This window comes from Microtus pennsylvanicus, chromosome 8 (genome assembly GCF_037038515.1).
Source record: "Microtus pennsylvanicus isolate mMicPen1 chromosome 8, mMicPen1.hap1, whole genome shotgun sequence".
Classification (NCBI taxonomy): domain Eukaryota; kingdom Metazoa; phylum Chordata; class Mammalia; order Rodentia; family Cricetidae; genus Microtus; species Microtus pennsylvanicus.
Window position 1 is genome coordinate 16,440,815 of NC_134586.1, and position 62,022 is coordinate 16,502,836.

Consider the following 62,022-nt stretch of genomic DNA (forward strand, 5'->3'; position numbering starts at 1 on the left):
TGATTCATGTTGTTTAGGGATAGTAGTATTTATTTACATGAAACTAGCATTGAACTAAGGGATTGTCTTAGTTAATGTTGTATTCCTCCTTAACAAGGTCCACAGAATGTGCAAGCCAGTAGAAAGTCATTTAGATTGAAAGGTTTGTTTGTGTGTGTGTGTAAAAAATTATGAAAAAAGTTCATGAATTTGAAAGAGAGCAAGGAGAAGTATATGGGTGGTGTGGGAGAATTGTCTGCATTCTGTCTATTATGTTTTAAATAAACTCTGATTGGCCAATAGCCCATGCAGGAAGTATAGGTGAGACAACCAGATAGGAAGTAGAGGCAGGGCAATGAAACAGGAGTATTCTGGGAAGAATGAAGCTTTTCCTGCAGTCCTGCTCAGACCCCAGAAGAAGCAAGATATGACTTACTCCACTGAAAAAAGTACCTAGTCATGTGGCTAACATAGACTAGAATAATGGGCTAACATAAGTTATAAGAGATAACATGAAGCCTGAGCTAATGGGCCAATAAGTTTTATAACTTATGGAGACCTCTGTGTGATTTCTTTGGGGCTTAACGGCTATGGAAACTGGGCAGGACAGAAACCCCAATGAGCAGGCCCTCATGTTACAGAATGGCACCCAATGTGGATAATGTTACATATGGGAGAATTCAGACAGAGGAAATGGACATAGAAATGATACAAATACACTAAACTCTCAAAGGTAAATGAAAAAAATAAACAAAAAGGAAATAGGACTTCACTGTCCACCCAGAAACAGTATTGCTAGAACTTTTTGTGAGGAGATTATTAATCATAACCAGTAACAAAGGCTTAGTTACTATTGAGTATGCTTTTCACCCAGTTGGTGTGAGAATATTTGGTTTTGGAAAATCTGCCAATGTCTTTATAGCATTTGAAAATGATTTGGGTACTACTGGGAGAAAAATATGTCCCTAGTGATAGAATTCTTACTCCTTGAACTGTCTCCAGAATTGTTTCCTTGGGTAAAGTTAACACATTCATTTTAGAGGTGAGAAAGCCCCAGTTTTTGTTCTGTACATATGGGCAGGTGATAGTTCCTATATTCATTGTCATTTATCACAAGGAGAAGCTTCTCTGATGGGGGGGTTGAATATGCTATGATATATGGATATAGTAACAAGTCATTAGAGTGTTTAAAGTCATTTGTTAGTTCTTTGAAAGTTTAATAAAATGTATTTGGATATAACAATAAGTCATTATGTGTCTTTAAGCTTATTTGTTAGTTCTTTGAAAACTTAATACATGAATTTTGATCATATTTAGCTTTCCCCAATTCTTCTCAGCCCTCCTCCTTATATCCTCTATCCACCTAACTTTATATTCTTCCTCATTTCTGAGGAAATGATTTATCATGTTGCTCTATAGATGAAATATGTGGGAAGAGTTCCTGATGCCATTGCTATCTTGTCTGGACAAGTCTGGTGGTCCTAGGAACTGATTACGGTTCAAGTGGAACACCTACAATTTCTTGTGCAGAGCAGAAGATGCAGAGGAAGAGCTCATGGATACACATTAGGGTGGTATGTGTTGCTTGCCCCTGGTGGACACAAGTTTTGTTACTTTAAAAAAGACCTTTCATTTCCAGTATTAGAATCCTTTACACATTGCCCCACCCCTGGAGTGTTTTGCATTTCTCTTTGTGTCCTTTCTATTGTTGTATGGAAGGAGCCATGTCATGAGGATGTTTCTGTGTCTGCAATGATGGTATGTTCACTCTTCTATTCTGAAGATGGATTCCCTAAAGTTACAGAGGAATGTTGGATGAATATTCAGGAATTCAGTTGGTTTTGTCATTACTCACAAATTTTGAAAGTCTCTTGCTTGCACTTTTTGCTTACTCAGTTAATATTATTTCCTTTTTGGGTCTCTGAGGTAGTCGACAGCCTAGACAGTTATAGTTTTTCTTGTTTATGAGACTCAGAAAAGATATTCACTAAAGAAATGTAAAATGAGTATGGCTGAGAGATATCAAAAAATAGTTTTGGATGGTTATGATAGGAAGTAAATTAGGTAGAAGACTTTGGACTCACCAAGATAGAATAGATATCAAGTATTTTCTCTGAATTTGCCAAATGCAATTGGATTATACACTGTTGGTGTACTTATACATTGTATATAGCTATTGTAGTTATTGCATATAGTTTTTCTTTTATTAGTTTCAGCCTTTATTCTTTAATTTAGACAAAAATGGGAAGTATAGTGATATTTTATTTGTGTTTTAATAAATAAAGCATTTCTGAAGAGTGAAAAGCCAGTCACACTAGTCAGTCATACAGGCCAGGCAGTGGTGGCACACACCTTTAGTCCAAGCAGCCACACTAGTTAGCCATAGAGGCTGGGGAGTTGGTGGTGCATGCCTTTCATCCCAACACTAGAGACAAATATAAAGTGGTATGAGACAGGAAATTACTCTCTTTTCAGTCTGTAGATTTCATAGAGATTGTCTGCTTTGCATTTCTGAACTTCAGGTAAATTTTTATTAATTAAAATAGAATAAATATCACTACATTGCTTCATTTCCTGCTTGTGTAGATCATGCTATATCCTTGAAGCTTGTGATGGAGCAGATTCATGTAACGTGAGGGGTTTGTTGGGGTTTTTGTCTACCCAGTTCCCACAGCTGGCATATCCCAAAGAAAATCACACAGAAGTGTACGTACATTGATATAAACTGATTGGCCCATTAGCTCAGGCTTCGTATTAGCTCTCATAACTTATATTAAATCATTATTCTTATCTATGTTAGCCACATGGTTCTGACATTTTTCAGCAGGGCAGGTCACATCCTGCTTCTTTGGTGGTCTGGACAAGACTGGGGAGCAATGGACTTCCTCCTTCTCAGCATTTTTTCTGTCTAATTGTCCTGACTATACTTCCTACCTGATCAATCAGCATTTATTTAAAACATGGCTGACTGAATATAGATAATTCTCCCACACCACTACCCCCTGTTTTTTTAAACAAGGAAAATATTCATAGTCCATTTTTTTTGGGAATGTGAGCATAGTATTCCAGGCTACTTCTGGCTGGTTGGGGGCACTGATAATCTTATGGGGACCTAAAGAAAACTTATAGTTATGATCAAGTCCTGACTGAAGTATCCTGTGAAAATTGATCATCTCAGGCAGCATCTTGAATCCATTCTGAATGTAGAACTCTGACATCTGGGTCATCTGTTTCTGCCAGAGATTTCTCAAGTGGTCTTCCTGATTTTTCTTAACTCAGAATGAATTCACAACCTCTCATTTCCTGTGGAATATATTTCAGATAGACGTTCTCCATATCTTTCAAAGACTACAAAATATGGCATTTAATGTTTTAATAACTTAGGGCTTTTCATGACAATGAGACATGTCTGTTCCTGGCAATACCAATCTACTTTGAGAGGAAGATGAGCATCGAAGAGGCTCCTTATTGAGTTTGATAGCAATTTGGGCAAGAAACTGTTCTTGCCTGGACTGTTGCATAAACTGGACACAAAGAACCCACTTAGACAGGACTGCTGAACTTGCCTAAAGGTGAGATGATTCTTTGGTGTTCCTGATTCATGATAGTTTGTGAGACATTCTGCAGGACATAGCACAAAGTGACTGAACTGTCTTTGAAATTTCCTGCTTCATGGAAATGTCTGCTGGATACTATGGGCCTGTAGGCCGAAGATGGATGCCCCAACTGTACAGAGGAACTTTGGGTGACTTTCCAGGCAGCGAGATGTCTCTGTGATTTCTAGAGTTTGGAAGTTGCTTATTTCTTGTTTACTTAGGTAATATTATATCCTTCTGGAGTGTTTGATGGAGTTGAAGAATAGATAGATATTGTTTTCTTAGTTATGATCAAAGATAAAATAGATATAAATATTGTAACTGTAATTCTTGCTTGATAACTGTTTTATTATATGTAATTTTACTATGTTAAAGTTAAAGCCTTTCTTTTTTGTTTAAACAGAAAAAGAGGAAATGATGGAGGAGGGTCATCTGTCTATGTGTTACTTTCATTTGTTAATAAAGAAACTGCCTTGGCCCTTTGATAGGACAGAAAATTAGGTAGGTGGAGTAAACAGAACAGAATGCTGGGAAGAAGGGAAGTGAGGAAGTCACCATGATTCTCTGACCTGAGGCTGACACAGGTTAAGATCCTTCCCGGTAAGCCATCACTTCGTGTTGCTACACAGATTATTAGAAGTGGGTTAATCAAGATGTGAGAGTTAGCCAATAATAAGCTGAAACTAATGGGCCAGGCAGTGTTTAAAGGAATACTATTTGTGTGTTATTATTTTTGGGGCTATGCTAGCCATGTGGGAGCTGGGCAGGAATGTAGCCCGCCCCTCCTTTCTACAATTTTTCAAGCTATATTTTTCTTTATTTGAAGTGGAGAGTAGAAAAGGAAATATTAGTGACTTTGCTGGTATCTTTGAACATTTTGGTATTTTTAAACATTTTGGTTATAAACACATATATTGGTGTCTGGATCAATGAACATGAAGCAAATGTGTCCTACAATGCTATCACAAGTAACTTGGCTAAATTTTCTAGACTTGTTTTACTTGTCAACCCTATGTTTACACTCACTCCATTCATTGCATCTCTAACATTGTTTCTCCTGCTCATCTTCTCCCTATGGAGACATCTGAAGATCATGCAACACTATGCCAAAAGGCTCCAGAGATGTCAGCATGACAGCTCACATAAAGGCCTTGCCAACTGTGGTCACCTTCCTGTTACTGTTTATGATATTCTTTCTGTCTCTTCTTTCACTATGCTGGAATGCTGACTTTAAGCATAGAAGTCTCATAGTTTTGTTTTTACAGATAATGGAAATTGCTTTTCCTTCTGTCCATTCATGTCCTGATCCTAGAGAACAAGAAGCTGAGTCAATCTTTGCTTTCTGTGCTGTGGTGGATGATGTTCAGGCTCAAACATACAACACATTTTTTGCTTCCATATTCTAGAAAAAAAATCAGTTCATAGTTGTCACGTGTTATGGATAACTAGGGTGGAGATCCTCTTTTAGATGAAGGTTTTGTTAGAGATGCAGATAGTGTGGAGGTTTCCATTCAGAACGAAGTGACCACAAGCATGGGCAAAATGTTGGTAATTTCTATCTTATAATAACGGGGTTAATTATTTTCCTTCTAAGCATGCCAGGAATTCAGAAACCATTATACCATACTTCTGTGAATCTGAGATTAGTTGACACCATCTAACTAACTAGACAGCAACATTATGCTTTCCTGGATTTCTGGCTAAGTATGTAGAACAGAATGACAGCCCTGGAAAAAGGAGTTCCCTAAGAATATTAGTATGTGATGTAACAGTTGTTACTTGTTTGTCCTGCACATCTTCTAGGGTGTTACTAAAGGATTATTCCAATGAGAGGAAACAAAATGGGCTCTTTCTTGTGAGAGCTTTGAGGAGAGGAAGAAAGCCTGCAGGCTGCAGTCCTCACTCTGTTTTCAGGAGCACCAAGTGAATAGAGTCCCTGATGGGTGGACGTCTTTTATGTATATATGTGCACTTTTAAAATTATTCAGGTGTCAATAACTTTATAGATTTAGAAGGTTCTGTGTAGATTAACAACTATTAAAACATACTACAGCTCTAAAGGCAAGGTGCAAGCATGGTTTTTGTTGTACAAAGATGTATTCATATATTTGAACCACTTAAATATAAGAACTGGCATCTCTATTTTTATCAGTCATTAAACTTTTAAAGATTTTAAAATGATCAATGAATAATGAGTGAGATGTGTATGTGTATGCATTCATGTGAGGCACTTAAAAAGGAAAAATGTAGTGGTGTCAGTATATGAATGACCTTTATTCTCTGAAAATTTCATGCAATAAAGTAAAAAATACAGATTCATACATAAAATATACTTAACCCATATTTCAAACATAAGATCAATTTAGAAAACATAAGAAGACATTCTGAGTCAGTGTGTAAGCATTTTTTACCTTTTGAAATATTTCACACACACAGACACACAGATGCATACAGACACCCACACATATACTACAATTGAAAAATAAAAATGCTTTCAGTTTATTCCAAGTTGCCTATGTATATTATTAAAATGGTGAATCAAAGAATTCTTGAAACATGTTTATCACTGGGAAATTTTCATTTAGTTCTTATGTATATATTATAATATATTTTAGTTTTTATGTTCATAATTGTCAAATGCATCTATGATAGTGTCTTTCTCAAATATCACAGCAGGAATTTGGTTGTATATTTTACTTCATGTAATTATGCACATGAATTTTCTGTGGTGACAAAAAACCAATTTAGCATAAAAGCATGAAAATTTAGACTAATGTAGAAGTGACTAACATTTAATTAAGACAATGTTGTACATTTATAATATTGATATATAAAACATACTTAAAACTTAATCAAATAAGTGAATTATTTAAAATAATTCAGGTCAAAGTAGGGAAGCTTAGATAGTTTAGCATGCTTATTTTCACACAAAAATCTTTTCAGACTGTTGTGTTAATATTTGGCATATATTTTACCTTCGATGAAGGTTTTTAAACTTATAAATTAAAAAAATAAAATTTGAACATATTTCTGTATGTTTTCTAGAGATAATTTTATGAGGAATAGATGATTTCAAATGGAAATGGAGAAACAAGCATCCACTAAAGGAAGTTGTTATGTTACTAATTTTTGGTAATTTGTCCACTTACAATGGTGGAATGCTGTTTCTCATGTATAGAAACCAAATTTCTTTGGAGTTAATTAGAGCAGTAATTTCTATGGAGGGAAGCCATCCCTTAAATTTATGTGAAGTATCCAGGAGAAGAAGCTATTCACAGTCACACTTGAAATCTGGGGGAAAAACACAGATGAAAATGGGAAGCCTTTGTGATGAATTTAAGTTTGTCCTTTCTTTCTATGATACATGATAAGTACTTAGTTTGTACAGAAAGCTCAGGTATGACATTTGTTTGATAAATCATTATCAATCTTGTTGCATGGGAGGTTCTGTCTATGTGTTACTTTTTTGGTTAATGAATAAAGAACTGTTTTGATACTATGACAAGGGCAGAACAGAACTAGGCAGGGAAAGCTAGGCTGTATGGTGAGAGAAAGAGGGCAGAGTCAGAGAGAATCCATGGAGCCACTGCTAGAGTCAGACATGTGGAAACTTTACCAGTAAGCCACTGCCACGTGGCAATAAACAGATTAATAAATATGGGTTAAATTAATATGTAAGAGTTAGCTAATAAGAAGCTAGAGCTAATGGGCCAAGCAATGATTTAATTAACACAGTTTCTGTGTGATTATTTTGGGTCTAAGCTAGCTGTGCAGCCAGAAACCAACAAGCAGCTTCCCACTACATTTGTTGCACCAATGTGGTAGACTAAATCCATGTAAATTCTAAAAAAGCTTGAAAAGACACAGACAAAGTTTAGCCTAATCTTTTCTTTTCTGTTTGGCTGGCAGTGTGCTGCAGCTCCCTTAAGGGAGGTTTTTATGATTCACTGATAGCAGACAAAAAGCCATGCCTTTTTATTAAAGGCAGCTTCCTGGGCCATGCTGCCAACACAAACGCCAGCTATGGATCATTTGAGTGGTATTTGTGGGCCTGGGTGTTTGTGCACCCCCTTAGAGTTGGGAGGACGTAGCTCAGACAAACTCAGTGCCCCCAACCTGGGTAGGCAGTGGGGTCAGGGCTGCTAGGCATGTACAAGCAGGAGAGCATGGTAGATTCCTGCCACCACAAACAGAGATATTTCCAGACCACACAGTATCCTGCAGGGCATATTTAGCTATTACTAAGATAATAAGGCTTTATGTGCTGCATGCTCATTCTCAGGCTTAAAGTGATGAGCACAGTTCCTACCTGGTGTCCCCAGTGCTGGCAGTAATGGTACCTCCACCATTTTAAAACTGGAGAGAAGTGGAGCCAGCATCCAGAACAGCTGCAATCAAGCTGCTTACTATTTTAAAAGTTCTTCAAGACAGAAAAGAATTACAGATAATGCAATAAGGACATATTAAGATATAAAAAATTCTCTAAATGGGTCACAGTGTTGTATAAATGTACATGGGCTTGGGAGAGAGAATAAAAAGAGTACAGAGTTAAAAACGAAGTAAATCATTTACAAAATCAAATTCTTTAAAGTGACAGAGTACATATAGTCATAGATTAAAAGGAGTAAAGAAAAATAAGCCACATAAAGATCGACAATAGAGTCTGAATTATGCATATTATTGTGTCTTCTTTAAATTTTTTGACTGTGAAGGAGTTAAGCACAGAGAGACACTTTATTGTATGGACTGCTAAGTTAAACAAATATAAGGGTGTCTTGATTCTCAAATTTGAATCTAAGGATATGTTGCTTTAAAAAAGAGGTTCTTCTTTTGTTTCCACAGTGGATGAGAGCCTATGGATTGCTTCCAGACCAATATGGTTTGATGGAACAAGACCCCCAAAAGGTTGCTGTGAGCACCCTCCAAAATAAAATGCTTTGCCTGTAGTGATAAGAGAGGCGGGGCTGCATCCCCAGCACCCCAGGTGCCTGCTTGGCTAGCTTATGCTCTGAAATAACAACACACAAACTTTATTCACTTAAACACTGCTTGGCAGATTTCTATCTAGCCTCTTCTAGGCTAACTCTCACACCTGGACTAGCCCATTTCTAATAATCTGTGCGCACCGGTCTTACCGGGAAGATTCTAGCCTACGTCCATCCTGGGTCGGAGCTTCATCGCGTGTGCCTGCCTGGGAGTGGGGCATGGCATCTCTCCTGAGGTGTCTGCTCCCGAGAGGAGAGCTGTCGAGTCTCTGAGCTCACTTCCTCTTCCTCCCAGCATTCTGTTCTGTTTACTCCACCCACCTATGTTCTAAGCTATGAGCCCAAGCAGTTTGTTTATTAATTAGCCAATGAAATCAACAGATTGATATATGGCACTCCCACATCATTTGCCCAATATTCAGCAGGAAGCTGTTTGCAGACAACTATGTCCATATTCCCAAATATTTTTTATAACTATTTGTTTACATATAAAGGCAGATATGTTATAGAGATTTGCATTAGCATGGATTTTAGTTTATTGATACAAATTTAAGGTCAGTCTTGTTATGTGTATATTTCTGCCCTTGATTTAGGTATTAATATTGTGTAGTTCATGTAAAATGTAATATATAATTAAGAAATATGTTAATAGATAGTCATTTATAATAGTCAAGCTTGTAGTCATGTTAGTTAGATTTTCTAGATGTACAGAGATATATTTCAGCTAGATAGGTATTCTTCAAATCTTTCAGAGACCTTCAGAATATGGCATTTAAATGTTTTAAAAATTAGGGCTTTTCATGACAGTAAGACAGATCTGTTCCTGGCAGCACCAATTAATTCAAGAGGAAGATGGGCATTAAAGAGGCTCCTTATAATGTTGGCTAGCCATTTGGGCAAGAAACTGTGTAGTAATATGGAGCTGCGGCGGGGCTGTGTCCCCAAAACCCCAGCCGCTTGCCCGGCTAGCTTTACCCCGAAATAATTACACAGACACTGTATTCATTTAAACACTGCTCTGGCCCATTTCTACCTAGCCTCTTCTAGGCTAACTCTCGCATATTAATTTAGCCCATTTCTAATCATCTGTGTAGTGCCCCTAGGTGCGCTTACCAGGAAGATTCTAGCCTATGTCCATCCTGGGTCAGAGCTTCATAGCGTGTGTCTTTCCTGGAGCAGGTAGCATGGCGTCTGTGCTGAAGGCGTCTGCTCCCGAGAGGAGAGCTGTGGAGTCTGACCTCACTTCCTCTTCCTCCCGGCATTCTGTTCTGTTTACTCCACCCACCTAAGGGTGGGCCTATCCAATGGGCCTAGCAGTTTCTTTATTGCTTAGCCAATGAAATCAACAGATTGATATATGACACTCCCACATCACTTCCCCTTTTTCTGTTTAAACAAAAAAAGGAAGGCTTTAACCTTAACATAGCAAAATTACATATAACAAAACAGTTATCAAGTAAAAGCTACATCAGAAACATTTATACATATAACAAAATTAACCATAAATCTCTATCAATAAAGCAAAATCTATACTAATGCAAATTATTCATGTCTATATCATATCCCCCTTTAAATGTAAAAGAACATTTATAAACTATATTTGGGAACATGGGCGCAGTTTTTTTTCTCCAAACTGCTTCCTGCTGAATGGGGGCGTCGTTAATTAGGTCTTTCATGGTATAACCTGTGTGCTAGTTTTATCTCAGTTGGCAGTTGAGCGAAGCAATTTTCTGAGGGCGTTCACAGGAACCTTTCGGGAGGTCGTGGTCTATCATACCAAATCGGGATAGAAGAAATCCAAAGGGTCTGGTCCTCTGTGAAAACAAAATAAGACTCTCTCCAAAGCATCATATCCTTAGACCCAAATTCTGAAATCATACCCTCATGATATCCGTTCTGGTTCCACTTGGCAGCCCATATAATGAAATGTCTCTCTGTACTTAGCTCCTTCACAGTCAAAAATTTTAAAGAAAACACAATAATACAAAGAATCCAGACTCTCTGTGAATTTTTTATTTTTACGCGGCTTATTTTTACTCTATCACTTTACTTTATTCTGTCTCTTTAAAGACTTTACCTTTTTTTTTAAAACCATTAACTTTATTCTTTATATTCCTTTTCTTCTCTCTCCCAAGCCTACGTACATTCATCCAACAGTGTGACTCATTTAGTGGTCTGAATCTGTCCTATTGTGAATCTGCAATTTTTTACTATCCAGGAGCACTTTTGATTTGCGCCTTTAAATCACTAGGCGCTTAAGAATCTAAGATGTGACATTCCTAGGTTAACTTTTTGCTTTTTGAGCGTATGTCTTTGACCTGGAATAACCCTGTAGACCAGGCTGTCTTTGAACTCTCAGAGATCCGCCTGTCTCTGCCTCCCAGGCATTGGGATTAAAGGTGTTTGCTACTACACCTTGAACTCACAGAGATCTGCTTGTCTCTGCCTTCTAGGCACTGGGATTAAAGGCGTGTGCTACCACACCTTGAAGTCACAGAGGTTTACTTTAAGAATTTTAACTTTTAGTCTGCATATATTTTTAACACACTTTAAACCATTCAGAAATTTCTCTGTCTTTGAATCTCTCTTTACTGTATCTCTCTCTGTTTTTCTGACCACATGAGTCTTTAGCCACATGAGTCTTTAGTTTACCAAGCAATCTCAGTAGGACTAAAGGCGTGGCTTTGACGGCTAGATGTAGCCCATTCCTTAGCTTTCAGCCTCATGGCTGAGGTACTGGCTGTAGCCATGTTTATAGCATTTCAAGGTCCCTGCCAGCCAGCGAGCTACAACAGACAACACTCAAGTCCTCTCTCTGTAGCCGGCCCTCCTGCCTCAAACAGTCAGAGTTTGCCCTGGCAGGATGGCCCAGAAAGCCGGCATTTTTAAACGGCACAGCTTTTTTCCTGCTACGGCTGATAACCGAAAAGCATGCATTCAGCTTTTCGTCAACACCTCAATACCGTTTAAGTGTTTCGTGGCAGGACCTCTTAATGAGCTGCAGGCTTTGCAGCTAAAGCTGAGTCAGGAAGCCTCTCTTAGATGAGGCGCTTGCTTGCCTCTAGCAAGCAGAGTAGTCCCTGGGTCCCTGGGTCCCTGGGTCCCTGGGTCCCTGGGTCCCTGGGTCCCTGGGTCCCTGGGTCCCTGGGTCCCTATTGAACTCAGCAAGCATTGCTCTTAGCCACTGAGCTATCTCTCCTGCCTTTCCCTTCTGTTGTCAGTATAGGGCACAGGACCTCATTGCAGATTGTTGTGAGGCATTATGTCGTTGCCAGGAATCGAACTTCTTACCTTTGGAAGGGCAGCCAATGCTCTTAACCACTGAGCTATCTCTCCAGCTCTTCTTTCTCTAGCCAAAAGAGGTTGCCTTGGCCTTGAGGATCAGAGGATAAGGTTTTCACCTGTTGGCCCAATTGACTGTTGGGTGCTAAGCCTCCAGGGTGCTGTTGTTTAAACGGCTTCTTACCAGTGACTAGAGGTCCATGTCTCTGTCTCTCTGTCTGTGTGTTTGTGTATTTTAACCTCTAGCCCCTTGCTCGTAGCTCACAAACTGTATGGTAGCACATAGAGTGCAGACAGGCATTGTGTGCTGCTCACCTGGTCTTGATTTAATTTGGGTATTTGGATTTTATCTAAAAACAAGTCCATCTCTTTTACATTTTCCAACTTTGTCACACATAAGCTTTTTAACAAGACCCAATGATTCTCTGAATTTCCTCAGTGTCTGTTGTTATGGCTCCGTTTTCATTTCTGATCTTGTTATTTTGTGTGTTCTCTCTCTTCCTTTTAACTAGTTTGGATAGGGGTTTGTCAATTTTGTTGATTTTACTCAAAGAACTAGCCCTGTTTCCTTCATTGATTCTTTGGATTGTTTTCCTTGTTTCTATTTTGTTGATTTCAACCCTCAACTTGATTTTTCCAGTCTTCTTCTCCTCCTTGGTGAGTCAGCTTCTTCTTCTTCTTCTTCTTCTTCTTCTTCTTCTTCTTCTTCTTCTTCTTCTTCTTCTTCTTCTTCTTCCTCTTCCTCTTCCTCTTCCTCCTCCTCCTCCTCTTCCTCCTCCTCCTCCTCCTCCTCCTCCTCCTCCTCCTCCTCCTCCTCCTCTTCTTCTTCTTCTTCTTCTTCTTCTTCTTCTTCTTCTTCTTCTTCTTCTTCTTCTTCTTCTTCTTTAGAGCTTTTACCTGTGCTGTTAAGTCTCTAATGTGAGTTTTCTCCGTCTTTTTTTAATTTGTGAATTTAGCGCTATGAACTTTTTTCTTAGCACTGCTTTCATAGTGTCCTATAAGATTGGGTATTTTGTATCTTTATTTTCATTGAATTTAAGGAAGACTTTAATTTCTTTCTTTATTTCTTCCCTGACCCAGGGGTGGTTCAGTAGTTACCTGTTCAGTTTCCATGAGTTTGTAGGTTTTCTGGGGGTTGAATTGTTGTTATATTCTAACTTTATTCCATGGTGATTCGATAAGACACAGGTAGTTACTAAACTTTTTTTTTTATATCTGTGGAAGTTTGCTTTGTTACCAAGTATGTGATCAATTTTCCTGCGTCCCTGGGTCCCTGGGTCCCTAAGTTTCTTATAATGAACAATGAGTTTTTCCTGAAGTGACATTTGAAGTTTCCAGGAAGAAGATGGGGCCCCATAACAACAACTCCACCTGGTTGATATGACGTCATGATACTGATAGCGCTACAACAAGACCTGCTTTGGGTACCAGCTGCACAAGACAGTTCCAACTTGGTTAGCTGAAATGGTGCACATCTTATATAACATTTTGGCCAGACCTGCACAAAATACTCAGAGACTATTGGCAATTTTAAAAGACATTGATCTTGAAATTTAACCATCATTTTACTTTCACAGGATCCCCCAGAAAGAACGTCGCCCCCATGACAGCTGGAAGTAATTCTAGAGGATGACAGAGAAATTGTCACAATCAAGAAAACATGCTTCACTCTTTCCCAAGCTTTCTCAGGCTATCAGTGGGTTCAGTTAGCCACACGTCTGGGCGTCATTTGTAGTAATAGGGGCGGCGGGGCTGCGTCCCCCAACACCCCAGCCGCCGGCTCGGCTAGCTTATGCCCGAAATAATTACACAGACACTGTATTCATTTAAACACTGCTCTGGCCCATTTCTACCTAGCCTCTTCTAGGCTAACTCTCGCATATTAATTTAGCCCATTTCTAATCATCTGTGTAGCGCCCCTAGGTGCGCTTACCAGGAAGATTCTAGCCTATGTCCATCCTGGGTCAGAGCTTCATAGCGTGTGTCTTCCCTGGAGCAGGTAGCATGGCGTCTGTGCTGAAGGCATCTGCTCCCGAGAGGAGAGCTGTGGAGTCTGACCTCACTTCCTCTTCCTCCCGGCATTCTGTTCTGTTTACTCCACCCACCTAAGGGTGGGCCTATCCAATGGGCCTAGCAGTTTCTTTATTGCTTAGCCAATGAAATCAACAGATTGATATATGACACTCCCACATCAAAACTGCTCTTTCCTGGATTGCTTGATGAACTAGGCATGCAGAACCCACAGAGAAATGATTGCTGGACTTGTCTAAAGGTGAGATTGTCCTTCAAGGCTTCAACTTCATCAAAATCTGCCAAACATTCTACAGGACACAGAAGAAAGTGACTGATAAACTGCCAATATAGGTGGAACTATCTTTGAAATTTTCTGCTTCATGGAAATGTCTGCTGGATACTATGGGTCTGTAGGCTGAAGATGGTTGCCCCAATGGTACAAAAGAACTTTGGGTGACTGTCCAGGTAGCAAGATGTCTCTGTCAATTCTAGAGTTTTGCAAGTTGCTTATAATGCACTGTTTATTTAAATAATATTATATACTTCTGGAGTCTTTGATGGAGTTGAAGAATTTATAGTTATAGTTTTTTAAGTTATGACAAAATATAAAGTAGATATAAATATTGTAACTGTAATTCTTGCTTGATAACTGTTTTGTTATATATCATTTTACTATGTTAAAGTTAAAGCCTTCCTCTTTGTTTAAACAGAAAATGGGAAATGGTATGGGAGGTCCTTTTGTCTATGTGTTGCTTTTCTTGGTTAATGAGTAAATAAACAGCCTTTGCCTGTTGGTAGGGAAGAACTTAGGTAAACGGAAAAACTAACTGCCATGCTTGGAGGAAGAAGGGTGAAATAAGTAGAAACCATGGAGCCACCAGAGACAGATGCTGGGAACATGACCGGTAAACAACAACCTTGTGGTGATACACAGATACTAGAAATGGGTTAAACTAAGATGTAACAGTTATCCAATAAGAAGTTAGAGCTAATGGGCCAAGCAGTCATTTAATCAATACAGTTTCTGTGTGGTTATTTTGGGGCTGAGCAGCTGGGAACCAACAAGTGGCTTCTATCTACAGTCTTGATTACTTTTCTTGATTTTATGAGAAAATGCCTGACAAAAGCAATTTAGGGAAGAAATAGGAATGTTTTGTCTGAGAATTTGAGGGTGCACCTTATGGTAGAGAATGCAGGACAATGAGACATTCAGAGAAATAGCCATGCTGTATCTGGAGTCAGGAAGCAGAAATAAATGCTGCCTCTCTGCTTGTTTTCTCATTTTCTAGGTCTGGAACTCAATTCATGGATGTCATGACTCATAGTAAGAGTGAGTTTCCTTACCCAATTAACCTAATATAGAATGTCTTTTACACTTGTCCAGAGGCTTGTTTATTGTAAGGAGCCCTCATCCATGTTCCTGCAATTAATCCTAATGGAATCATTAGTTCACTGATCTAGAGTTGAGTGGTGTCATTTTTTTGTGCTGTTGTGGGTACCTTACATGAAGTAAATAGGCATCTGTTGACATCTCCGTAGGAAAAGTCAGGGAAGAAGTTATATTGCAAGACCCACCAGAATCAAAGTCAGATTCAGAAAATATCTACAAAATTAAGGCTGTAAAAAGAATAATCACAGGAGAAATCTTTTTAGAAATTTGCATACTGGAAGGTTACTGATTGGTAAGTTGTAAAGTGCTGAAGAAGGTAACTATAAACCCAATATGTACACAAGATTTGGTCTTATACATTCAGTTAAGCACTGTCATTGCATATCAAAAACAAAAACAAAAGCAGTATTATTTAATGTCTACTTTCTTCTTGTGAATATTAGTAGTCCAGACACAGAATCAATGTGAGAGACTGATTTGCTTGTCCCCAAAATGTAAGTGTTGATTCTATATTGCTCAAAATGCCAAGAAAGAATTTGTTGAATATAGTTAGGTATAAATGATACTGTATGGTAAAACTGTAATCTAATGAAATATGTCCATAAGACAAGGGGGTAGACACGAGAAGTCTCTAGACATAGAGAAAAGTGTGTTAGCCTACAGAGGAAGGCCCTGTGAGAAGGTGATTTGCACACTCCAGCAGGACAGTCATTGCCACAATGCAACACCAATGGACACTTAGCCATGTACTTCAGTCACGTGCCTGTCACTTAACAAATCTACTGTGTACTAGTTTTTCAATGGATGTTTAAGAAGAAAAAAGGAGATAGTACAATATCGATGTAATAGAATGTAAAAATGCTGAGAAAATAAATCTTGACTTTGTGCAATTGGTAATAAAGTTGATATTTTATAATGTAAAACAATTAATGTTAAATTGTCTACAATCAGGTGCATACAAAATCTTTTTTTTATCTTTTGAAAGATAGTTTTACTTTATTTACTTTTTAAAAAAATATTCGAAGCACAGCATGCTCCAATACTGAGGCGGTTTAAGAGGTGAGTGAACAGCCACATGGTGGGATGCTCCACTCTCTAGGATCTCCCCCATGGTACAGTGCCCCATGCCCCTCCCCCAACTCTCTTGGCTTTTCCCCAAACCCAACCCCATGCAGCTGCCCTCCAAACTACTAGCCACTCACCACCTCTATACTTACCTATCCTGTTCTGATTTAAGTCTCTGATCTTACTGCATGATCAATCCTTGATCCTCACTAGAACTCTTCCTAGACATACCATTGCTGCCTTCTGTTGTGGAGATCCTGCAACTTTGGGTCCATGGGTCAGGTTCCTTCATGTGTTGCAGCAAATCACAATTGACTGGATATTGGGGTAGGCCAAATCATATCCCTGGGTCTGGGCCTGGGTACCTTTAGGGTTGGTCCATCCTCTGTGAAATGGGAACAGCTCTACCATGTTCACAATTCCAGGGCTGGCTCACCCACTCCTCTGCTAATAGGGATGGCTCTATTGTGCTGCTCTGATGAGGTGCAGGGCCTGCTCTCCCACGTGTTGCAGCTGGTGGGTGTCAGGGAAGGCTCTTTTATGACCACAGAGCCAGCTCTCTCACTTGTCCCAGGCATTGTTTGGCTGGGGGAGGGCTTCTTTCCCTTACCTAGGCTGCCACAAGACATATGAGAAATGGGGGTAATTTTTCCATGCTTACAACATCAGGGCTGGCTCACCCATACCTATACCACATATACTCAACAGGATTGTCTCTATTGGTACAAGAGTCTTTTATATTTCTCATGAATAAAACAGCAATATTGATGGTATCCACAGTATACATGCATGTGTTTATTGCTGAATCAGTGATGCTCACAGACACCTTAATAGAGAAATGGGGCTAAATGCTGCTATCAGTTCTATCAACCTAGGATAAACAGGCAAGGGAGATTACAGAAAAATGAAGTGCAATTTATCAGAATTTCATAAACGTGTTATGTTAGTCAATGAAAAGCAGACATATCACAAGTTTAGATCAATACAGATTTTTTGAGTTTCATGTATTGCAAGTAATATTTTATACAGTATAAATCGCATATTTAAATATTTTCTGACTCTAATTTTTCTTTTATAATTTTTATATGTGTATGAATATTTTTTCAGCATGTATGCATTCATGCCTGGTTTCCAAGGATGTCAGTAGAAGCTGTTGAGTTTTTTGGGAGTAGAGTTAGAGATGGTTGCTAGCCAACATGTGGGTGCTGGGTATTGAACATAAGTCCTCTGAAAGGGTAACATGTAATTTTAGCTACTGAGCCAACTCTCTAACCCCAAAATATGTATTTTCCACAGTTTGAAATTTCATATAGTTTTATTACACATACTATGTATTATATAGAAGTGTCCAATAATAGACAAAAACATGAAAATCATTGAAAATTGGTGAATAAGTTGTACAAGAATAACGAATACAAATTTTAAAGCTTCTTTTATATTTAATTATAACAGTAGTTACATAATTTCCACCATCTATTCTGCAGTCATCCTATGTCCCCCTTTCATGTTAAATTCATGACTTTTTTGAGTGACATATTTTTCTTTAGTTTTCATATATACTCTGCTGCATCAATTTAGTATTGCTCACATGTTTGTGTGTTTTAGAAGGAACATGTGAAATTGGGTAAACTTGCATGAGATTCCTAGAGAAGATTCACCTCTCTCAGTAGCAATTAATTGTCCATCACTCTTGCCCTAAGGATGGGGCCTTGTGAGATTTCTACCACCCACATAATGGGTCAGTTGGTGCAGGTCTTATTTAGGTTCTTAATATGAAGATGTGTTCTGAGCCTATAAAATGAAAAAAGAAGTTTATGAAAAATTAATATATAGTGAAATACTCTCAAAAATAATTAAATAGAATCAGTTGAGATTGTTAGAAGCATGAAAAGAATGGATGCTGTATCATGCATATTTAATTGCAGCATTTCTGAGGCAAGAGAGAGTGGGGATACAGCAGAGCTAACTGGGTGTTCATAAGCCAGCCAGCCCAGACTACCAGTATAGTGGAAGAAACTACAAGAGAAAATCTGCCTCAGAACAAGATGAAAGTAGAGTACCATGCCACAAAAGTTGTTCCCTGACCTCCACTAAGGCGTGTATGTGCTTACACACACACACACACACACACACACACACACACACACACACACACACAAACACACACACACACACACCCCACACGGAGACTTCATAATACAACAATAATAGTTGCAGTAATAAGTAAAAATTTAAGTATGTAGTTTATTTAAACGACTATATTAATGAATAAATTAATAGTAAGACAATAGTTAAGTTTAGAATATCTTCTTCAAATTGATAAAATGATAATACTAAACACATAGTAAGAATTTTAAATATTTCACAAGACTTGGTGATATCTGTAACAGCCAAAAAAAGTGAATATAGAGAAAAGTAAAAAATATAAAGAGACAACATTACCAATACAGTAGGGTCAACTCAGACATACATACAAAGCACAGATCTTCAATAGAAATCCCAGAACCCAGATAAACTGGACAGTTTGGTATCTAGATCCAAAGCTTGCCCAGCTTCTTCCTCGTGACTTCAAAAGTGCTGGTGGAGCACAACATTAAACAGATTTAGTTTTTCAAAAGTTCCTTGTGATATTTTACACGGATCACCTCTGACAAGACATCTGTTGTGAGCAGCTTTCAACAACACAGAAACGGGTTTAGGGGCTGGATCCTAGCCTGGATTTCTAATTCTGGAACCCTCAATTGGATCATGAACAATGTTGTTTTTAGCCTTGAAGTATGTGTGTGTGTGTGTGTGTGTGTGTGTGTGTGTGTGTGTGTGTGTGAGAGAGAGAGAGAGAGAGAGAGAGAGAGAGAGAGAGAGAGAGAGAGAGTTGAAAAGGGAGGTATTTTCTTTCATTTGCTCTCACAGCTGAAATGTGATAACTGAAGAAGTTGAGCTAACAATCTTGAGGAATCACTCTTGTCATCTGAGGACCAAGGCTCATCTCTCACTTCAGTCATTCTCTGCAGCCCCCACACATGGTTTAGACGTTTTATCTGTTAACTTCTAAGTTTGATGAATTCAAATCACACAGAGCTATACAAGGCAAAACTTTGCAAAACAATGAAATGGAATATGTCTTCCTTTGCATGTTAGCAAATGGGTATCCATAAATTGAAGACTGGGGCTCGTGGTTAGAATATACAATACATTTTGGAGTTATTTTGTACTTTTTTGAATAATGATGTTTTCCATAACCAACACTGTAATTGTCCATTGTCCTACTTTATGTTGGCCAGGACTTCATTCTCCTACCAATCTTCTGTTCAGATGTTGGCAGAACTTTGTGTTAGGAGATTAAATTTTAGCTTGTGATGCTAGGGTTTTGTTTGCAGTTTCTCCTGATTTAAGACCAACACCGGATAGATATACTTTCTATCAAAATGGTTGAAGGATTTACTTCAAGAAAATTTTCCAGTATCTCTATGTCGTTAGAAAACTGCTGTTTTTCAGGAGAAATTTTATGCCCCCAGGTGATAGATCTTACTGCTCTGTAGCTTTCAAATTAGTTTGCTTTGGGGAAGGCAACGTTAGAGTATCCAACTGCAGTTCATTCAAGTTCATCGAGTGGCAAGTCAAGATGAATGCTCCTACTACTTGTCATAAAAGTTTTTTTTTTAAAAACAAGTTTTACATTTTTGAGAATTTTATATGAGCAATATTTAAATGGTTTCCTCACCATCTTTCCTACACCTCTTTCCATGGCCCAAACTCCCTCTCAAAATTATGGCCTCATATTGTTTAGTTATTATTGTCACACATATACAGAGATTTAAATTTATAAATACATTATTATGAGTACATTTAGCGTTATTTTCATGTATATGTATTTAGGGTTGACCACTTGGAATTAGATAAACTATGAAAAGGAAAGCCTGATTGTTTCTCACTCAGCAATCATTAATTGCCTATAGCTCTTGATCTATAGTGGTGGTTTGTGAGATTTTTTTCCCATTCACAATGGCATCTTGACTGGGGTCATTTTTTAGAATATCATATTGTTGAAATTTCATGAGTGGAACTTTTCCTATCATATATAAAAGACATTATCATGCAGCAGATATCCTGGTTGTATATCTTACAATCTTTCTGCTCCTATTTCCACAATGTTCTTGAAGCATTAGGTGTAAAGGTTGTATTGTAGATGTATCAAATGGCATTAGTCACCCCATAGATGCTTGTTTTCTGCATTTTCTGGTTATAATTTTCTCTGTTTTGATTGCATTGCTGGAATCTCTGCTTCTCTTGTCTTTGAGTATTTTAGTCATAAACAGATGTGTTCATGTCTGGATTGATGAACATGAAGCATAAAATGTACTATAGGACTATTTCAAGCAACTCTGGCCAATTTTCTAGGCTTATTTTATTCACCAACACTATGTTCACCCTCATTCACTCCTCCATGGCCCTGATTATTTTCCTTCTGCTCACCTTGTTCTGTGGAGACATATTAAGGACAAGTAGCTCATTGCCAAAGACTCCAGAAATGTCACATTTCAGTTCACATAAAAGTCTTAAAATTGGTGGTCAACTTCTTGTTATTGTAAACTGCTTTCTTTCTGTTGCTTTTCCTACTATTTTACAACAGTGAATTTAAGCAGAAAAGTCAATAATTTTGTTTTTACTAGTTCTGGGATTTGCTTTTCCCTCAGCCCATTCTTGTGTCCTAATTCTAAAGAACAGGAAGCTTAATCAGGTCTTCCTTTCTGTGCTTTGGGGCTAAGGTGTAGGTTTTGTACACTTCAATGAGAAACAATATACTCCCTAAGATGTATTTTCTTCCTAGGGAGTACTCAGTTTATAAGTGTTACAGTTTAGAGATGATCAGGAATGGAGAGACAGGGTGGGAGACGGTCATTTTTCAGAAAAAGAGTTTATAAGAGTCAGGAGAGCAGTGGGTTGTTAATATGACAGAATGCTGATGTGAGATTCCTGTTGACAGAAATTTCTGTCCCACCCAGTCCCGCTGCTATTCAGTCCCAAAGAAACACACAGAGGTCTACATTAATTGTAAACTGCTTGGTCTGTTAGCTCAGGCTTTCTTATTAACTAATTCTTGCATCATCCATTAATCCATAATTCTTGTCTGTGTTAGCCTTGGTCTTGATGACTAAATCTACTCCATTCCTTAGCTTTCTGAGAGTCTACATTCATGGCAAAGGTGCTGGCAGGATTCATGTTTATTGCCACAACTCTGTGGAGTTTCAAGGTCCCTGGCATTTCCAAGAAGCATTCTGCAGGCCATTCATAAACACCATTTAAGTGTTTTCTGGTCAGGACACTTAAAAGTGCTGCAAGGATTTTACAGCTAAAGCTGAGTCAGGAAGCCTCTCTTAAATGAGATGTGTTTGACTCTAGCAAAGAAAGCTCACGTGAGAAAATGCTAGTACCAAGAAGGCATGTTTAACTTTGTTATTTTATGCCCAGAATTACTTTTCAAGACCTCTTAGGTTTTATGTGTACCTAAGTTTTAGAGTTTTAGGTGTCCATTTTGGCACCATTTGTTAACAAAAATTTCTCTCCTGTCTGGTCCCATAGCTATTTAGTCTCAAAGAAATACACAGAGGCCTACATTAACTATAAACTGGTTAAACTATTAGCTCAAACTTTCTTATTAACTGGCTCTTACATTATACATTAACCCATAATTCTTGTTCATGTTAGCCACATGGCTTGGTACTTTTTTTTTAGCGAGGCATTCACATCTTGCTTCCTCTGTGTCTGTTTGATGATTGCAGACTGAAACTTTCCTCTTCCCAGAATTCTCTTGTTCTTGATGCCCCATCTATACTTACAGCCTTGTTATTGGTCAATCAGCATTACATTAAAGCAATAAAAGTGACAAGTCTTTACAGGGTACATGACCATTGTCCAACAGCAGATTCCCCTCTCTATTCTGTGAATACCATTGGCTAATAAAGAATTTGTCTGGGCCTATTGCATTGCAGAATAGTGAAAGGTAGAAATTCCAAGCAGAGAGAAGATGAGATAGCAGGCAGAGTCAAAGAGAAGCCATGTAGCTGCTACAGGAGGCAGATGGCAGCAGCTGGAAAAAATATTACTGATAGGCCACAATAATGTGATGATACACAGATTACTAGAAATGGCTCAATTTAAGATAAAATTTAAGAAGAATGAGCTAATAGACCAAACACTGTTATTATTAATATAGTTTCTGAGTGATTATTTGGGGCAGCGCGGTTGGGAAATAAGCAAATATTTTTGGCAACAGTCTGTGCAGAAAAGGTCAGTTACCAGCCTCCCAGGGAAAGCAGGTTTTCTAAATTTTAAGGTTACATTTTCTATCTGTAGGAGGGAGAGGGAATGGAGAAAGTGTTTGGCCAGGATGGAATGATTCTGCTATTAATTGATATTGTCTAACTGGTCTTAGAAATATTGTACTTCCATTTGTTTCTACTTGAAATAGGTGTTCAAGGAACATAATGAAATCATAGGAAAAGTTTAAACCTTAATCCTCTAAATTGTGGATTATTTTAAAAGTCAATTGCTTTAAAACTCAATGAATCCAAACCAGTAACGTCACGAAAACTCTACACATGAGGAGTGTTTTTGACAAACATTGATAAAAGGCTGAAAAGCCTGAAGGGCATGAAAGGTGCTTTGAATTTTATTTATCTACAAGAGAAATACATCTGAGATGATAGGACAATAATTCTCTAAAGGACTGTGAAGTATTTTGCAGGGATTTTTTTTCTTTTTTTTTATTGAAAAAAAATTTCTGCCTCCTCCCAGCCTCCCATTTCCCTCCCCCTCCTCCCACCCTTCTCCCCCTCCCCCAACTCCTCTCTCCCTCCCTCTCCAGTCCAAAGAGCAGTCAGGGTTCCCTACCCTGTGGAAAGTCCAAGGTCCTCCCCCCTCAGTCCATGTCCAGGAAAGTGAACATCCAAACTGGCTAGGCTCCCACAAAGCCAGAACATGAAGTAGGATCAAAACCCCGAGCCATTGTCCTTGGCTTCTCAGCAGCCCTCATTGTCCGCCATGTTCAGAGAGTCAGGTTTTATCCCATGCTTTTTCAGTCACAGTCCAGCTGGCCTTGGTGAGCTCCCAATAGATCAGCTCCACTGTCTCAGTGGGTGGGGTGCACCCCTCGTGGTCCTGACTTCTTTTCTCATGTTCTCCCTCCTTCTGCTCCTCATTGGGACATTGGGAGCTCAGTCCGGTGCTCCAGTGTGGGTCTCTGTCTCTATCTCCATTCATCGCCAGATGAAGGTTCTATGGTGATATGCAAGATATTCATTAGTGTGGCTATAGGATAGGGTCATTTCAGGTTCCCTATCCTCAGCTGCCCAAGGAACTAACTGGGGACATCGCCCTGGGCACCTGGGAGCCCCTCTAGGTCCAAGTCTCTTGCCAACCCTAAGATGGCTCCCTTAATTAAGATATGTGCTTCCCTCCCCTATCCAACTTTCCTTTTCCCAATCATCCCATTTCTCCAAGTTCCCCCCATCCTCCCCTTCTCACTTTTCTCTCCCCATCTCCCCTTACCCCCCTCCCACCCCACCGTCAAGATCCCAATTTTTTGCCCGGCAATCTTGTCTATTTCCCATAACCAGGAGGATTAGCTATATGTTTTTCTTTGGGTTCACTTTCTTATTTAGCTTCTTTATAATATCAAATTATAGACTCACTGACCTTTATTTATGGCTAGAAACCAATTATGAGTGAGTACATCCCATGTTCATCTTTTTGGGTCTGGGTTACCTCACTCAGGATAGTGTTTTCTATTTCCATCCATTTGCACGCAAAATTCGAGAAGTCCTTCTTTTTTTACCGCTGAGTAGTACTCTAATGTGTATATATTCCACACTTTCTTCATCCATTCTTCCTTTGAAGGACATCTAGGTGGTTTCCAGGTTCTGGCTATTACAAATAATGCTGCTATGAACATAGTTGAACAAATGCCCTTGTCATATGATCAGGCACCTCTTGGGTATATTTCCAACAGTGGCATTGCTGGGTCCAGGGGTAGGTTGATCTCGAATTTCCTGAGAAACCGCCACACAGCTTTCCAGAGTGGTTGCACAAGTTTGCATTCCCACCAGCAATGGATGAGGGTACCCCTTCCTCCACAACCTCTCCAGCAAAGGCTATCATTGGTGTTTTTGATTTTAGCCATTCTGACAGGTGTAAGATGATATCTCAAAGTTGTTTTAATTTGCATTTCCCTGATCGCTAAGCAGGTTGAGCATGACCTTAAGTGTCTTTTGGCCATTTGAAGTTCTTCTGTTGAGAATTCTCTGTTCAGATCAGTGCCTCATTTTTTAATTGGGTATTAGCATTTTAAAGTCTAGTTTCTTGAGTTCTTTATATATTTTGGAGATCAGACCTTTGTCTGTTGCGGGGTTGGTGAAGATCTTCTCCCAGTCAGTGGGTTGCCTTTTTATCTTAGTGACAGTGTCCTTTGCTTTACAGAAGCTTCTCAGTTTTAGTAGGTCCCATTTATTCAATGTTTCCTTTAATGTCTATGCTGCTGGGGTTATACCTAGGAAGCGATCGCCTGTGCCCATATGTTGTAGGGTACTTCCCACTTTCTCTTCTATCAGGTTCAGTGTGTTCAGATTGATATTGAGGTCTTTGATCCACTTGGATTTGAGTTTTGTGCATGGTGATAGATATGGGTCTATTTTCATTCTTCTACAGGTTGACATCCAGTTGTGCCAGCACCATTTGTTGAAGATGCTTTCTTTCTTCCATTTTATACTTTTAGCCTCTTTATTGAAAATGAGGTGTTCATAGGTTTGTGGGTTAAAATCCAGGTCTTCTATATGATTCCATTTGTCGACTTCTCTGTTTTTATGCCAATACCACACTGTTTTCATTACTGTAGCTCTGTAATAGAGTTTGAAGTCAGGGATGGTAATGCCTCCAGAAGTTCCTTTATTGTATAAGATTGTTTTGGCTATCCTGGGTTTTTTGTTTTCCATATAAAGTTGATTATTGTCCTCTCAATACCTGTGAAGAATTTTGATGGGACCTTGATGGGGATTGCATTGAATCTATAAATTGCCTTTGGTAGAATTGCCATTTTTACTATGTTGATCCTCCCAATCCAAGAGCAAGGGAGATCCTTCCATTTTCTGGTATCCTCTTCAATTTCTTTCTTCAATGACTTAAAGTTCTTGTCAAATAGATATTTCACTTCCTTGGTTAGAGTTACCCCAATATTTTATGCTGTTTGTGGCTATCGTGAAAGGTGATGCTTCTCTGATTTCCCTCTCTGTTTCCATAGCCTTTGTGTATAGGAGGGTGACTGATTTTTTGGAGTTGATCATGTATCCTGCCACATTACTAAAGGTGTTTATCAGCTGTAAAAGTTCTTTGGTGGAGCATTTGGGGTCACTTATGTACAATATCATATAATCTGCAAATAATGAAAGTTTAACTTCTTCCTTTCCAATTCAAATTCCCTTGATCCTTTTATGTTGCCTTATTGCTATTGCTAAAACTTCAAGCACTATATTGAAGAGGTATGGAGAGAGTAGACATCCTTGTCGTGTTCCTGATTTTAGTGGGATGGCTTTGAGTTTCTCTCTGTTTAGTTTGATGTTAGCTGTCGGTTGCTGTAAATAGCTTTTATTATATTTAGGTATGACCCTTGTATCCTTATTTTCTCCAAGACTTCTATCATAAACGGATGTTGAATTTTGTCAAAAGCTTTTTCAGCATCTAATGAAATGATCATATGGTTTTTTTCTTTCAGTTTATTTATATGATGGATTACATTGATAGATTTTCGTATGTTGAACCAGCCCTGCATCTCTGGGATGAAGCCCAGATCATAATGGAAAATTTTTCTAATGTGTTCTTGGATACGGTTTGCCAGTATTTTGTTGAAGATTTTTCCTTCGATGTTCATGAGTGAGATTGGCCTGTAATTCTCTTTCTTGATTGAGTCTTTGTGTGGTTTTGGTATCAGAGTGACTGTAGCTTCATAAAAGGAATTTGGCAATGACTCTTCTGTTTCTATATTGTGAAATACATTTAGGAGTATAGGTATTAGGTCTTCTTGGAAGTTCTGGTAGAATTCCGCATTGAAACCATCTGGTCCTGGGCTTTTTTTGGTTGGGAGGTTTTTGATAACAGCTTCTAATTCTTCCCGACTAACAGGTCTATTTAGATTGTTCACCTGGTCCCGGTTTAACTTTGGTATATGGTATTTATCTAAAAAAGTGTCCATTTCTTTTACATTTTCCAGTTTTGTAGCATACAGGCTTTTGTAGTAAAATCTAATGATTCTCTGAATGGTAGGGATTTTAATGGGGATTGCTTTGAATTTATAGATTGCCATTTTTACTTTGTTGATGCTACCTATCCAAGAGCATGAGAGGTCTCTTCATTTTCTGGTGTCCTCTTCAATTTCTTTAGTCAATGCCTTAAAGTTCTTGTCAAATAGATCTTTCACTTCCTTGGTTTGAGTTATCCCAAGGTACTTTATGCTATTACTGGCTATCGTAAAAGGTGAAGTTTCTCTGAATTCCCTCTCTGCTTCTCTATCCTTTGGGTATTGGAGGGCTACTGATTTTTTTGAGTTGATCTTGTAGCCTGCCACTTCACTGAAGTTATTTATCAGCTGTAGGAGTTCTTTGGTAGAGGTTTGGGCATCACTAATGTACACTGTCCTATCATCTGCAAATAACAAAAGTTTGACTTCTTCCTTTACGATTTGAATCCTCTTGATCTTCTGAAGTTGTCTTCTTGCTATTGCTAGAATTTCAAGCACTATGTTGAAGAGATATGGTAAGAGTTGACAGCCTTGTCTTGTTCCTGAATTTAGTGGAATGGCTTTGGGTTTCTCTCCATTTAATTTGATATTAGCTGTTGGCTTGCTATATATTGCTTTTATTATATTTAGATATGATCCTTGTATCCCTAACCTTTCTAAAACCTTTATCATAAAAGGGTGTTGAATTTTGTCAAATGCTTTTTCCACATCTAATGAAATGATCATATTTTTTCTTTCAGTTTATTTATATAATGGATTACATTGATAGATTTTTGCAAGTTGAACCAGCTCTGCATCTCTGGGATAAAGCCTATTTGATCATAATGGATAATATTTTTAATGTGTTCTTGGATTGTGTTTGCCAGGATTTTATTAATTCTCCTATGAGGTATGTATGTGTGCCTCTGTAACAAGTGCACAGTTTTAAACAAAGCTATGCATAGTACTAGCTCTTTAAAGAGTATTAGTTTCCTGGGATTCCAAGAAAACACTCTGAATAATATACTTATTAAATATAACATTTTATTAACAGAAAACTAAAGTTGTTTAACGCAAATAATGGAGAAATTAAAGTGTTTACAGATGTTGTAACAGAGTATGTCCTTATTTGCATGCTAGCAAACAAGAATGCAGCTTCAATTCAAAGTCAACTATGAATTCCTTTGGTCTACAGGAGGGACACAGAGTATATGAACAAGAGTTAATTTGAGCGGTTTTAAGAATTTACTGTTTTGAAAAAGAGAGGATTGAGATCACAAACTAACACACTGTGGTGCTGTTTGCTTGACATTGGTCATGGAATTGTAAAGAATAACTGACTACACCCACAATTAAGGGCATATATAAAGTAGATATATTGAAGGGGAGGCAGAGAAGATGACTTAGTTTGTAAGAGAATCTTCACAACCATGGGGATCTAAGTTCAAATCCACAGAACTCATAAGAAGCAGGGCATGATGGTGTATGTCTGTAACACCAGTGCTGTGGGGCATAGGAAGTGGTGACTGGAGGATCCCTGAGGCTTTCTGGCCACCATCTCTGCTCCAGGCTCAGTGAGATACCCTACGTTAAGGAAATGGGACAGAGTGATACATGAAAACACCTGACATCCTCTATGGTCTTTGTCTTGTGGAGCGGGGTGTTTACACTATCACATATGAGTGTATATACTGCACATACATCTCTGTGCACAAGTTTTGATTGTGATGTTTATGGTGTAAACATAGAAGAGACTGCTCTGTTGAGTGACTATAAAAGCAATTTGACTGCAAAAACCAAGATGAAGGACACAACTGCTTTTCACATGTGACTGCCCTTAGTGTAGACACTTCACACTTACCTCACACTGACATGGGACTGCCCTTACTGTGGACACTTCACACTTTGCACTACACCTCTGCTCTGTGCTCTGGAATTAATCTTCTTTCTGTGCAAGATGACGAGGAAGATGGGGCTCTCCACAGAGGATGATAAGATTGCAGCATCAAAGTTCACATGAAGGACCAGCAAATTGAGCTCATTTTCTTTAAAATTGAGGTGCTATAAAATCTTATCATTATTATGTAAAAGTAAAGGGAGTTCATTTCAGTAGCATAATTAACCATGTTCATCATCAATCTCCTCAAATACATAAAAAGCATTCTGGGAGGGAAAATCATGTCAATTCTGCTTATTCTTATTACCCCAAAATGAAAGCAAAAGATTTGTCAAATTATTTTACATAATTAATAAATGGATGAATTAATGAGTGAATGATTTGAAGGCTATAAAAGGTCAACAATTAAACACATTATGAAATATGTGTGTAGTATGAAGTGTTTGGTTCTGTTTTCATTTGGTTCACTTTGAGGTTGCAAACTTACACAAACAGAAACATTTCTCAGAACAAAGCCTGGCTATTTATTGTACAATTTTAAGTTAAATGTTAATATATTATTAAAATGCAAGAAGTATTAACTGCAGCAAGCTGAAACACCAAAGTAGATGGCATTTGTGACAATCTGGTAGTTTTTGAAAACCATGTAAAAGATTTTAATAAAATCTCATATACTTTTCAACTGTGGATAATGTTACTACCATTACTTTTCTTAATAGTTATTTTATATGCAAAAACCATTTAACATTATAAAATCAAGTTAAGAAGATTCCTTTCCTTATTTTTTTTATTTTTATGGTTGTTGATTTAACCCAGGGTCTCGTACATGACTAAAAAGCATTTTTCCACTGAGCTACATTGAAGGCCTGACAGCAAACTTTCTCAATTGTTACTTTTGTGTGTTTTATTTCCTCTTAATATTTCTAAACTCTTTTCAAGCATGCATATTGTAAGTTCATAGCAGGCAAGGAACAAAATATTTAATTCACTGGATATTTTCCCTGCCACCATCCAGTACCTGGATGGCCAATTAGAAAATTAAACCTAATGCTCACAACGTTCCATTATAGTTCAAAATGTCAGGATATCTTGATGACATAAGATATTCACAAAGAAAATAGAAAACAAGATATCTGAGGTCTCACATAGATTCATGATTAAAATATTAATGGACTGTGCCACTCTGCCTGTGACTGAATTTATAAGCACATGACTTACACCTTGCTGAGTGACCTGCACTGGGATGGAAGCCTATGCTTGTTCTGTGGCTCTGTCTTTGCTGCTTTGTCTCTTGAATATGGGTTACTCCACTCTTAAAGGAGTGTCTTCCATCAATTCAGTAGAAGTTTGGGCTCTTTTCCTACAACTGTGTCAGAGACTTTCACAGCAATCTTGTCACTATTAATAGCGTTGCAGTTTTGAATCTGAACAAAGCAACTGGCCTACAGAGTCCAGCAGCTACAGCTATTCTAGTAGAACCTCAAATGTTTCCTGTACAGAGCAGTAGGTGGAGAAGAGGGGCTCAGGGAAGATCCTGGGTTGGCGTTACTGCCTCCCATGCATACAAGCTTTGTCACTTTTCCTAAAGGCCTTGAAGCTATTGTACTAGCATTTTCTCCACACAGCCCCACCCTTCCCTTAATGTGTTTTGCATTTTTCTTTGTCATCTTCTGACTTTTTTGTTATGGGGAAAGAGGAATTCCATGAGGACCTTTCTGTCGTCAGGTACGTTAATGTTACTTTTCTAGAAATTTTGTCACTTTCTTTGCTCACTATTGCTCCAATTTACAATTATAATCCATCTTTCACATGCAATAACCTATAGCTTTTCCTTCAATATAACATTTTTGTCAGTGTTATGCTTATACTGGGTCTCACCAACTAGCCCAGTTTTCTTCAGTGCTGAGCCACATATACCAGTGTGCACCACTAGGCCAAGTTAGTAAAGTTTTAAACACATGTTTTTCTGATGTCTTATTTTGATACTTCACATTTGTGTTATTGATTCTTCGACTATTCATTAGGTCTAAAAAAATATTCTGATCCTTTGCTCCATTTCTTGGCTTGCCTGGGCTATTTACTGTTCTTTATATGCATAGATGCCTACAGTGTCATTACAGGAGCAAATGTCAGTGAAAACTGGAGAGAAATGAATAGTGCCTAAGACTCGTACTGGTGAAGGAATCAGATGCATTAACAAAGGTAGGAGATATGGATAATGAAAAGCATACTTGTTGTGCAAATAAACTCATATAAACTTATTGTCTGCTTTGTAATAGAATAGGAATTATTCCATATTTATTTACATGTTTGAATAAGATAGTCACAACTCTTTAGAATATTTACATTACTACTGTAGGAATTAAAAATGAAACCAATTTTATACCAGCTCCTAACAATCATAAGTGAAATGCACAATAAATTTTAAGTAAATGTTATACCTGAATTACTTAACTCTGAAATGAAAGGGATTACAATGTCAATAATGCATATAAATAAACTAGCATATATTATTATATGCATGTGTATGAATGCATATATGACCTTATAAAACATAAAATTATTAATCTTCTCAGCCCAAGATATTTGAAGAATTACTCTCTATATAAGACTATTAGGTAATTGTTTGCTTGTAGAAAGAAGTTTGGAAAGTATGTATCGATGCCTAAGTAGCTTCATTTTGAAATATTTAAAGGGATTATTATGTTAAATAGAATTCAAGATACTTTGACTTTTATGTGAGTTAGAATTATATAATTTTTCCTTGTCAGGAATCAAATCGTTACAATGTAATATGCAAAAAGTCAAACAATGTAAATGAATTTATTTGTTTTGATGACAGTACATGAGAATTATGTTTTCTTCAACATCAACCATGGAGGACTCTGGTCCACTGTGTGTATTGTATGAAGCATCTGAAGGAACCTCAGCTGGGCTTTCTAGAAAAGTGTAAGATTTTTGTGAAGAACTCTATAAACCACTTCATCAATAAATTTTGATGTTTATTTGACATTGTACAATGAGTTCATTAAAATTAGCATGTCATAAAATCTCAAGAATCATCTAGACTTACATCAGAAGACTGTATTAAGAAATATTTAGCACTATAGTGGGATTTGGAACATTGTCTTGGAAACAATGAATGGTGTCCTACATTACATATTATTAACTACTTTAAATGTGGAATTACTACTGGGAAATTTAGGCAATGCATTCACAGTGCTAGTGAACATTATGGACTGGGTAAAGAGGAGAAAGATATCTTTCACAGATCAGATCTTGACTACTCTGGCAATTTCCAGAATTTTTTTGCTCTTTTCATTAACTGCAAGCTTATTTGTATCTGAACGGCTTCCAGCCATAAGAATAACTAGAAGAATTGTGAAACAAATTTGTATTTCCTGGACAGCAACCAATCATTTCAGTATCTGGCTTGCTACTTGTCTCAGCATCTTCTATTTTCTCAAGATAGCCAGTTTTTCAAACTCTATTTTCCTTCATCTAAAGTGGAGAGTTAAAAAAATAGTTTCAGGGACACTGTTGGCATCTCTGCTCTTCTTGTTTTTAAACATTTTAGTCATAAACACACACACTGATATTTTCATTTACAGCATTGAAACAAATGCATCCTTCAGTGTTATCTCAAGTAATTATTCTCAAGTTCATAGGCTCGTTTTACTCACCAACACTATGTTCACACTCATCCCCTTCACTGTGACCCTGACCGTGTTTCTCCTGCTCATCTTCTCCCTTTGGCGACATCTGAAGAGCATGCGGTACAATGCCAAAGGATCCAGAGATGTCAGCACTGCGGCCCACATAAGGGCTCTGCAGATGGTGGTCACCTTCCTGTTACTGTATGCCGTTTTTTCTCTGTCTCTTCTTTTGCAGTTTTGTAACATTATATATAAGCAGAAAAATTCAGTTTCTCTGCTTTTCTGGACTATTGGAGTTGCTTTCCCTTCTGGCCACTCATATGTCTTGATCCTGGGAAACACTAAACTTAGACAGGCATTTATTTCCATGGTGTGGTGGCTGAGGTGTAGGCTCAGTGATGTGAAGCCCCCAGTTTCCTAATATGTAGATCGTCTTTTGTATTTTAGAGGTATATTAATTCTTAATAAATTATTTTTGTACTTTACTTGTAGTAATGTGAATTTGGCCAAACTTTGTGTAGATTAGGACTACCCTAACTGTTACAGCATTGGTAGAAAATATGGAAATATCTGTATTGTTCTACAATGATATAAATGAATATGGACTAAATAAATATATGAACACATAATATTGGCTAAATTAAATTTTCTATCTATAATTAGATACGTTGTCATTTTTAAATGATTGATGTTAAATGTAATATTTATGTATATATTTATTCATGTGGCAGGTGTCCAATGATGTTAAATCTGTTGTAAGAATTATTGATTCTTCAGAAGGAAACCCTTCATATTACTAGGTTTGTTTTCTCATATTTTCCTCTTTTAACCTTGTTTATTCATTTAGCTACTTGTTGGAAAAATGTTGAGTTTATTTTCTGTATGTCTTTCAGAGACAATTTGATGGGGATAGACATGTTATAAAATGTGAACATGTATAATAGGCAGCTACTTTAAGGAGGATGTTATAGTACTTATACATGGCTCATTGACACTTGAAAATTTCAATCTATATTTGAATATTGTATGTACAAATTCTCTTATTGAGAAGCGGATAAAGGGCTGAATTGGGAAACAGGAAAATTGTGCAGTGATTAGTTATTTGTTATTCTATCGCTTAGGAAATAGTAAGAAAAGAAAGTATGCATATATTCAGTGCTGAGAGAAATGCTCTGATTTGTAAAGTGTCTGCAGTTGAATAAATATTTAGAGATGGACCCGTTAGTTCTTCCTTGCAATCCGGCTAGCTTAGACCCAAAATAATCACAAATAAACTGTATAATTAAATCACTGCTTGGCCCATTAGTTCTAGCTTCTTGGTTATCACTTACACATTAATTTAACCCATCTCTATTAATTCGTCTATCACCACATGGCAGTGGCTTACCAGCAAGTTTTGGCCACAACTCCATGGCATCTCTCGGACTCTGCCCTTTTCCTCCCATGCTATAGGCCAAGCCTTGCCCTTTTCCTCCCATGCTATAGGCCAAGCCACTTCTTTATTCATTAACCAATAAAAGCAACACACAGACAGAAGGACCTCCCACATCATGGAACCTATGAATATGAAATGCTAAAAGTCAAAGATGTAGTTCAATAAATAAAAAACTAGATAAGAGTCAAATTATAGATTTCTTGGTGAAAATATAGTAAATATTAATAAAAGATAAAGTGCAAATCATGTAATGGTAACATTTCAAACACAATACAATCCACAGGGCAATAAAAATGGAATTACACAGTACAATTTTCACTAAAAAACAAATCTCAGAGAAATCTCACATTTTCAATTCTAAGATGAAAGCCTATCCAGTTTTCTTCTAATATGGCTGCTAAGATACTAGGAATCAACAGAACACAGCATTCAGCAGGCTTTTTTTTAGCACCACTGCCGATAAGTTATACAGAACACTTCTAGCAAGATTCCTGTGGATTAGTAGTTTTCACTTCATCAACACACTAGATATACTGCTATATCTAGACAATGGAATTCTATCTCAGTGATCACAGCAATGATTTCTTGAATGGTGTCTTATTCTCAGCCTTGGATTGGTGTCTGTGTGTGTCTGTGTCTGTGTGTATGTGTGTGTTTGCTTCTTGACTGAATATAATGAAGCTCTAAGACATTAATTACCAGGAGATAATTGTAAAGAAAAGGAATTTTCCGAAGAGATCCTATAGACAACAAGACACCGTAGAAAGAAAAAGCTCTATTACATGAATCCAATTTATCTGCTGAATCAAAATCCTGATGTTGAAGAACCATTCATGATATCACCTGAGGACTGAAAAAAATAATAAATCTTCGCAACTTCAAAACTTTTAAAGCTTTGCTGCATAATACTCATACTTCATGAGCTCCATTTGCTAGACAAAGGAAAATGCTTGCAAAACAGTGAAAGAGAGTATGCCTTCATTTGCATGCTAGTAAATGAGAATTCAGATTTACCTTCAGGACCAGAGTTAAATTTGGGGCCTGTGCTGAGGGCATACAATGAATGGTTAGAGTTGTTTTGGGATAGCAGGTTTTTTTTTCTATGAAACTAGCATTAAACTAAGCATTAATCTTGGTTAATGTTGTATTCCTCCTTAACATGGTCTACAGAAAGTAAAAGTCACTAGAAAGTCATTCAGACTGAAAGGTTTGTGTGTGTGTGTGTAACAAAAATTATGAAAAATAGGTGATGACTTTGAAAGATAGCAAGGAGAAGTATATGGGAGAGTTCAGATGGAAGAAAAGGATGCAGAAATGATGCAAATATACTAAATTCTCAAAGGTAAATAAAAAATGAGCAAAATGGATATAAGACTTTATTGTCCACCCAAAAACAGTATTGCTAAACTTTTTTGGGAAGATTATTAATCATAAACAGTAACACCAGCTTAGTTAATACTGAGCATATTTTTTATCCAGTTTGTGTGAGCATTTGGTTTTGGGAAATCTGCCAATGTCTTTGTAGCATTGAAAATAGCTTGGGTATTACTGGGATAAAAGATATCCCTGGTGATAGGATTATTACTCCTTGAACTGTCTCCAGAATTGTTTCCTTAGGTAAAGTTAACACACTGCATTCAATTGTAATTCATCTGGGTTCAAATAATGATCATGTGAAGAAGGGTGTCCTTAAAGCTCCTGGTGGAAGTGATCCTTGTACCATTTGGTGTATTTGTTCAAAGCGGCTAAGATCTCAAATCTTGCATTTTCTTACCTATAAAGAAAAATTAAGAATTTACTCTTCTGATATGTAGGAGTTTGTTTTGTCTTTTCTTTGATTCTTTTATGTAAGAATATTTTTATTAATTCTTTGAAAATTTCATACAATGTACTTTGAACATATTATCTCACTCCTTCCTCTGCTCCCATAACTGTTGCCTCCTCTTGCTTCACACCCAAACTTCGAGTTCTTTTCATTTCATAGAGTCTACTTTTTGTTGCTGCACTATTCTTGAGATGGGGCTTCCCCAGTGTGTGGTTGACTCATTGATTCTACTGATTCTTCTCCCACAGCTATCAAAACCTGTAGTTTCTCAGTTAGAAGTAGGGTTTTGTGTTGCCTTCCTCTCTCTATGTTGGGGTTTTGTCTAGATTGAGCTTGTTCAGGTTTTTACATGTTGTTCACATGTTCAACTGCCCTATTTATCAAACAAAAGACAACGAGGTTTCATGCTATTACCCTTTCTTTCCTTCTCTCATAGTCTTTTCTTGTCCTCTTCCATGAAAATCTCTAAGCTTTGAGGGGAGGGGTGTTCATGAGTGCTCATTTTAGAGATGAGAAGGCCCCAGTCTTTTTTTCTGTACATATGAGCAGGTGAGAGTCTCTATTTTAATTGTCAAGTACCGTAAGAAGAAGTTTCTCTGATGGGGCTTAAAATATGCTATGATCTATGGATATAGAAACAAGTCATCACAATTCTTTATATTCATTTGGTAGTTTTTTGAAAGTTTGATACAATGTGCTTTGATAGAGAAACAAGTAATCAGGTGTAGAAGGAGCTGCGGGCTGCGTTCCTGTCGCCCAGCTCCTGGCTGCCCAGCTAGTTTATGCCCCGAAATAACAACACGGAAACGGTATTCTTTTAAACACTGCTTGTCCCATTAGCTCTAGCCTCTAACTGGCTAACTCTCATATCTTGCTTAACCCATATTTAGTAATCTGTGTAGCATCAAGAGGCAGTAGCTTACCGGGAAGGATTCTAGCCTACGTCCATCTTTGGCCAGAGATTCATCACCTCTGTCCTGGAGAGGAGCGGCATGGCATCTTTAAGTTTATTTGGTAGATCTTTCAACGTTTAATACAATGCATTTTGATCATATTCAGCTCTCTCCATTTCTTCCAACTGCCCCTTATACTCTCTATTCTCCCAACTGATATATTCCTACTTTCTGAGACAATGCTTTATCATGTTGCTCTAAAGATAAAATATGTGGGAAGTCTTTCCGTTGCTAGTCTCATCTTGTCTGGATAAGTCTGGCTATCCTAGCAACTGCTTGTTCTTCAGGTGAAAGTGTTTCTTGTACAGAGCAGAAGATACAGAGGAGGAGCTCAGGGGTGCCCATTCGGGTGGTATGTGTTATTCTCTCCTGGTGAATACTTCTGTTACTTTTAAAAACCTTGCATTTTCAGAGGAACCCAGCCTCCTCTCCACACTGCCCCACCCCTGGAGTGTTTTGTATTTCTCTTTGTCTCCTTTCTCTTTTGTTGTGTGAAGGAGCCATGTCAGGAATCCTCCTGTGTCTGCAATGTTGGTATGCTCACTCTTCTATTCTTAGCAACTTCCCCCAAAATTTTTTACATATTTAAGCATGTTATCTTTTATCTTCTTAGTATAGCTGTTCTGTAATTGTTGGACATTTACTCCAGGTTACTGAGGTTTTGATCCAGTCTCCACAATGGGATACCTCATGCCTTGCCTGTAATCTCTATAAAGGGTTTGTTTTAAACAGTGTTTTATTTATCTCTCATGGTTTTTGGGGGTAGTTATCCTCCTATATCCATCTCTTCACAGCTAGGCTAAGTTTACCATTGTGCACCACCACAGCGATTTTACTGTAGCCTTTGACACCTGTTTTTCTGTCTTCCTGGTTCTTTTTATTGGCTTTTAGTTATTAATTATTTGATTATCCTTAGCTCTTGAAGAGTTTTATTGCCATGCTTTGATGGGATAGAAGGATAGATTATTGAATCTATTATGAAAAGAAAAAAGGAGGATAGAGATATGATAAGATTAAATAATAGATTAATGAATATATTTTTTAAAAGCAAGTACTAGTTTTCACTATTCTGTGTTGGATTGTACTTTTGTATATTGCATAAAAATTGTACATTGATATAAATTTGAGATTAATTTTATTAAAGCATATTGTACATACATTTCTAATCTCATCAAGGCATTGTATCTATACAGCTCATGTAACAAAGCAATGCAAATTTCTAGCCCTTGTAAGTTATTATTACCAAGTATTTAAGATAATAAGGAAATGCAGTTTAGCAATTAATCATGTATTACAATTGAACTTGTAGAGTCATATTAAGTATGTTTTCAAGGTCAAATGGATACATTTTAAATAGACAGATTGTCTTCAAACACTTCCGAGATCTACAGAATATGATATGTAAGATGCTTTATTAACAAAGGTTCTATTTTTATGTCAATGAGACAAGTTTGCTCTCGGCAGCACCAATTATTTCAGAGAAGATAATACACATTGAAGAAACTCCATATAAAGTTTATTTTCTTTGTGGCCAAAGCAAGTTACTGGGCAAGAAAATGCCCTTGCCTTGACTGCCAACAGTGTGTTGTCCTAATTGGATAAGCAGGACACAAAAGAGAATGACTGACAAAACTTGTCTAGTCAAGGTGGGACAGTCCTCCAAAAGTCCTGCTCAATAGAAAAGTCTGTTGAATATTATAGGTCTTTATCATGAAGATGGATTCTCTAAAGTTGCAGAGGAGCTTTGGGTGACTGCCCAGGCATTCAGTTGTTTCTGTCATTACTCACATTCTTTGGAAGTCTGTTGCTTGCACTTCTTGCTTCATCAGTTAGTATTATTTCCTTCTCAGGTCTCTGAGGTAGTTAAAGGATAGATAGTTATAGTTTTCCTTGTCTATGATACTCAGAAAAGATATTCACTGAAGAAGTGTAAAAGGGATAAGACTGAGAGATATCAAAAGATAGTTTTGGATGTTTATAATAGAAAGTAAATTAGGTAGAAGATTTTGGACTCAAAAAGATAGATTAGATATGGAGTATTTTCTCTGAATTTGTCAAATAGTAAAGGATTAGACATTGTTGATATACTTATTACCTGTATATATTGTATACAGTTATTGTACTAATTGTATACAGTTTTTCTTTTATTAGTTATAGCCTTCTTTTTAAAACCTAGACAAAATGGTAAATATATTGATATTTTATTTTTTTAATAAATAAAACTTTCCTAAAGAGTGCAAAGGCAGCCACACTAGTTAGCTATACAGGCCAGGCAGTAGTAGAACACACCTTTAATACCAGCAGCCACACTAGTTTGTCATAGAGGCTGGGAGGTGGTGCATGCCTTTCATCCCAATACTAGAGAGGAATATAAGGTTGAATGAGACAGGAACTTGTTCTCTTTTCAGTCTGAAAATCTGTAGGAATAAGAGCTCTCTGGGGGTTGGCTGCTTTGCTTCTCTGATCTTTGTTTATTAAAACACAATAAAATAGCACTATTTGCTTCATTTCCTGCTTATATAGGTCATGTATAATCCTTGAAGCTTGTGATGTTGGCAATGGAGGAGATACTGGTCCAAAGTAGAGAGAAATGATTCTATCTGAAGGTCCTAGGTGCTAACTGTAGTAAATGTACTAACAAAGGGAGATACAGAGATTAGGAAAGATCCTTGGTTTGTATATATATTCATTGAAATTCTGTTTTTGAGAGCGTGATAGGACACTCTCTAGATTTGCTCATATACAGAGATGAAAGAATGACATTTGAGAAAATTTATATTTTTATTACATCAGTTATACTTGGAAACTATTTTATACAACATCTTGACAACTATAGCAGTATAATCATCACAATATGCCTGCAAACACTAATCTTAAAACAGATTTATTAAAATGATGAGCCAATGACATTTGAATGTTTCTCTTCTTTTGAGTAGCATTGTGTGTTTGTATGCATGACCCTGAAAAAAATAAGATGATTATTTTTCTTAATACAGAATATCTGAGGGACAATAATATCTATGAGACTTATAGGCAACTCTGATACCTTGCTATAAGAACTTTGGGAAGCATTTGTAGTTACCTGGACAAACATTACTTTGATATATTTAATAAGTTTTTCTTCTATATATCAGTCTCAATTTGGTTAATGGCTATGAATTACAATTCTTTAATGTTACTTGTCTAGAAAGCCATTATCTAGACTAAAATATTTATAAAGAAAAACTAGTAAAAACCAATGCATGTAAGTATATCTTTGTTTTTATGACAGCACATGAAAATTCAGTGTTTCTTCCATATCTACAAAAAGACGTGCTATGTGTAAGGCACATAATATCTGGATAGACTCTAACCTAACTGACTTGGAGGTTCTAAAATTTTCTGCAGAAAATTATGGACCAAATCAGTAGTGAATCGATATTTGATTGGCACTGTGTATAGGGGCACATGATAGTGAACGCTACGAGAGTTCAAGAATTTCATAGTGTTTTAGAAGACATCTTCATCAGTGTACCACGAACTAAAGCATCCTTCTAGTAACAATGAGTTATATTCTGCATGTCACATTAACATTTATTTTAAGTGTCGAATTCATAATAGGAAACTTAGGAAATGTATTCATGGCACTGGTGAACATCCTGGACTGGGTCAAGAAAAGAAAGATCTCTTCGGTGGATCAGATCCTCACTGCTCTGGCCATTTCCAGAATCTTTCTGATCTGGTCATTAATTGTACATTTATTGGTTTCATCCATCTACACGACTTTGATGATGCCTGGAAAAGTGATGAGAATTATCAAAATTTTCTGGACAGTGACCAATCATTTCAGCATCTGGTTTGCTACATGTCTCAGCATCTTTTATTTTCTCAAAATAGCTAATTTTTCAAGCTATATTTTTCTTTATTTGAAGTGGAGAGTAAAAAAGGTAATATTAGTGACATTGTTTATATCTTTACTCATCCTGGTTTTAAACATTTTAATCATAGACACACATATTGATGTCTGGATTGATGGACATGAAGCAAATGTGTCCTACAGTACTATCACAGGTAACTTGGCTGAATTTTCTAGACTTGTTTTACTTGTCAACACTATGTTCACATTCACTCCATTCACTGCATCTCTGACATTGTTTCTCCTGCTCATCTTCTCCCTGTGGAGACATCTGAAGAACATGCAACACAACACCAAAGGCTCCAGAGATGTCAGCACCACAGCCCACATAAAGGCCTTGCACACTGTGGTCACCTTCCTGTTACTGTATATGATTTTCTTTCTGTCTCATCTTTCACTATGCTGGAATGCTGACTTTAAGCATAGAAGTCACATAGTTTTGTTTTTACAGATAATGGGAATTGCTTTCCCCTCAATCCATTCATGTGTCCTGATCCTAGAGAACAGGAAACTGAGTCAGTCCTTGCTTTCTGTGCCATTGTGGATGAGGTGCAGGCTCAAACATACAAAATGCTCTTTTCTATGAAACATATTGGGAATAAGCTTCTATACTCTAGAAAAAAATCCGTTCATAGTTGTTACAATTTAGGGATGACCAGGGTGGAGATCCTCATTCAGGCAAAGGGTTTATTAGAAATACAGATACAAATACAGATAAGATGGCAGATACCATAAGAAAGAGCCAAAACATGGGCAATATCTATCTCATGAGAACAGGGTTAATTTTGTTCCTTCTCAGAAAATCATAAATGGGGAACACATTATACCATGCAAGTGTGGATCTGTGATTAGCTGACACCATCTAACTAAGAAGACAGGAACATTATACTTTTTTGGATTTCTGGCTAAGTAGGTAAAACAGAATGACAATTCTGGAAAAAGGAGTTTTCTAAGAATATTAGTTTGTGATTAACAGTTGTTACTTGTTTGTCCTGCACATCTTTTAGGGTGTTATTAAAGGACTATTCCCATGAGATGGGGCAAACTGAGCTCTTGTAAGAGCTGTAAGAAGAGAAAGACAGCCTGCAGAGGGCAATCCTCACATCTGTTGTCAGGAGCAACAAAGGGAATAGAGTCCACTATGGGCTTGGGATATAATATAAGGAAGTCTTTTTATAAACATTTACACTTTCAAAATTATTCAGATAGCTATATTTTTAGAGATTTAGAAGATTTTGTGTAGATCAAGAACTATTCAGACATAAGACAGATCTACAGACAAGATGCATGCATGTTTATTGTTTTAAAAATGTTTATGTATATTTGAATCATTTACATATAAGAACTGGCATCACTATTGTTATGGTTTTCATCTCTTGAGACAAGCCATGCCCACTCCCAGTGACCCCTGCCCTCCCCCGCCATCTTAGATTCTGTCTGTCCCCTCTTGGCAGGTGTGCCTCTCTCTCTCGGGCCCTTCTCTGTCTCTCTCTTCACTCTTCCTTTTCTCTCTCCCTCTCTCTCTCCTTTCCCCCCCTCCTTTAAGTAATAAATATTCAATTCTATTCCATACAATGTGTCTGCCCACGTGTCTCCCACCCACATGCCTGCTCAGCCACTCGCTGCTGGGATACTGCACCTTCTGGGGACTTCGCTGGGATACTGCACCTTCTGGGGACTTCGCTGGGATACTGCACCTTCTGGGGACTTCGCTGGGAGCCAGGATCAGCCCAGCGCTGCATGCCCGGACTGGCAGCTCTTCTGGACAGGGATCCACTGCTTGCAACCAGCCCACCTGGGACGAGCCACCTCTTGGGAACCGCAGGGGATCTTGCAGCATTTTTAAAAACTATTTTTTTATCAGTCATTAAACTTGTAAAGATTTTAAAGTGATCAATGAATAACAAGTTAGATATTATGTATATGCAATCAAGTGAGGCACTTAAAAAGGAAGCCTCTAATTTTGTCAGTATATGAATGATCTCTATTCTCTAAAAATGTCATGTAATAAAGTATAATAATATATAATATAAATATAATAATATATAATATTATAATATATATAATAAGTATAATAATATAATAACAAAATATAGACTCACATAAGATATACTTAATTCATTTTTTAGATGTAAGAACAATTTAGAAAACTTAGGAAGGAATTCTTATCCAGTGAGTAAGCATTTTTACATTTTAAATATTTTTGTCCACTATTAATTGTTTCTGGGGATGGAATTGATTCCTACATTTTTAAGTCAACTTTATACTTATTTATCAGTAGAGTTGCTAGCTGTACACACACACACACACACACACACACACACACACACACACAGAGAGAGAGAGAGAGAGAGAGAGAGAGAGAGAGAGAAAGAGACTGCAATTAAAAATTAAAAATGCTTACAGTTTATCCCAAGTTTCCTATGTATATTATTAAACTGGTTAATCAAGAATTCTTGAAACATGTTTATCACTGGGAATTATTTTCTATTTAATTCTTACATACATATTATAATACATTTTACTTTTTATGCTTATCAATGCCAAATGTGCCTATGGTAATGTTTTTGTCAAACATCTCAGCAGGAATTTGGTTGTAACATTTTATGTTTATGCACCTGAATTTTCCTATAGGCATGAAAATTTAGACTAATGTAGAAGTGACTCACATTTAATTAACATAAATGTTTTTTTACTTGTATGATTTTAGTATAGAATTGTAGGCAAACATACACAAACTTAATCGAATAAGGGAATTATTTAAAATTATTTGAGTTAAAGAAGGGAAGGAAGTTTAGAGAGATTAACATGGATGAGTGGTCACATGCTCTGTGGTCAGTCCAGTGTGACTCTTAGTAAGAGACCACTGAGAATTTTCAGAAAATATAAGATTTTTTCTTCAATCTTTATTTTGATACAAAAATATCCCTTCAGACTGTTGTGTTGATGTTTGACCTAGATTTTACCTTAAATGAAGCTTTTGAAACTTATAAATTAAAAAAATTTTGAGATTATTTTCTGTATGTTTTTAGAGATAATTTTATGAGAAACAAATGATTTCAAATTTGATTGAGAAATAGGCATCAACTAAAGAAAGATATTATGTTATTAATTTGTAGGTCATTTTTACACTCACAGTGTTGAGTTGCTGTCTTTCATGTATAGAAAGCTAATTTTCCTTGAAGTTAATTATAGCAATAATCTCTACAGAGGGAGGCCCTCCCTTAATTTCAGGTCAAGTATCAGGGAGAAGAAGCTGCTGACAGCAATACTTAAAATCTGATGGAAAAACACAGAAAATAATGGGAAGTCTTTATGCTTAATTTAAGCCTGATTTTTTTTCTGTGATACTTAATAACTATTTAATTTGTACAGAAAGCTAAGGTAGGATGTTTGATATGTCAGTATCTGTCTTGCTCATTTTTCTTGTTTTTGTGACTAAATACCTGACAATAAATTTAAGGAAGAAATAAGGAGGCTTTCACTGACAGTTTGAGGGTACATCTAATCATGGCTGGGAAGGCATGACAACAGGACATTCAGGAAAATGGTCATGTTATTTCTGGAGTCAGAAAGCAGAGATAAATGCTGCTGCTCTGATGGCTTTCTCATTTTCTAGGTCAGGAACTCAATTCATGGATGTTGTGACTCACAGTAAGTGTGAGATTCCTCACCACAATTAACCTAATGTAGAATGTCTATTGCAAGAAGAGCTGCTTGTTGGTTCCTGGCCACTTAGACCCAAAATATTCTCACAGAAACTGTATTAATGAAATCACTGCTTGGTCCATTAGCATTAGCTTCTTATTGGGCGACTCTTACATATTAATTTAAACAGTTTATATTAATTTGTGTGTTGCCACATGGCTGTGGCTTACTGGAGAAAGTTCTGGTGTCTGTCTCTGGCAGGTCTACATGGTGTCTCTCTGACTCTGCCCTCTCTCTCCCAGCATACAGCCTTGCTTTTCCAGCCTAGTTCTGTTCTTCCCTTGCCATAGGCTCAACGCAGTTTTTTATTCACTAACCAATAAAAGCAACACATAGACAGAAGGACATCCCACACCATTTCCCCTTTTCTCTTTAAGCAAAAAGGAAGGCTTTCACTTTAATATAGTAAAATCACATATAACAAAACAGTTGTCAAGCAAGAAATACAGTTTCAATATTCATATCTATTTTCTTTTATCATAACTAAGGAAAACCATAACTACCTTTTCTTCAACTCCATCAAAGACTCCAGAAGGATATAATATTACCTAAGTAAACAGGAAGTGCATTGCAAGCAACTTCCAAAACTCTAGAATTGACAGACACATCTTGCCGCTTGGAAAGTCACCCAAAGTTCTTCTCCACCATTTGGGCATCCATCTTCAGCCTACAGACCCATAGTATCTAGCAGACTTTTTCATGAAGCAGAACTTTCAAAGACACTTACACCTGTATTGTCAGTTTGCCAGTCACTTACTTTTATAACCTACAGAACATCTGACAAAAACCCAAAAGACCATCTTACCTTTAGGCAAGTTCAACAGTCAGTTCTCTGTGGGTCCTGCATGTCCAGTTTATAAAACAGTCCAGGCAAAAGCAGTTTCTTGCCAAGTGGTCAACCAACTCCAAGGAGTCTCTTCAATGCCCATCATCCTCTCTTTGTAGCTTGCTGTTTTCAGGAGCAGATGCATCTCACTGTCATGAAAAGTTTTAAAATGATAACATTTTATGTGCCATATTTTAAAGGTATCTGAAAGATTTGAAGAATATCTATCTAACATAAATATATCTCTATATATCTAGAACACCTAATCAACATGATTACAAGCTTGAGTACTATAGATGATTATTTATTAACTTATAGTTCTTAATTATACTTTATACTTTTAAATGAGCTATACAAACACAATACCTTAATCAAGAACAGAAATATGCATATACCAAAATTGACCTAAAACTTGTATCAATAGAGCAATACCAATACAAATGCAAATCTCTAGAGCATATTCCCTTTTAAATGCAAAGAAACATTTATAGACAATATTTGGGAATATGGGCATAGTTCTGTCCAAACTTCTTCCTACTGTTTATTGGGAAAAGTAATATTTTGAAGGGTTTCCAAGGTGGCCTTTCAAGGGCACTTGGTCTATCAATCTACATTAGTCTGATAGGATTCCATAGGTTCTCATCCTCTGTGGAAACAAAAGAAGAACCTCTTTTCCAAAGCAACATATCCTTAGACTCAAATTCTGAAGTCAAGATATCTTTATAATATATATGCTGGTTTAGTTTAGCAGCCTATACAATAAATTTTTCTCTGTACTTAGCTCCTTAACAGTCAAAAAATTCAAAGAAGACACAATAATATACATAATCTATACTCTCTGAGAATGTTCCATCTTTATGTGGCTTATTTTTCTTTACTCCTCTTAATCTGTGACTGTCTATACTCTGTTTCTTTAAAGACCTCATTTTATTCTTTTTAGAAATTCATTTACTTCTTTCTATAATTCTCTGTACTCTTTTTCTTCTCTCTCCCAAGTCCATGTACATTTATCAAACATTGTGACCCATTTAGAGGTCTTTTATGTCTGAATCTGTCCTATTGTATATCTGTAATTTTACTATCCAGGAGCACTTCTTAAAATGCTAAGTGCTTCTTACAAAATTTATGTTGCATTACTCCAGTATATAATGTACTTCCTGCTTGCCATGCCCAGTCAAGCATGGCAGAGCTGTTTGCTGCCTCTGAGAGCCTTGTCTACAGCCCCATTCTCAAGTACACAGCTAGTCCATGCCACGATTAAGCAAGCTACAACAGTCTTCTCACAAACTCCATTCAAATATTTGGTCCCCCAAAAGAGCCAGAGGTCACACAGGCAGCATGGTCCAGAAAGCCTGCATTTTAAAATGGCACAGCTTTTTTTTTCTGCCACTGAGTGAGAAAAAACTGTCTTAAAGGAGCTGTAGCATGCCACCAGAAAACAGCAAGAAGCTGTGTTAAACTCTGTATTTTTGTGTCTAGAATTCCTTTGAAAGTGTTCTCAGGTTTTAAGTGAATTTTAGGCAACAACATTGGCACCAATTTATTGGATGTCAGTATCTGTCTTGCTCATTTTTCTTTTCTTTGTGACTAAATACCTGAGAAAGCAATTTAGGGGAGAAATAGGGAAACTTTCACTGACAATTTAAAGGTACATCTTGTCTTGGCAGGGAAGGCATGACAATGGGACATTCAGGGAAATAGTCATATTGTGTCTGGAGTCAGGAAGCAGATATAAATGCTGCTGCTCTGATGTCTTTCTCATTTCCTAGGTCAGGAACTCAATTCAGGATGTCATGACTCACAGTCAGAGTGAGATTCCCCACCCTAATTAACCTAATGTAGAATGTCTCTCTTACACATGCCCAGAGGTTTGTCTTTTGGCAATTCTAGATCCTGAAAAGATTATTAATATCAAACTTCAAATAAACATCTGTTTGGTAAAGTATGAAAGAAGTTTTGTGCCTAGCACTCATTTTTGTTTTTTGCAGAAACAAAACCATAGCATCTGTAAATAATTACTTATGTGGATATTTAGCTAAATAATACTCTTCAGTATTTATATTTTTTTGTTTAGTTTATGTTATGAACTGGCTTAAACATGGAACATGTTAAGTACTTGTAAATAGTTCCTAAGAGAGAGAATTGTTTCAGCCATCTGCAGGAAGTTCTGGGAGCTGCATGTCAACTTCTTTGACTTGTCACCCAAGCTGAGTGGGGGTTGACTTTCTGGGGTGAAGCTGCTCTTATTTCTCCATGTTATTAATAAGGAACCCTCACCCATCCCTGCGAGTAATCCTAATAAACTCATTGATTCACTGATCTAGACTTCAATAGAGTAATTTCTTTGTGCTGTTGTGGATGCCTTACCTGGAGTAAATAGGCATCTGTTGACATCTCTCTAGGAAAAGTCAGAGAAGAAGTTATATTGCAAGACACTAACCCCATCAGATTCAAAGTCAAATTCAGAAAATGTCTACAAAGTTATTTCTGTAAAGGTATATTCACATGAGAAATCTTTTTAGAAATTGAATAGAATGTAACTATGCTGAGAAAATAAATCTTAACTTCGTGCAACTGGTAAAAAGTTGATATTTTGTAATGTAAAAAAGTAATGTTAAATTGTTTACAATTGCGTGCATACAAATGCTTATTTTGTCTTTTGAAAGGTATTTTTTTATTTATTTACCTTAAAAATATTTTATTTGTTTTTCACATCATGTATGTTGATTCCATTTGTTCCCTGTCCCTTCATATCGGCCGTCTGTCCCTGCATTCCTCCACAAACAGAGAGAAAGAGAAGAGAAGAGAGAGAGAGAGAGAGAGAGAGAGAGAGAGAGAGAGAGAGAGAGACAGAGAGAGAGAGAGACAGAGAGACAGAGAGAGACACAGAGAGAGACAGAGAGAGAGAGACACACACACAGAGAGAGAAACAAAAACAAAACAAAAAAAACAGTTTCTGTGTGGTTATTTTTGGAGTCTTGGCAGCTGGGAAATGAACAAGTGACCTCTTACTACAATCTAGGGTGACTAGTGTGTTTTTAACATTAACTTTTGTTAATTAGGTACTTTGCTTTAACTATATGGAAAAGTGCACACTAAGTGAAATATATAAATTTAATCAAAGAACTGAGCAATTTAAGATGAACAAGTGGTGTGGGACAATTGTTTGTATTCTATCAATTATATTTTAAATAAATGCTGATTGGTCAGTAGCCAGGTAGGAAGTATAGGTGGGACAACCATCAGGAAGTAGAGGACGGTCAATGAGAACAGCAGAATTCTGGGAAGAAGGAAGCTAATTCCTTGGCAGTCCTGGCCCAGACACAGAAGAAGCAAGATGTGACTGCCACGCTGAAAAAGGTACCGAGCCATGTGGCTAACATATACTAGAATAATGGGGCTAATATAACAGTTAATAAGAAGCCTGGGCTAATGGGCCAATCAGTTTATAATTAATGTAGACCTCTGTGTGATTTCTTTGGGACTTAATGACTGTGAAAACTGGGCAGGACAGAAACCTTAGACAACAAACAAGATTGAGGAAGAGAAGGGTACTGAGCTACAAAAGTGAGAGAGAATGAGAGAGAAGAATGGGAATGTTTAGAAACAAATACTTTTTAAATCAGACCATATATTCTTTAACAAATCATATCAGGCTGATGGTTTCTGGATGGTTAGGTTTTCTTTTTTAATCTGCATATGTGTAATAAATAGCCTTTAAAGAAAAATGTTTTAGTATTTATGTATGTGGTCATTTGTGAACCTCTAACTTTAACACTCACATTTGTGTGGTACTGTTTCTCATGTGTAGAAGCTGAGATTCTGAGATAGTCAATGCATGAAGATATCATTAGAGAACAAGAAGAATGACTCCTGTAAGAGAGAGGCCTTTTAAGTAAAATATCTACAGAATAGGCAGGACCCAACCAACTATGGGCCAGGGGCATCTTAACCATGACCCGTGACTAGAACTCTAGAGAAACTCCCCATCCCATGTCATGCATCCAAACACACCAAGCAGAAGTCTATGTCACTGGGCAATGGGCACTATAATGATCTTTTTGTGATGAGGAAGCATGGCTCAGCCCATTACCAGGGTGACCTGTGTGGGACAATGTTACCTCCATGGAGTCCTGGGGCTACCTACTCCATGCTTCATGCTCTAAGAAGAAAACCTGCTACCTTGCAACATCAGCCAGATGGATACTATCAGTGTTAACAGGTACAGTATGTACTGTGTGGCATAGTGATTTAAAAGAGAGACAGAATGGTTTAGGCCTTGTGGACAGAGGAATATCTGAAGAGACAAAAGAGGAAGGGAGTGGGCTGAGGTGGTGAGGGAGCTGATGCTTTTTTTTTTAACACATGGGAAAACTTGCCCTGCACTTGGTCTGGGCAGGAGAGCAGAGACCATCCTGCTGATGACAGCACAGGTGAGCCAATCCTGAGAGTGTGATCATGGGCGATCTAGCCCCACCCTCATTTCCTATAGGGGTATGGGCTGGGGTGAGATACCTTCCTTCAGTCCCTACCCATCAATGCCTAAGACAGTAGAGATAACTGACCTCGAGGCAACAAGAGAGGGCAAGCTGTTCCTGCTCCCCACCAGCTGCAAGACTCGAGGAAGCAGGCCGTGCACTGCAGCAGGGCAGCACAATAGAGCCAAGTCTGTTAATGGAATTGTGAAAGAGCCAGTCTTAAAATTGTGAGCATGGGAGAGTTGTCCCCATTACTCATCTGTTTGGTGGTGGTGAGGAAATGAGGCTTTTCTCCCTTCCCATCAATGTCTGAGGCAAATGGGAGAGATAGTTGTGAGGTCATAAGGATGGGAGACCCAATCCTGACCCCCACCAGTTATAACACTTGGGAGAGCAGTCTGTGAACCTGAGCAGGACAGTAAATAGAGCCAAAAATGTGAACATAGGTGTGGGCAAGCCAGCCCTGAAATTGTGAGCATGGGAGAACTATACCAATTATCCTTCGTTCTGGTGGTAGGATGGGCTGAAGAGATTTGTCCTCCTCATCCTGCAGTGCTTGGGGCAAGTAGAAAAACTGGAATAGTGGTCATAGGTGCAGGAGAGCTCTCCTTGACCCCCACCAACTGCAGCACTTAGGAGAGCAGGCCCTGCACCTTGCCAGGACAGCACAATAGAGCCAACTCTGTTACCCAGGTGTGGGTAAGTGAGTCCCGGAATTATGAGTATGGGGGAGATCTCCCCACTTTTCCTCTATCTTCTTGTGACATGGGCTGAGTAGTGATGCCCTCCCTTCTATTCATCAATACCTAAGGAAGATGGAAGAGTTGATCCTGTGGTCATAAGAATGGGAACACTCTCCCTGACCCCCAACCAGCTGCAACACTCTGGAGAGCAGGATTAGCACCTCACTAGGGTACCAACCTATTAGTGCGGGTGTGAGTAAACTGTCCCTAAGTTGTGTGCTTGGGAGAGTTGTCCCCATTTTACATGTAGTAGACCAAAGCTATAGTTACCTAGGTTCAGGCCCAAGAATACAACTTGGGATACCCTGTCATCCACCACATCTATAATCTGCTGGACCATGTTAAGGGAGCTGAACTACAGATGCCAAACTTCAGGATCTCCACAACACAGAACAATAATAGGATATCTAGGCTAAGGCCTAAAATAAATAGGGTAGTAGAAATCAGAGGCCTTGAACCAGACTAACGTCTCTTGTCAATGAACACTTGCAATTAAAGATAAATAAAGGAGTTACACTGCAGCTTCTATCATGAGATTTTTACATTTTTCCCTTTTTAATTTTCTTTTCCTCCCATTTTCTCTTAAATTTTGCTTTATTTGGGGGAAGTGCTGGAGTGGAAGACCGATGCAAAAAGATGGGGAAATGAATGGGATCAAGATGCATGATGTAAAAGACACATAGAATAAAAAATATCTATAGGAAGAAACTGGTAACAGACATACCTGAAATCTGGAGGAAAAAGAACTTAAAAAAATGAGGTTTTTGTTCTTTTTTCTATGGTATTTGAAAGCTGGCTAAAGTGTCTTCAAACAAGTCCAGTCATTTTATTGTTGTTGTTTTTGTTTGATGCCCTGCAAGCTTATTAATCTTCTAATTCTTGTGCCAGGATACTCGAGGAATCAAATAAAGTAGGTAGGGTTTATTGTGCCTCTTGGTTTGAGAATTCTGTTCATGCAGAAATTTATTCACTCTTCACATTTCCCTGATAATATGCTGTGGTTTGGTCTTTCTGTCTGCTGTGAATATGCATTGCTTTCATTGACTGATAAATAAAGCTGATTTGGCCTATAATCAGGCAGAATAAGGCTGGGCAAGAAAGCCAAATTCCAACCATCTGCCAAGGTAGTAAGACATGCACAAAATGAAGTAACAAGCCATAAACTCTGTGGCAAAGCATAGATAAAATATATGGGTTAATTTAAATCTAAGTGCCAACTAATAATAAGCCTTAACCATCTGCCAACCATTTAAATTAGTATAAATGGTTATATATAATATTAAGCTTTTGAGTAGTTATTTTCTTTCTTTTTTTTTAATCTAGAAGTGACAATGCAGAGGTCAGGAAAGCAACAAGGGTGAATGTCCCTCTCTTCTAGCACACATAATTTCTGTCAGTGTTCCAAAAGACACTGAAGTTCTACACCTACAGCCACTCCATACTGCCCCACCCTGGTATGCTTTGCATTCTTCTTTGTATTTTAATTCTTTTCTGCTTTGCGACAGGAGCCAGGCCAGAAGGACCTATCTGTTGCTGCCCTGATGGTATGCTCATGCTTCTATTTCTGATCAATTACTCGTTAAGACTTTCAATAACTGGGCTAATTTATGTTCCCAGTATATCTGTCTGAGTGATGTTGGGCATTTGTGAGAAATCGCAAGGCAGTTTGGGTTCACTTTCTTTGTTCAATGTTGCTTCAGGGGATTAAGGTGGTGGTGCATCTTTCATATACAAAACAAGATGTTTTCCTCTAAGAAATCTAAAAACCTGTGTTGTTTTGAGACAGGATCTCAGCATATAATCTACACAGATTTCAGACTTGTTTTTCTCTTGCAATAGCTTCTTCAGTACTAGACCAAAGACACAAAAGTGTATCACTATAACAAAGTTACATGCTTTTGTTTTATCTTTTTCTAATATCCTCAATCATTTTGCTCTACTTTGTTATGGATTCTTTGACTATCTGCTAGCTCCTGAAGAATGTTATTATGCCAGGCTTCATATCCTGGCTTTCTTAAACATCCCTCATCTGCCCTGATTCCTACACTAAAGGAAATGAGTAGATTTTGGAGCAAAATAAAGAGACATGAATCATATTTGATGCTCCTTGGTGCTGATAGAGAACCAGATGTATGAACAAGGGAAACACAGAGAATGAGACGAATTCTTGTTGTGTAGATGGATTTATGTAGAGTTATTGTCTATTTAGTAGCACAAGAGAAAAATTTCCAAATTGTGTGCATGCACAGATGAAATAGTTACAAGTGAACAGAACATATTACATTATGTGTCAATTACACTTGAAAGCAATTCTATGCCATATCTTAACAACTATCACAGTACTAAGCATGAGTTAGATCGAAAATGAATGTGAATGATAAGAACGAGCTAATAAAGTGAGAGTGAATGGGGTGTAACCCAAAGATATGAATATTTATGCATTAGTGTATGTTATGTGTTTATTAAAAGAAAATGATCAGCTTCTCGGTATGAGCAATAGTGAAATAAATTCTTTGACATATAAGAAGGTAAGTGACAGATCACAGAACAAACCTTGTAAAAAATTACAGGATCTTATATGTACATATTTTTATGTATTTAATGAAGTTCTTATTTCATTTACCAATTTGAAAATTATTCTCTTCTACGTGAGTTAAAATCATATGATTTTGCTTGTCAGGAAATTAGTAGCTGGTAGTCACTATTCAACATGTAAACTGGAAAAACAATGGAAGTAAATATGTTTTTGTTTTGAAGGTAGGACATGGGGATTCAATGTTTCTCTCATCACAATCTACAAGAAGCCAGGTTCTTGTGTATATGATACACAGTATCTGCTAGATACTAAGCTGGGCTGCCTTGGACAATTTATTATGTCTGTGAAGAAAAAATATGAACCAAATCATGAATGAATTTTAAAGATTGTTTGATATTTTATAGGAGACTTTATAACACAATGAGTTTTTTTTTTTTATATAATTTCAAGAGTGAGGAAACCCACAACATTTTAGAAGAAGTTTGCATTTCCAAGTCTTCAGAAGTGCAGTAGAAGTTGAAGCATCCTTTTGGTGACAATGAGTGCTGTTCTACAGGCCACATTATTAATCATATTAACTGTGGAGTTTATTATAGGAATTTTAGGAAATGCATTCATGGCACTGGTGAACATCAGGGGCTGGGTCAAGAGGGGAAAGATCTCTTTTGTGGATCAGATCCTTACTGCTCTGGCCATTTCCAGGATAGCTTTTCTATTGTTAATAATCTCAATCATACTGATGTCTTCACTGTCTCCAGCTTCATTCATAACTGAAAAAATAATCAGAATAACTAATGCCTCCTGGATACTGACTAATCATTTTAGCAACTGGCTTTCTACATGTCTCAGCATCTTTTATTTTCTCAAGATAGCCAATTTCTCAAGCTCTCTTTTTCTTTACCTAAAGTGGAGAATTAAAAATGTGGTTTTAGTGACACTGCTAGTGTCTGTGCTCATCTTCTTTGTAAACATTATAATCATAAACACATATATAGATGTCTGGGTTGATCGATATAAGCCGAACACATCTCACAGTTCCATAACAAGTAATTCAAAACTTTATAAACTTGTTTTACTTACCAACACTATGTTCACACTAATACCCTTTACTGTGTCTCTGATCACCTTTTTGTTGATCATCTTCTCCCTGTGGAAACATTTGAAGAACATACAAAATAATGCCAAAGGCTCCCAAGACATCAACATCACAGCCCACATAAAGACTCTGCAAATGGTGGTTGCCTTCCTGCTACTATATACTGTTTTTTTTCTGGCACTTGCCTTTCAGTCTTGGAACAATAAACCTCATCATAAAAATACAGCCCATATGTTTTTTGTGGATACTGGACTTGTTTTTCCTTCAGGCCATTCATATGTCTTGATTTTGGGAAACAGCAAGCTGAGACAAAGATTTCTGTTCTTGCTGTGGTGGGTGAAGTGCAAGCTAAATGTTACAATTCTTGGGTTCTTAGAACATGTAAGAGGTTTTGTTCAGTATTCTAGAGGATGACCTATATATAAGAAATTCTGCATATTTATATTTTTTATTTCTGTTTATCTTTTAGTTGTAACTTTGTAAACTTTGCAAAATTCTGTCTATATCAAGAATTGTCTAAAAATATTGTAAATATATAGAAGATAAGAAAGGATGTATGTTGTTATACAAGAAATTATGTGAAAATGAACCTTATAGTAGAACTCCTACTATCATTATAATGAAATTTTTCTGTCCCTTAATAAACTTTCTGCAATTTTAATATGATCTTTGAGTAAAATATAAAACATTTGTGAAAGTAAGTATATGTAAATTATTAAATGTAAGTCATTAACTCTATAAAATAAGGCTAAGTCTTACATCTTGATTAACCCATTTCTATTAATTTCTGTTTACCACGATGTCGTGGCTTACCGGGAAGATTCTAACCTACATCCATCTTGAGTCGGAGAGCCATGGAGTCTGCCTGACTTTTCTTTCTTTCTCCCAGCATACTGTTTGGTCTACTCTGCCTATATAAGCTGCTGTCCTATCAAAAGGCCAAGGCAGTTTTTTTATTTGACCAATGAAAGTAACATATAGACAAAAGGACCTCCTACTCCAAGCACCAGCCAGATTGATACTCAGTGTCAACAGAGGTACAGTATGTAGAAAGACAGAATGGTTTAAGTCTTGTGGACAGAGACATATCTGAAGAGATAAGAAAGGAAGGGAGTAGGCTGAGATGGTGAGGGAGATGACACTTTGACCAGCAGTAACACATGGGAAATCTTGCCCTGCACTTTGTCTGGGCAACACAGCAGAGATCATCCTGTTGATGACAGCACAGGTGAGCCAATCCTGAGAATGTGATCATGAGAGATCTAGCCCAACCCCAATTTCTCACATAGGGGTATGGGCTGGGGAGAGATACCTTCCTTCAGTCTCTACCCATCAATGCCTAAGACAATAGAGAGAATTGTCCCCAAGGCAACAAGAAAGGGAGAGCTGTCTCTGCTTCCCACCAGCTACAAAACTCTGGAAAGTAGGCCCTGCACCACAGCAGGGCAGCACAATAGAGCCAAGCCTGTTAATGGAAGTGTGGGAGAGCCAGTTCTAAAATTGTGAGCATGGGAGAGTTGTCCCCATTATTCATCTGTTTGGTGGTGGTGAGGAAATGAGACTTTTCCCCTTCCCACCAATGCCTGAGGCAGGTGGGAGAAATGTTTGTGAGGTCATAAGTATGGGAGATCCAACCCTGACCCCTACCGGCTGCAACACTTGGGAGAGCAGTCTGTGCATCTCACCAGGACAGTAAATAGAGCCAACAATGTAAACAGAGGTGTGGGCCAGCCAGCCCTGAAATTGGGAGCATGGGAGAACTGTCCCCATTATCCTTCTTTTTGGTGGTGGCATGGGCTGAAGAGAGTTGCTCCAGCAGTGCCTGGGGCAAGTGGAAAAACTGGCATAGTGGTCATAGTTGCAGGAGAGCTCTCCTTGACCCGCCCCCCCCCCGATATAGCACTCAAGAGAGGAGGCCCTGCTCCTTGCCAGGACAAAGCAATAGAGCCAACTCTGTTATACACATGTGGATGAGCCAGCACCATGGTTATGAGTATGGAAGTGCACTCTCCGCTTTTTATCTATCTTCTGGTGACATGGGCTGAGTAGTGATGCCCTCTCTTCTACCCACCAATGCCCCGGGAAGGTGGAAGAGCTGACCTTGTGGTCATAAAACAGGAACACTCTTCCTTACTCCCAACCAGCTGCAACACTCTGGAGAGCAGGCCTAGCACCTCACTAGGGAACCAAAATAGAGTCAACTCTCTTAGTGCAGGTGTGAGTGAACCTGTCCCAAAGTTCAAAGGTTAGGAGAGTTATCCCCATTTCACATGTGGTATAGTTACCCAGGCCCAGACCCAAGGATATGACTTGGTACAACCCATCATCCACCCCATCTATAATTTGCTGGTTCATGTGAAGGGAGCTGCCTTGCAGACCCAAAGCTTCAGGATCTCCACAAAACAGAGCAACAACAGGATATCTAGGAGACAGCAGGATTTCTAGGAAAAACTCTAGCTATGGCCCAGAATAGATAGGGTAGTAGAAACCAGAGGCCTTGAACAAGACAGGTGTCTCTCTTCAATGAACACTTGCAAGCAAATTTAAATGAGCAAGAGTTGTTGGTTTGACTCACTGTATTGCATCACAGCTTCCATCATGAGATTTTTACATTTTTTTCCCTTTTTAATTTTCTTTTCCTCCCATTTTCTCTTAAATTTTGCTTTATTTGGGGGAAGTGCTGGAGTGGAAGACAGAAGCAAAAAGATGGGGAAATGAATGGGATCAAGATACATGATGTAAAAGACACATAGAATAAAAAATATCTATAGGAAGAAACTGGTAACAGCCATACCTGAAATCTGGTGGAAAAAGAATATAAAAAAATGAGGTTTTTGTTTTTCTTTCATGGTATTTGAAAGCTGGCTAATGTGTCTTCAAACAAGTCCAGTAATTTTATTGTTGTTGATTTTGTTTGATGCCCTGAAAGCTTATTAATCTTCTAATTGTTGTGCCAGGATATGCAAGGAATCAAATAAAGAAGGTATGATAATTGTGGCTCACAGTTTGAAGATTCTGTTCATTATAGTAGGGAAAGTATAACAACATGATGTTCAGGATGATAGTCATACTATATCTGCAGTTTAGAAGCAAGGATAGCTCAATGCTGATGTTTAACTAACTGTCTCTGTTATATTCATACTGGGATTATAGCCAACAGAATGGTCTGGCTCATAATTAGGGTGCATATTCCCAATTCAATTACTGTAAACTAAAACACTTTCACAGACATGTCCACATCTTTGGTGTGACTGTAGATCCTGTTACAGTGACCATCGGAGTTAACATCCACAAAAGTTTATTGTATTATTAATTAAATGTTTAATGTATTGTTAGAAGATAACATGAATTCTGTATCTAAAGCTCATTGTCTTGTATTTTCTAGAAATGAAATCATATTATGTACACATTATTATTTATAGTAGTATTTTTAATTATATTTTTGCTGGTTACGTAGTGATATGACTTAAAAATGAAATTTTTAAGTAAGTATAATTTAAGTAAGTATAACAATTGCTGGAAAAAAAGGAAATGGGCAAGCATGCCTGTAAATTTTTAAGTGTGTTGGTATATTGATGGGGTGGATTTTCAATGATGTAGCCTGCTTGAATCACTATGCTCTTGTTAGTAATTCTAACCATGCTCCAATATGTAACCTCAATAAATTCATTGTTTTACTACACTAGACTTATACTAAATTCTTTCTTCTTCATTTTGTTTTTGGTACCTTTTTCTAGGGTAAGTAACTTATCTTGAGATTCTACATAAAGTTCACAAGTAGCCAAATATAAATTCTTTACTAAAATTGAAAAATACAGTATCTACAGAATATTCACTGGGATTTTCTTTTTTTGGGGGGGGGTGTTTGAGACAGGGTTTCTCTGTGGCTTTGGAGCCTGTCGTGGAACTAGCTCTTGTAGACCAGGGTGGTCTGAAACTTACAGAGATCCGCCTGTCTCTTCCTCCCGAGTGCTGGGATTAAAGGTGCCATCACCACCTGGCCTTTCACTGGGATTTTCAAGTGTTTTTTATTTACTGAATAATAATGTAGCTCATGTAGTCCTCAATAAAGAAACAGAATAAAAGACAAATAGAAATTTTATTAATCTAAAAGACAAAGAAAGTTACTAAACAATAATAAAAAAGTACTGTTGGAAGAAGCTGCTTGTTATTTCCCAGCTTCCTAGCTTTAAAATAACCACACAGAAATTTTATTAATTAAAATACAGCTTGGCCCATTAGCTCTGACTTCTTATTGGTTAACTCTTACATCTTAATTTAACCCATCTCCATTAATCTGTGTATTGCCATGTAGCAGGGACTTTCTCGCAAAAGTTCCAGCATGTCTGACTCTGGCAGTGGCTCCATTGCATCTCTCTGATTCCACCTTCCTCCTCCTATGCTATAGGCTAAGCCAGTTTTTTATTCCTTAACCAATAAATACAACACAGAGACAGAAGAACTTCTCACACCAAAGTGTGATGGACAACCTCAGATAAGATACAGAAATGAGTCCAGTCCTATCAAAAAGTTCTAAATGAGTTAATAAGTTGTCCTGCCTATACTTTCTGCCTGTCTGCTGGTCAGTCAGCATTTATTTAAAATATAATTGACAAAATACAGACCATTGTCCCATATCACTTCCCCTCTTTTGCTTTTATTTTTTATTTTATTTTTTTCCTATGGTGACCAAACAAAGGAAAATATCCATAGTCCATTTTTTGGGAATGTGGGCATAGTATTCCATGCTACTTCTGGTTGGTTGGGGGCACTGATAATCTTATGGGGACCTACAGAAAATTTAGAATTATGATCAAGTCCTGACTGGAATATCCTGTGAGCCTTGATCATCTCAGGCAGCATCCTGAATCTGTTCTGGATGTAGAACTCTGACATCTGGGCCATCTGTTTCTACTGGAGATTTCTCAGGTGGTCTTCCTTGATTAAACCTGATTTTTCTTATTTTAGAATGAATCCATTGTTGCTCATTTCCTGTGGAAACAAAAGAAAATCCTCTTCTCTAAAGTAACATACCATTTGACCTCAATTTTAAAGTCAATGAATTTTCAAAATACCTATCTTGGATTAATTCAGCAGCATTTATAAACAAATATGTTTTAGCAGCTGTTGCTCCTTCCTCAGAATTCAAACAATTCAAAGAGAACACAGTATCTAGATTCTCTGTGTGCTTTTCATCTTTACAATAAAGGATCTTCTGGAGGCATTACCATCCCTGACTTCAAACTCTATTACAGAGCTACAGTAATGAAAACAGGGTGGTACTGGCATAAAAACAGAGAAGTCGACCAATGGAATCGTATAGAAGACCCGGACTTTTTCCCACAAACCTATGAACACCTCATTTTCGATAAAGGAGCTAAAAGTTTACATTGGAAGAAAGAAAGCATCTTCAACAAATGGTGCTGGCACAACTGGATGTCAACCTGTAGAAGAATGAAAATAGACCCATATCTATCACCGTGCACAAAACTCAAGTCCAAATGGATTAAAGACCTCAATATCAGCCCGAAAACACTGAATCTGATAGAAGAGAAAGTGGGCAATACCCTACAACAGATGGGCACAGGCGATCGGTTCTTAGGTATAACCCCAGAAGCACAGACATTAAGGGCAACATTGAATAAATGGGACCTACTAAAACTGAGAAGCTTCTGTAAAGCAAAGGACACTGTCACTAAGACACAAAGGCAACCTACTGACTGGGAGAAGATCATCTTTACATGACTTTATTTTTAACTGCTATTTCTTTTATTTTTAATGTTTGGCTTTTGGAGACAAGGTTTCTCTATGTATCTTTGTCCTGGAACTCACTCTGTAGACCAAGCTATCCTTGAACTCATAGAGATCCCACACTGTAAACGTACATAAATACTAATTTACACAGAGATATTTTATATTTTGTATATTTTAATACTTTCCATTTTATTTTATCACATTGTATCTTATATACCATTGTTACATGGCTGAGAAAGAAATAAAAAGAGTATTGAAAATACTTGAATAAATGTGTAAAAACAATTAAGAAAGATTGATGGTATAGCCATGGAATTCCAGATACTCAAAAAGCTGAAGCAAAAAGGATAATAGTTCAAAGTCAACATGCCAAAAAATAGACAAAGAGACAAAAAGAAAATCAATATGCTTTTAGAAAAGAGTAAAAGTATATATATGGTGGTGAAGAAATGGTTCAGTGGTTAAGAGTACATACTATGTATATTCTAGATGTTAAATCTTTGTTAACTATATGGCTGATATGCCTTTTCCCATTCTATAAACTGCCTCTTCCCTTCGATGATGGTTTCCTTTGTATTGTAGAGGTTTTATATTTTCATGATTTCTTTTTATTTATTGTTGGTCTTAATTACCTCAATTCTGTTCTAAAAGCCCCTTTCCTTGCCAATCAAGTCAACCACATCTTTTGCTTCTCCTCTGTCAGGTTCACGGTATCAGGCATTATGTTAAAGTTCTTCATCCATTAAGAGTTTAGTGTTGTGCAGGGTGGAATATAAGGACCAAGTTTCATTTTTCTATACATGGCTTATCCATTCAAACCAGGACCATTTCATGAAGACATTCTCCTTTATTTAGTGTGTGTTTTGGCTTGTTTATTAAAAAATTCATGCAGTTGTAGGAGTGTGGGCTTATATACAGATGGCCAATTCTATCCAACTGATCAGTATATCTGTTTTCAGCCAATGCCATGGCATTTTCATTGTTATAACTTTGTGGCAAAACTTAAGAGTTTGGATAGGTGATACTTCTAGTAAGTTTTCTTTTGTTTGTTGATGATTGTTTTGACTATTCTGGGCATCTTGTGTTTCCATAATAAATTATGAGAATGTGGAATACTTCCCATAAATAGACATCTATAACTACACTACTTCCACCCATGGCTCAGGGATCATTGCAGAATATATATACAGAATACTCAAAATAATTCAAAAAGTAACATTAAATTATGAAATTCAGTTCATAAGAAACCATTGTTAAAGACCCGAACATGGCACTTATGTTCCAAAGGAATTAGAAACATGCAGAATGAAGGAAAATGACTGGAACCTTAAGACTGCCATATAGTCTTCATGTCTTCATGTGTTGAAAAACACTTAAAATGTTTTCTATAAGTCAAATGAAATTTATGAGTGGCTGCAATAGTGAGAATGTGATTACTGTCAGTAAGCAATAAATCTATGACACATAATCATTATCAATAGATACTTATATTTGTAGGGAAGACAAAATTTTCATGATTGACAAGGAAATCATAAAGAGAATAGCCCTTTTGGATAAATGTTCTGTCATTTTGCTCTAGAGATGAAACGTGTGGGAACTGTTCTGGGTGTTACTCTCAGATTGTCAAAAAAACATTGGCTTTTCCAGGAACTGTTGCACAGATGGAATCTCAAATGATTATTGTCCAGAGTGGAAGGTGTAGAGCAAGGATACTCCTAAGGTGAGTGTTACTTTGTTCCAGTGGGTACAACTCCATCACTTTTCTAAAGGGGATCCTGAAGTTCAAGTAGCAGGCACACACTCTATATAGCCTCACCTATAGGGCATTTTGCATTATTTTGTCTTCTTCCTCTCTGTTGTGGAAGGGTCCATGCCAGGAGGACTTTTCTATCTATTCAATGATAGTCTGCTTATGCTTCTATTCTTAGCAACTTCCCTTATTGATTCTTTGATTACCCCTAGCTCTTGGGGAGCATTAATGTCTTCCTTTGACTCTGATTATTTATGCAGTATATGCTGTGGGATATAATGCTTTTGTGCAGTATAAATATTTGCCATTCACATTGGTTTAATAAAATGCTGATTAGCCAGTATCCAGGCAAAAAGCAAAGGCAGGACAACCAGACTAGCAGAATTCTGGGAAAAGGAAAGGGAGAAATGCAGTCATCAGTGAGACAGAGAGGAAGCAAAATAAAAATGCTTCAGTAAAGCAAGGTACCAAGCCACATGGCTAAACATAGACAAAAAATATGGGTTAATTTAAAATGTAAGAGCTAGCTAGGAATATGCCTAAGCAATTGTCCAAACAATGGTCTAATTAATATAGCTTTATTGTGATTATTCGAGTCTGGGCGACTGGAAAATGAAAGTACAGTCTCCATTTACATAATGGTGACAAACTTTTGACAAGAATTTACACATAAAGCCTGAGAAAAAGCCTTTAAAAAAGATTCTAGACATACAAACTCAGGGTCAAGTGCAGTTTCTTAGTTACCAAATTTTCTCTGGTAGGTTTTGTTTGCTGTTGGTGAGCAGAGGCACAGCTCCTTTAAGAAATCCTACCTGGCTCAACATTAGTGGCAAAACACTCATAATAGCTCTTTTAAGAGGTTCTGCTACCAAACACATAAATGGTGTGTATGAGCA

General features: G+C 37.4%; 3 protein-coding genes across 3 annotated transcripts; all 3 read left to right on the plus strand.

Moving 5' to 3' along the window:
• Positions 1-31,705: 31,705 nt before the first annotated feature.
• LOC142855754 (taste receptor type 2 member 140-like) lies at positions 31,706-32,548 on the plus strand. The gene has a single exon (XM_075982166.1). It carries the CDS (start codon positions 31,706-31,708, stop codon positions 32,546-32,548), a length of 843 nt encoding a protein of 280 aa, XP_075838281.1.
• A 7,334-nt stretch (positions 32,549-39,882) lies between these two features.
• Positions 39,883-42,106, plus strand: LOC142855755 (taste receptor type 2 member 140-like). The gene is made up of 2 exons (XM_075982167.1): positions 39,883-40,784; positions 41,851-42,106. Exons 1-2 carry the CDS (start codon positions 39,883-39,885, stop codon positions 42,104-42,106), a joined length of 1,158 nt encoding a protein of 385 aa, XP_075838282.1.
• A 10,958-nt stretch (positions 42,107-53,064) lies between these two features.
• Positions 53,065-54,036, plus strand: LOC142855756 (taste receptor type 2 member 140-like). Its single transcript, XM_075982168.1, has one exon. The coding sequence runs from the start codon at positions 53,065-53,067 to the stop codon at positions 54,034-54,036; it is 972 nt and encodes a 323-aa protein (XP_075838283.1).
• The last annotated feature ends 7,986 nt before the right edge of the window (positions 54,037-62,022 follow it).

Excerpts from the sequence above, each read along its gene's own strand:
- LOC142855754 (XM_075982166.1), top strand. The coding sequence starts at position 31,706 with ATGGACTGGGTAAAGAGGAGAAAGATATCTTTCACAGATCAGATCTTG.
- LOC142855755 (XM_075982167.1), top strand. The coding sequence starts at position 39,883 with ATGAGTTATATTCTGCATGTCACATTAACATTTATTTTAAGTGTCGAA. Across the intron at positions 40,785-41,850 it reads TCTGTGCCATTGTGGATGAG|CCACTCGCTGCTGGGATACT; the intron begins GTGCAGGCTCAA and ends ATGCCTGCTCAG.
- LOC142855756 (XM_075982168.1), top strand. The coding sequence starts at position 53,065 with ATGAGTGCTGTTCTACAGGCCACATTATTAATCATATTAACTGTGGAG.